This window comes from Lathyrus oleraceus, chromosome 2 (genome assembly GCF_024323335.1).
Source record: "Lathyrus oleraceus cultivar Zhongwan6 chromosome 2, CAAS_Psat_ZW6_1.0, whole genome shotgun sequence".
Classification (NCBI taxonomy): domain Eukaryota; kingdom Viridiplantae; phylum Streptophyta; class Magnoliopsida; order Fabales; family Fabaceae; genus Lathyrus; species Lathyrus oleraceus.
In genome coordinates, this window is record NC_066580.1 from 181950983 (window position 1) to 182023071 (window position 72089).

General features: G+C 35.9%; 2 protein-coding genes and 1 long non-coding RNA gene across 3 annotated transcripts; 1 reads left to right on the top strand and 2 right to left on the bottom strand.

The window, feature by feature from the left end:
* Window positions 1–10985: 10985 nt before the first annotated feature.
* On the bottom strand, window positions 10986–15261 carry LOC127118774 (probable protein phosphatase 2C 10). The gene is made up of 5 exons (XM_051049031.1): window positions 14908–15261; window positions 13732–13971; window positions 13137–13413; window positions 11826–11980; window positions 10986–11504 (listed from the first exon to the last, which is right to left on the bottom strand). The coding sequence occupies exons 1-5, from the start codon at window positions 14944–14946 to the stop codon at window positions 11364–11366; spliced, it is 852 nt and encodes a 283-aa protein (XP_050904988.1). The 5' UTR covers window positions 14947–15261; the 3' UTR covers window positions 10986–11363.
* Window positions 15262–25640: 10379 nt separating this feature from the next.
* LOC127121286 (uncharacterized) lies at window positions 25641–27698 on the top strand. Its single transcript, XR_007803379.1, has 5 exons — window positions 25641–25864; window positions 26029–26121; window positions 26285–26357; window positions 26443–26552; window positions 26624–27698. It is a non-coding gene; the product is annotated as an uncharacterized LOC127121286 (long non-coding RNA).
* Window positions 27699–44629: 16931 nt separating this feature from the next.
* On the bottom strand, window positions 44630–51107 carry LOC127118775 (uncharacterized). Its single transcript, XM_051049032.1, has 3 exons — window positions 50505–51107; window positions 48702–48765; window positions 44630–46287 (listed from the first exon to the last, which is right to left on the bottom strand). The coding sequence occupies exon 3, from the start codon at window positions 46239–46241 to the stop codon at window positions 44871–44873; it is 1371 nt and encodes a 456-aa protein (XP_050904989.1). The 5' UTR covers window positions 46242–46287; window positions 48702–48765; window positions 50505–51107; the 3' UTR covers window positions 44630–44870.
* Window positions 51108–72089: the final 20982 nt, after the last annotated feature.

Consider the following 72089-nt stretch of genomic DNA (forward strand, 5'->3'; position numbering starts at 1 on the left):
GAGGGAGAAACACAGCAACCCTGCTGATCCAAAGAATTCAGAAGGCGGAAACCCTGAAGGCCGCTCCGAAGCTACCGCCGTCCAACTCAATCCGGCTCGCCAATTCAAGGTTACAACTTGATTTGCAAACAGGTTAGCCTCACTATTATTCGCTTTAGCTTCTTAATTGGCATATGATTAATTGGCATATGATTATCATTTGGTGTCCGTACTTTGCATGTGGTATCATTTTAATATCTTAATTTGCATGTGATATCGTTTTGTATTTTCACTTGGCATATGGTACCACTTCATGTTCTTAATTTGTGGATTATAATTGAATTCATAAACATTTTGAAGTCTTGCATGAGAATTTAAATGTGTTTGCCTATTGTGAAACTGAACCATATAATTGTATGTTAGATGCCATAAGCCATGCTGCAGGTTGAGGTCGTAATGTTCTCAAATTTCAAACCCGTGGCCACTCGCTAGCTCATCGCTAGGCGAGCCCGCAGCGAGCCTTCGCTGAGCCTTCGCTGGGCGAAGCAGAGGCGACCGGGCCAGGGGCTGCTTTGCTTTTTGCTGCCTATTTCATGTTTACCTAATGATGATTCTGCATTATTTGGCCTAAATTCTTGGCTGCTATATTTATCTTATGATGCAATTTCCAATTGTATTTTATGCTTTAATCTGTGTGTTTATGGTGTAAAGGCTAGCATACTTCCGAAGAAATAGCCGGCTAGGTACTCCGCTTTACGCATGGGAAGCCTCATGGAGAGGGATTCTAAATTATTTCACTTTAATGTGAAGATTCATATTGATTGCCTAATTAATTTTACTATATTAATTTTTAATGTAATGTTGACTTTAATGTATCGATTTAATGCGGTATGACCATAATTACCTAATGGACTTAAAACATGGACTTTAAATAAATGACATCGGACCTCTCTTTATCACCCCACGATTACAATATTACGGTCATGTCCCGCGAACGTGGGGATACCTTTAGCAAAGACCCTTCGGTAAAATCATCATAGTCCCTCGGATGTTGCCTTCAAAAATACGATTTTGTCCCTCGATGACCCTTCGGTGTAGTCTACGGTTAAATGATGATAGTCCCTTCGAATGCTAAGGTATCCTCACAACTGTTGCCTTCAATGACCTATCGATGACCCTACGATGACCCTTATACATCCCCAGGATAAAACTACTTACTTCTCAATAGTAAGGACAGTTTTACCCTCATAAGGATGGGAAATGCCCAGAAAGACCTCGGACAGGTATAACCTTAATCGCTCATTCATAACAAAAAAAAATGCTTTTCACACCCCACACCTTTCAAATATCTTTTGGAAAATCACCACTTAGCATACATCCGTACTAGGATCATTGCCGAGTTATATTTTTCTAAACTACTTTCAAAAAATCCAACGAGATAACCACTTTGTATACATTCATGCAAGAATCATTACAAAGTTAAATTCTCATTTTCAAAACATTTTTCACACAGTTCTCAACCACCTTTTTCAAACTAGAAAACATAAATGATTGAGCAATTAAGAGCCCATGGATAACCGTGGATACAAAGGGTGCTAATACCTTCCCTTTGTATAAAGTACCTCCCGAACCTAAGAATTTAAAATTAAGGTCTTTCCTGTTCTTTTCCACCTTTCCTTAAGGGATAAAAGAAAAGTCGGTGGCGACTCTTGCTAACCGCGACATTGCGATTACAAATCCAATAAAGTCCAGTTCACCGTATGACAATCTCCAATGATGCTACTCATTTTTGGATTTTTTTGTGGCACCATTAAGACACATCATTTTGAAGCAACTCATCTAATATTAACTCCAAGAGGACAAATCTAAAGAACTCATATTAGGTCTCACAAATTCTTTCAAAACGTTATAACCATGCCTTATAAATTTCTCTGTCAGATCAGATATATGCTACTGATGGCCATTGAGGTGTACATAGCATAAGAAAATTAGACACAATATGTTCATGCCTTTTTCTTGACTCATACGACCACTTAAAGAGGATTTTGGAGAGAGTGCGTGAATTCTTCAAATACAATCCATATTGATAATAAACTTCATTTGTTATTATAACTTCTCAAAAAAATATTAAAGATTTTTTTTAGTTTTCCCTCACTCACAATCCACCATTCCCTATCCTTTTCCTCTAAACTTACCGAGTTTTAATGTCAATGAGCAGAATTTGGACAAAACACTATAGGACTATTTCCTATATCCTGCAGTTAGAAAAAACCCTCGTACAGGAGACTATATCTACTTGGATACTAACATTCACACTCGTACATGTATCTAATAATTATATAAGTACCAATATCTATAGTTATTATTCACATTTTTAATACAAATAAATAGACCAACTATAAAATAACATATCATTTTAAGTTTATAAAAATATTGTAGAAGTAGTAATGATTTAACATCAATGATTTTTAAAAATCGATAAACATATATTTTTATATAGTAATATAAATTTAAATATATAAATATATATTATGCAAATATGAAAGGGAGTGGGAGCTAATAATAAAATTTTAGTGAGAAAATTAATTTTAATTGATTGAGTTATTTTTTAAATTAATTTTAACAATTATTATAATAAACGACTTATATTTGATCATACCAATTATATTTAATTCCACTAATTAATAATATTTTGTTATTCCTAAAATGATAAGCAACATATTTTTTTAATTGTTTTAACAAATGTTTTAAAAATCGGACAGGATATCGAATCGGTGAAACTTACGGTTTAAGGTTCAATTGGTTCAACCGGTTAAACCTACAGTCAAACCATTTATTAAATAAACTAATAATATAAAAATAAATTTCATAAATATGTAACACATTATTATATGTTCACAACTTAATAAAATAAATATTTTAAAAATTTATTACAAATTTAATACAACAAATCGATAATACATATAATAAGATAACATAGTTCTACACTTCATTTCAATATTTATTTAAGAATAATTTGATCAAATTAAAGAATTACAATAAACTAAGTTAAACTAATTCAAAACAAAATTAAAATAAAAGAATGTAACAAATAAAATAAAGTTCAAATAATTAAGAATACCTAAATTAAATAAGATAAAATACCAAAAATAAATAATATAATATACTTCATTAAACAATTTTTTTTTGAATTGAACTACGACAAATAAATCTTAATTGATAACAACAAATAATATTGACTTGAACAACAATCAATATTGAGTTGGATATCGTGACTATGTTTGAAAGAGATGGCGTGATGATGATGGAGTATGATTGAAAGAAAAGCTATAATAGAGTGACAAAACTTAGAAGATTGTATGGTTGTAAAAAAACGGATTTTTTTGTGATTGGGAATATATATTAAGTTTTGATATTGATATATTAAAATTTATATATATTTTTTTAAAATGGTCAATTTGATGAATTTTTTTGAATCAAGCGGTTTTACAAAATCGGCTCCGGTTTTTTGGTTCAAATGGTTTTGGACGATTCAATACGATTTTTCCGATTTTACTCCGATTTTGACCCACTGGAGATTTTGAAAGGTTGACCCAACCAGATTCATCTCTGATTCTCGATCCAACCGGTTAAACCGGTCGGTTCGATCCAATTTTTAAACATTGGTTTTAACAATGACACCAAAATTTAAATAATGAGAATTCCACATGTATAGTTTCAAATGCTTGAAAACTTAAGTAGCAAAGCTAATATTTTCATGTAGACACTAAGCAATATGCATTAGATTCGAGATGCTTTAAAGTGCTCACATCCACTTACTTTAGTGGATAATTCACATCACATTTAAACAATTTTTATTTATTTTTATCAATTTCACTCAAAGAATTTTTACCTAAATAACCCAGTTTTTAAAAAAAATCATAAAATAACTCACATTTCAGATAATTTCTCAAACTACCTCATTTTCAAAAAAAAACGTCAACACATAGGTGTCAGATGAATTGACGCCTACCCTTAAATTTAAAAAGGAGGCACCAATTGAATTGACTTCTGCACATGGTGATGCCAATCCAATTAACATCTATGTGTAAGGAATAAGAGGAGACATCAATTGGTCTGGTGCTTGTGTGTGTTTTGTAATTTTTTCTGTATAAATAAAGGTGTTGTATGATTCATTTTTTCACATCTCTTTTCATTATATTGAAAACATGGTTCGTCTTCGTCGCTGCTAGGGGAAAGTGATTTATTCGAGAGACAAACCTCCGATGGAGATGCTCTTCTGGAACATCTGTAGTTTTGAGCAACTACAAAGGGAATTGGTTCGTTGGTTAGACGAAGACATACCTGAAGGCGAAAAATTTAAAAGTATTAAGAGACACGATACCTTACGTGGGTGGGTGCGAGTTAAAAATGATAAGGATGTGAGGCAAATGATGTTTGGACCAAATGATATCAGTTTGATTTGTTGTAATCAGTTAGAAATATTGTGTTTAAATGTTATGGGTAAGTATTTTTATTTGTTTTGATATATGTTGTATGTGTTGTTTATTCAGACCTGTCACCAATGTTTGTTTTATGATATCTGGTTTCTTGTTGGAAAGTGTTGTTGTTTTTAAGTGTGTTTAAGTTGGGTGATGTTTGTTGTTAACATTGTTGTAACAAAAAGTTATTAATATATCAAAATCAAAGGTTGCAAAAATTGAAAGGAGGTACTAAATTATGATGCAGAGGTTGCTCCGAGATTGATACATTTTTTCTTATTGTGTCTCGGTTGACGATATATACTACATAATCTTATCATTTTATCAGCCGTATTCATTTTCGTTCTAATACGCGTGCTGTTTGGCCGTCCTTTTTTCTTTCTTCGCATCTCATCGTTGTGCCAAATTATGTCTTCTTCATATGGAGGGCAATATTCCTCCACTGCTAGCACTGGGAAGCTTTCATTATAGACATTCATGACAATAATGGCCTTGTTAACATTAGATATATGGTTGTAAGTGTCCTTGCGAGTATGTGTTCATGTCGTAGGGAGCAAGGTATACAGAAGGCCTGGAACTTGCCACACTCGCACCAACTTCTATTTAGTCTGACAACATAGGATACATTAGGCCTCCCCTCATTGTGGTCCATTGTTTCATGTACACTGAAATTTTGCCTATGACGGTCATAGACTGTAATCTCGTGTGTGCTAGCTTTGATAGTTTCCTCTTTCATCACTTTCATACATCATTCACTGAATAATTGACCCGACATTAACATTGCACTCCATATTTTGCCTCTAGTTGCGAAGGTCGATGTCAACCTAAAATAGGTTGTTCTCACCAATGCGGTTATTGGAAGATTTCAAATGCCTTTGAAGATGTCGTTCATGCATTCCACAAGGTTTGTTATCATGTGACCCCATCGACATCCTCCGTCAAATGCCTTTGTCCATTACTCTAATGGTATGTTATCCACCTACCTTCCCACATCTGCATTTGACAATCTAATTTCATCATGATAATGTTGAAATGACGGTTGAGTTAGAACATACCATGCATTCACCATTTTTTTTGCGAAGGTTCTTGTATTTGGTTGCACACATGAAGTTTTGTACGATATGTTTAATGCAATCGACATGGGTAGAAGGAGGACTATGCCATCCATTATCATGGTTATTGTAAGGGCTCTCAATAACAACATGTATGTCTGAAATCAAATAGAGATTAGCTTGTGGAGCGACATGTGTTCTGAGATGGCTAAGGAAGAAACCCTAACCACCAACGGTTTCACCTTCAACCAGAGCAAAGGCAATGTGAAAGACATTATTGTTGTAGTCTTGTGCAATATCCATAAGCAAGATGCCCTTGTATTTTTCGTATAACCATGTTCCATCAATTTTAATAATAGGTTTGCAGAATACGAAACCTTTGAGGCACGACGTAAATGATGGCAATGTCTCCATAATTGCAATTGTCCTCGGTGTGTATGTCTTAAGTGCCCATAAAAACTGTGGCAATTCTTTGTAAGAATCCTCCCAGTTGTCGAATACCTGTTCAACAATCTTTGTCCTTGCAATCCACGCTTTCTTGTATGAGGAAGTATAATTATATCGTGTGACAATATGAGATATTATTATACTCACCTTCACTGATGGGTCCTTGTTAACAAGCGGAAAAATCTCTTGACATATCAATTCATCACTTAATTTTCAATAATCATGTACAATATTAGTGACAGTGCAATTGTGAGGTGGGTCTATAGAAGCTATCTTCCAAGAACCACTTCTCTTCCTATGAGACGCAACCACCCGAAACTTATAAAGAATGTTACGACATTCAATGATAGACCTTCTCGAATCAGTGTGTTTCATAGTGAAATCAACATAAACTTATTTTGTTGTTTATTTTTTAGGATGTTTCTAGGTTTCGAACTCGTGTCCACGAATTTGTTGTCATCGACATGTGTTCTGAGATGACTAAGGAAGAAATCACAACCACCAACAGTTTCACCTTCAACCAGAGCAAAGACAATGTGAAAGACATTATTGTTGTAGTCTTTTGCAATATCCATAAGCAAGGTGCCCTTGTATTTTTCGTATAACCATGTTCCATCAATTTTCATAATAGGTTTGCAGAATACGAAACCTTTGAGGCACGACGTAAATGCTGGCAATGTATCCATAATTGCAATAGTCCTCGGTGTGTATGTCTTAAGTGCCCATAAAAACTGTGGCAATTCTTTGTATGAATCCTCCCAGTTGTCGAATACCTGTTCAACAATCTTTGTCCTTGCAATCCACGCTTTCTTGTATGAGGAAGTATAATTATATCGTGTGACAATATGAGATATTATTATACTCACCTTCACTGATGGGTCCTTGTTAACAAGCGGAAAAATGTCTTGACATATCAATTCATCACTTAATTTTCAATGATCATGTACAATATTAGTGACAGTGCAATTGTGAGGTGGGTCTATAGAAGCTATCTTCCAAGAACCACTTCTCTTCCTATGAGACGCAACCACCCAAAACTTACAAAGAATGTTACGACATTCAATGATAGACCTTCTCGAATCAGTGCGTTTCATAGTGAAATCATCATAAACTTATTTTGTTGTTTATTTTTTAGGATGTTTCTAGGTTTCGAACTCGTGTCCACGAATTTGTTGTCATCGATCAGTTGATTCAACCTTATGTCCAACTCGCCAGTTTTTGACATATTAGCAAAATCATGTCTTGGTCGGTTGATAATAAGTTTATTCTAGCTTTATGTGAAAGATGGCATCCCGAGACACACACATCCTGGTTTTCAACCGGTGAATGTACTATAATGTTAGAAGATGTGTACATGTTATTAGGGCTGACTATCGAGGATAAGGCGATAAATGGGAAAACCAACTATGCGAATTCAATTTGCATGGAACTCTTGGGTGCTGATTTGTTAGATGATAACTCGAGAGGTCAATGTATACTCCTTTCACGCCTTAAGGCATATTACAACAACTTACAGTTAGATGAAAATTCTACCGAAGACGCTCGAATAATAAAAACTGGGTGTTATATTATACTTTTAATTGGTTAATTTTTATTTCCTGAAGGTAGTGGTTCTAGTATGCATGTTATGTATTTACCTTTATTAAGACATTTAGATAGAATAAGAAGTTATAGTTTTGGGGGGGGGGGGGGTCTGCTTGTCTGGCTTATCTTTATAGCTCTTTGTGTAAAAATGCACACAAAGACACATCTACATTTTCTAGATGCGCTATTTTTCTCCAAGCATGAGGTTGGTAAAGACTACCGTCCCTAGCGCCCGTCAACCACAACCCGTTCACATTTCTGTACGCACAAAAGTAAGTTCTTAACAATTAACGATATTTACTTACTTTACCGATTATTATCTCTAAATAATATATTTACTTTTTTGGTGCAAATGGTTGGCTCGTGGTATGAGTTACAACGGATGTCATAGATATTGTATTACCTAATATCGCAATCTCTTGGATCACCTTTGACCAGCAGATGTATTATCATTAACCAAATTAATTCACAATAATTTGTAATCTAATATATTTTCACATTTCAGTTCATTTGACGTCTATATCTAAACTTGGATCATGACCATGAAATCAACGAACAAGATGCAGCCGTTTGGACTGCATGCACACCGATCATAAGGTTCACCACTGTGGAGATGCATCATAGTGATTGTGTTAAATTGCAATTAGGTATGCTTCAACACATCCCAGATCCCCGGACAAACTCCGGAGAATGGCATCTACGAAGAGTTAATGACCAATGGAACTTTAACTCTTGGCAAAGCTTCGTTAGATCTGAGTGTCGAAAATGGAAGCACCGACAAGACCGTATCTTAAGTGATGTTGTGATGCCAACCGAAGAAAAACCAACTCGTAATTATATGGCTTGGTACATATCGGTTGGATTTAAGTTCTTCGCCGAGGATATGTACCTATACGACCCATGCCAGGTAACTTACACACAAGAAGGTTCAACATCTAATCCCTCATAACATTGCTAGACCGGTTACTCACAACCCCATATCCATCAAAATTATCGGCCCACAAACAGACAAACCTACAACCTTAACATGCCAAACACCCAACGACAATACCAAGAGTATCCCCCGTAACACAACCAACAAGAAGATAATCATCAAGACACCTAACATCACTATGGACCCAACACATCACCCTACCATAACCTCCTTAGCCAAACCACTCAACAATCATTTAACACCAACCGTCTCTCCTACTATAGCCAAGAAGCCCAAACATCACAAAACCAAAACATGCAACAACCATATAGCTACCAAACACCACAACAACCATTTCAACCTTTCCCCGATGCGTCATTCACACTAATGTCGCCCTTCAATCGTCTTGGTCGCCCTCTAATAACTCAAACATAGCCCAACTACTCTGATATGAGTCACAAACTCAGGTATGGCAGTAATGCTTCATCGCATACACATGACTACGTGGATTTGTCTGAATATCTTAGGGAATATTCTGCAGGTGGTGGTGATGTTCCTGGGCCCTCAAACACCAGGGGTGAATCATCAACGTGGATTAGGACCACACATTCGGGTAGCTAGTGGATGTGGTATCGGTGGTCGGTTTGGTCATCCTAGTCAACGATATTAGTATTTTTGGTATTCTTATGTAAACGCCTATTAATATTAATACCAATTAGTCCTATTTCGACTTTTAAATAAAACATCCATTATTTTCAAAAAAATTACACAACACACGCATGCGCTAGACCAATTGGCGCGTTCTCTCATTCCTTACACACAAACGCCAATTGGATTGACAACACTAGATGCAGAAGTTAATTCAATTGACGTCTCCTATTTGGCTTGCTTGCCATCCACATCAGAATAAATAAAGTTTTTCGAAAAAACCAGCTCAATGGAGCGTAGAGAAAATATAATTTGTTTCTTCGTCTTTACAAAAGAAAAGAGCAATTAACTATGACATTATATGATTTTTAAATTTAAGGGTATACACCAATTGATCTGGCACACATGCTTCAATGTGGGGTAGTTTGGAAAATTATTTGAAATATGGATTATTTTAAATTCTTTTATAATAAATTGAATTATTTAGTTAAAAAATTCTCACTCAAATGCTGATTATAATAAACAATTTATATTTGACCATATCAATTATACTTTAATCCACCAATTAATAATATTTTATTATTCTTTAAAAATCTATATTCATTTATTTTAATGAATAATTATCCGAATTCATGTTCAAATCTATTTATAGATTTTAAATCTATTTTACAGATTAAAAAGTATTTTTTTTTTGGATATCTAATAAAATTGTCATTCTATTTCAACAAAAGTGGTTCACACTTCATAGATAATTTACGACGGTAGTATGTGTTTTAGACGAGGAAAGTCTTTTGTATCATAAAGTTTATATGAATTATTTTTCATGTAATTTTTAAAAAATTATTTATCTCACCCTAAATGGTAGAAAATCACATGAGAAATTCCAAAAATACCTATCAAAATTTAGAAGTGTATTTTTAAATGCATTTTTTCACACTAAGACACGTAGATTCATCCCATATTTTCTTCAATATTTTGTTCAAAAATACACATCTCATAATTTGCATACAAAAATACCCTTATTTTGCATACAAAATAGTTCAAATATATTTTCAGAAGAGTTCAAATTCAAGAACTCAAAAGAATAAGTTATTAATCTCAATAGTGAGATGAAGAATGATAATATGAATATAGTTCAATGTATCAATTAATACTTTTATGTATTAATAAAATGATCAGTATTTGAATTTGAAATCAAAGTAAATAAAAAAATTTAAAAAATTAAAATGTTAATTATTTAATTGTTGATTAGGATTTTAAAATGTATAGGAATTTTACAAAAATGATGTCACATAATGTATCTGTTGGTATTGGTGCTCCATTGATTGCTTTTCCAAGTGGAAACATATTTTCGAATTTGTTCCGGAAACATATTTTTTAGACTATTTTTTCTTACAAAAACGAGAGTGTAGTTGAGATGCAAATGAAAGTACATTTCCGAAATTTAAGAGTAATTTTAATTTTTTCCTAAGTTGAGAAAGCAATGCTTAGCATGTGTAAAGCAACCTTTTATTTATTTAAGCTATGTTCCAATAACTCTCAAAAGAGATGATTCACGTATAAAATGAGAATTTTCAATTGTACCTAATTTTTCCTTGCATGACCACACTCCATTAAAACTATCACTCCTATGTTACAATCAAGTAAATCATATTCTTTGTCAACAAAATTTACTTGACTTTGACAAAAGGAACCATAGATGTGTTGTGACTAAGCTGGCTAAGAATTTGAAAAGTAGTTTGGCTACATGGACCACAAAACTCTACCACAAGAGAGAGAAAATAGCTCAGTCAAAAGCAACAATTTATGCTTATTGTTGATAGTTCATTATTTTGATCAATAATAATAAGAATTAAAGAAAAAGAGGACACTTTGAAAAACTAAGATACAAATGTGAATGGTACCAAAATCTTTAACAAACAAAACATAGCAATTCTACAACCACTAATTAGATGCATATAATCTCATCTACATATAGTTTACCTTCTCTCTTATGTAGACTCCTAATATTCACACTAGAAATAAAGTAATCAAATCAAACAATCTCAAACAAACAAACTCAAAGGTTGACACACCCTTTTTCCCTAAATGAATTTAGTCAAAACTAACTCCAACCAAGTATGTAGTATATGATGTTTTTGTTGCAGTCCATGAATTGGCATGCCATGTAGAGAGATATATATTTATATCTATATACCTTTATTTTAGTGCTATAAACTTTATCACTCAGCAAGAAACCTGTGATTTAAATATATATTATCAACTCCTAAATCTAACCACAACACAAGATATATCATCTTTACTGTCTCTTTTTAATGCTTCAGCTGTTAAATTCTTAGCTGCTTTCAGTGGATCTCTCATCTTCCTAGCAATATCAACTGCCTCTTGATTACTCATTACCTGATTTTAACACATGCAAACGAAAAAAGTTCACCCTTTTTAAATACTTTAAACGAAAATACAATGAAAATGACAATATCCGCATTTTTCTCCTTTAAAATGTAAGGGGTCAGTCAATTTAGTCCTTCAAATTATTGAAATAGTAATTTAGTCCCTTAAATTGAATTTTTCAAATTTAGCATCATAATTTTAAGGGACTAATTTGTTATTTAGTAAATTTGAGGGACTAAATTGCTCGACCCTTACAATTTCGAGGAACGAAATGTTAATTTACTCATTTTAGTGAAGTAATAACAAGTGTTTGGGTTGCAATGATTATACCTTCCAAAGTCCATCACTTGCAAGGATTAGAATATCAATATCAACATCTACTTCGGTCCTCTGTACATCGGGGTCAGACCGCAAATGAGACTTGAGGCTTTTGTCTCCAAATGCACGAGAAACAGCCAGTTGTCCGTTTACTCTAGGTACATCACCTGGGATATATCAGAGAACATCACCAATGTTATTGTGGTATTAAAAGAAAATAATAACATTTAGAAGTTTTATTTTGATACATTGTCATGTAAAAAAAATTACTTTGTAATGAAATCAGTTACACTATAAGTATGTAAGAAACAACATTACAATATGGATCAATTGCTTCTTCGTTAATCATTTAAGAAAGCCCAATGTGATTTGACTGCACAAAAACAACTAAAGCTCATAGTTCTGGTTGAACTCTTCGGAAATCAGTATATGGACACAGATGAGTTACTGCCGACAGTATTGTAGAACAAACCACCATTGCTCCTTGATAGACCATTTAATACAAAATATTGTAAAATAGCAGCTATAACAGTGTTGCATAGTGGAATTTGAAGAGAGTGATATTTTCCGCGATCCGCATTTGATAACACTAAGCCAAGTATGACATGGCTTGTGGAAAATGAGAAACAATTATATCATCTCCCTGATTACACGGACTGCTTACAACCATAGTTTAAGTTCCCACTAGGTAATGTCACCTACGTAGATAAAAAACGCTAATATTCTACCATGAATCATATCTATTGATTAAACCATGAATTTCAAATCCTTCTTAATTGTTAAGTTTATAGTTTTTTCTTGGTTTCTCTAAATTACTATCCTCTGTACCAGCACCTTTACATATCTTCAGCACACATTCAAATACTATCTTAAGGTGAGTTTGTACCGTCTTTTCCAATCCACAATAGGTGTTATCTCAATTTTTCCTCAGATATGTTCATTGAACAACATGAGAGAAATTTCATCATTTGAATTCAATTTCAATTATGATTTACAAAATGAAAGCACGTGAATTCATACAAATATGTACTCATTATAAGGCAGCATTACAACAAAAAATATAATATTGCTCGCACAAGCTCATAAAAGATATTTAGACACATGAATCATTGAATTTTATTGGTCTTATTCTGGTGTGAAAGAAAAATTCAGCTGTTATAAGAGAAAATTATTATTGACATTAAAAAAGAACAAATAATACAGTTTCTTTACGCAAAATGGTAGAGCTACATACTGAACAAGAAAGAAAAGATCCAAACAAAAAATGAAAATCTGAAAGTAGACAGATAAGAAACAGGAACAATGGGAGCTTTTTTTAAGTACCTGGAATGTTGGAGACAAAACCACCTTTATTTTCAATGCTGCCGCGTTCAGTGTTAGGCTCATGATCTGTAGTCAATTGCACTGCTTGACCTTTTCTTGAAAGAACGGCTCGTGAATCTCCTAGATTAGCCGTCCATAACAGTTGACCATTGATTAGTATGGCAGTTACAGCTGTTGATCCGCCACGCCCCAAATCAGAACTATGTGAAAGAATTGCCTTATCTGTGCTCAGATACGCTTTTGAGATAGATGCAGCAGGGTCCTCCCAAAATTCATCCTATGATAAAATTCAGAAGTATAAGAATTCATAATTTCCAACATAAATTCTGATCAACCCAGTATAGAATATTTACAACAATTTTTCACAGAATAATTACGAAATTCAGTCCCTGCAATTGTGAACTTGTATAAACCTGATCCTCCACTTTATAAATATTCTTAAATAGTGTCTGACTTTTCAAAGCGCTAATCGGTCCTTCCTCTGTTAAGGACTATTTTAGAATTTCGATAAATTGGAGGGTCAGGTGATAAAAGGGCGGAATTTTATGGATTGAATTGGGTGTTTACTCGTTTATCATAATTTTCAGAGTGATACCTCTTTTAAAATGTTGGAAAATAGATGTTTCTGTAAGTAGGAAGGAACACTATCGCCCAAGTGGCCATCATAAATAGCAAACAAACCCAATTCTTTTCCCTGTAACTGCACGAACTTGGCGACATGGTAATCCTCCATCGGATGATTAGCTCTCCCTTTCACTAGGGTGAAACCATACTTTATTGACCCTTGATGATTTTTCCCTTTACCCGTGCTACATGATGATCGCGTGGATACAAGCTATAAAATCAAGCAAAACAAAATAAAAATAAAGTTAAACAAGTTTATTTGAGCATACAAGGATTTAAAAAAAAAGTAATTATTCAACACTCATCCAAAATGGTACAAATGTGTTGCACTCCCAAAATCCAAAGCTATTTCAACTACAATACAATACATTCTTCTATAAACACAAAGATGATCACTGATTCACAAAATGTCAAAAACCTATTTGTACCGCCATAGTGATAGATCTTAAAACACCAGGCGCAAATTTTACAGCAGGAATTACAATAACAGTAAGAATTTAAAACAAAATAATCAGAAACATTAGGATCATGTTTTTTAATTGCATTCTGCAGCCGCATCAGACCGTAATTCCAGTGTGATTTATGATCAAGCGTTAGACCGTATTAGAAACCACATCAGACAATTTCACCCATGTTTTTTCAAGTATTTTCATCAAATCTCAAAATTTTAAAACTCCAAAGCTCAATTTACTTCATATGTAGTGAAAAATCTTAACACGAAGTGTTTTTCAACATTATATTTCCAACACTTCTCTATTAAAATTCACACCGCAACGGCAATTTAAAACCATAATTAGGATCAAGACAAAACATTAAGCATTATGCAAGTAATTAAAATTATTAAACCACCTAGTGAAACACAATAAAGTACAAGAAAATTAGCCAAAATTGATACCAACATACACTATACATGAAATAATATTAATATTGATGATCACATACATAAACATGAATTTCAGAAACAAAACTCAAACTTTCCTCCAAATCATCAACAAAAAAACACAAGTGAGAATTAGAACATGAAGATTCAATTCAATTCAATCCAATCCAATCATCAAACAGGCAGAGAAACACACAGCACACAAATTGAAATTCCCTTCAAATTCAACTAACAAAAAAAAAACACAAAACCCTTTACTCCACATACCTTAGCGAAAGAAGACTTCAAACAGCAAAAATTATCCATGACAAAACCACGGTTGACTTGAACAACTCGATCAGTATTTTTCTTCAACTAATTCTAAACCTAAAACACTTCAATTTAGGGGAATTGGAAATAAAGTTCCCAAAATCAGAAATTAAAAACCCTAAAACCCCTTCATGAAAGGGAACCTACGAAGAAGAATAGAATAAGTTATAATTATAATTTGGGTTAATAAAATAAAATGCGGTACCTTACCGGTCCAATTATAATTAAAAAATAATTAAACTTGGTCCTCTTTGGTTGGATACTTCATGCTCTTTTTCTTTCTTTACTGTTTATTTCCTAGCTGCCTCTTTATTGATATTAATTGGCATTAGGATTAAGATTAGAATTAGGGTTAGGACTAGATAAGATAAACTCAAAGTAAGTTTCTTCCTTTATTTTTTTTCTTTTTTAAAAGTTTATTTAAATAAAAATGTTAGACTACAACTCATAAAAAGTATTAATTGATTTAATTAAATAAATAAAAATAACATTCTTTTACTATTTTTTTGAGGAAGTTTTATTATTATTATTATTATTATTATTATTATTATTATTATTATTATTATTATTTTTTCTTCTTATTGTTAAAAGAAGTTTGACTTTTATTTTAAAAATTTATAAAGTAATACAAACGGATGATGGTGATGAATCGACAATGTAAAATTTTTTACACTGACAGTGTATAGTAATTAATCTCTTTAATTAATGAGTTTAATTGAAATACACTGACAGTGTAAAAGGATTTTACACCGTCAGTTAATTATAGACGTCGGATATTAAAAGAAGTTTGACTTTTATTTTAAAAATCTATAAAGTAATACAAACGGATGATGGTGATGAATCGACGATGTAATTTTTTTTACACTCACAGTGTATAGTAATTAATCTCTAAATTAATATGCATTGATGGTATTAAAATATTTTATACTATTGTATAATTTAAATTAATATTGAATTTTATTTTAATTATATTTAAAATTAATAATTATGGATGATTGTGATAAACTAACGGTGTAAGATTTTTTATATTATCAGAGCATAATAATTAATTTTGGATTTAAAAGAAATTCATTATATTATATTTTATAATTTTTATTAAATTATAAATTTGTTAAGTTTTTTAATAATTTCTCATATTAAATAATATTAAATTTTTATATATTTAAATGTTTTTATATACTAAAATTAAAATATAATGTAATATAAAATTAAATTTCTTAAAAATAATTTGATAAAAATTTGTATGTGTGTTACAGATTTTAAAAATATATCTATTTCAAAAAATATTTTTTATGAAAAAATATTAAAACAGGAAAAGTCATTTCAAACTCATTTTTTATAAATCAAAAGAATATATATATATATATATATATATATATATATATATATATATATATATATATATATATATATATATATATATATATATATATATATATATATATATATATATATATATATATATATATATATATATATATATCATTGAAAAGTAGAATATAGTCAAAAATACACAATCTTTTAAAAAAATTACTTGAAAAATTATTTGTATAAAATTTAAGTAAAATTTAAATATTTTAATATTTAAAAAATATCACAGTAAAATGATGAAATATTTAAAATAAAATTTTGTGAAAAATAATTTAAATGTTATATAAATTTTTTATAACAAAATGATTATAAATTTTATTTTAAAAAAGGCTTAATACATATTTTAGTCTCTTAATTTTTAATTTAATATTTTGTTTTAGTCTGTTAACTAAAAAATATTACAAGTTTGTTCTTTAACTTCACTTATGTTATCCTATTTGACCCCTTCCGTCAATTTATGCTTACTAAAAATATTAAATTTTGATGACGTGACATGACAGTAAAATCATTGGTACAAATTTGAGTCAGCATATAAACTGATATACTATTTAAACTCCAAAAATAAAACCCTCGCAGTTTAAACAGTATATTAGTTTTTAATTACATATGATGACTCAAATTTGTAACAATGACCTTGATGTCACGTCACGTCATCAGAACTTAACGTTTTTTTGTTGTTGTCAAATATTGACGAAAGGAACCAAATAAGATAACATGAATGAGGTTAAGAGACTAACTTGTAACATTTTTTTAGTTAATGGACCAAAGCGATTTGGTGATTAATTATACCTTAAAAAAACTAAAACTTACCTTAAACATGTGTTATACATGTCTTATGTATATATAATCTATGTATAATCTATATAAAATATAAATATTTTGTGAGTGTATTTTAAAAAAATCAACAACATGTGTCATATCTAGAGAGACAATAGGAATGTGTTTTTCAAATAAAAGCAAAGGGATGGAAGAGTTTTTCAAGACACTAAAAATAGAATTGTCAGGTTATTGTTAAAGGAATGCAAAGCTATGAGGAAAGCATTGGACCAAAGTATAAAAATAAGACTTAGAGCACCACAACTTTCTTTGGATTTATCTAACCAACAAGCTAATTCAAACTTGAGTTCTATAACTCGATCTTCAACTTCAAACATTAGGGAATGGAAGAATCGGTAGAAGGTGCGTGAGGAATCAAGGGAAGTAGTTGAAAACGTGTGGAAGATTGGGAAAACCATTTGTGTCTAATTTAAATGATCGAAGCTGGATAACATTCATAAAATCTCTATTGTTGAGGGTAGAGATAAATTAAAGGCGATAAAGGCACATAAGTTGGTATCAATGTGTGTCAGAGGAGTGAAGTTGCAAAGAAGAAGGAAACTCATAACTTGATAAGAGTTAAGAAACTTGATGTTGTTTGCATTTATGAGGCTAAATTAGATTAAGAGGAAAATCTATTGGTGAGATATTGTGGGGGCTCTATGAAATTTCTTTGATGGTAATCTAATTTCATCTATGTATTTTGATGTTTTGTCGCATTTTTGATATTTATGAGTTATCGTTTATTTGTAATTTGATTTTATCATTCATTGCAGTATTGTAGTTTGATCTATCTCTTACGTCCACTTAGGTTGAAAACTCAACTATATGTGCTTTGAATCACAAGTTAGAAGTCTTAAAATAAGATATTTTTCAAGCTTGGTTCGAATCACATATTTGGTTTATTCGAATTAAGAATAAAAAGAAATTTTAAAGTTTGGTGTTGTGAGTGTGATTCAAATAAACTTTATGTCTGATTCGAATCAAAGACTCCTTGATGTGAATCACATATATGGATGATTCAAATCATGACTAAATAAATTATTTTGAAAATCACCTCTTGTTATGTGATTTGAATCCTGTAATTGCTTGATTCGAATAGTGTGATTAGAATCACATGATTAAAATCAAACAATCTATTTCCAAAATTTATCATCTTAATTAAAGTCATCATTTTACCTAATTCAAATCATAATTGTAGGATCTAACTTGAATCAACTACTTAATCTTTCACCTATTTTATGTCTTACCTCTAACATATATATAAATCATTTGTGACATTCTCTTATAAAAAATAATCATAATCTCAATAGTAATTCAATGAGAAACAAAGAGTTCATATTTTCACAAATATAGAAAAAATGTTTTTCTTTCACAAATGTCATGAAAATTGGCTTTTTGTCTTTCTCTATTGCATTCCATACTATATATAATTGTATCAATAATTACAGATAATTATGACTTATAATGACAAATATTCTATTGCGTAATTTATGTAATCTATTATAGGAAAGTAAATAGTTTACAATAAAGATTAAGATCAATTCCTATTAACATCCCCCCTCAAATTGATGCGGCTGGTCAATAAACATTAATTTGCTAACAAGAAACTGATGGCGTGGTCGTAGAACAACTTTGGTAAGAATATCTGCAACTTGAAGTTGAGTACTGACGTGAGGAAGTGCTATAAGTCTTTCATCATAGGCATCACAAATTGAATGACAATCGACTTCGATATGTTTTATGCGTTCATGAAAGACGAGATTCACAACAATCAGGATGGCACTTGTATTGTTGGCATAAAGTGATGTAGGTTCAGTTTGAGGAAATCCAAGTTCAGCCAAAAGACCACGTAACCAAGTAATTTTCGAGCAGGAAGCAGACATTAAGTGATACTTAGATTCAGCAGAGGATTTAGAGACTCTTGCCTGCTTCTTACTTTTCCATGAGATCAACGAAGAACCAAGAAACATGCACCAACCAGTGATAGATCGACGAGTGTCCAGACACCCGACCCAATTTGCATCACTATAAGCACTCAATATGAGAGTTATTCCAATGGGAAAAAATAGACCATGATGAGAGATTCCTTTCAAATAGCGAATTATACAATGAACCGCTGCCAAATGAAGATGTCGAGGAGAATGCATGAACTGACTTACTTGTTGAACAACAAAAGATATGCCAGGATGAGTAATAGTTAAGTAATTAAGGTTGCCCACAAGTTATCGATACAATAAATGATCTGGCAAAAGATCATCATCATCACGGTGATATTTAACATTAACCTCAAGAGAGGTATCCACTGGATTAGCTGATTCAAGACCAACCATAAAAATCAAATATGTGGCATACTTGTGTTGATGGAGGAAGGTTCCCTTGGACGTGGAATGAACCTCAAGACCAAGAAAATAATGTAGATTACCCAAATCTTTCATGTGAAATGAGGTTTGTAACTATTTCTTAAATCGCTGAATGGAAGCATGACCAGAACCAGTAATAATCATATCATCAACATGCAAAAGAAGCATAACAATGTCCGCAGATGTGCTATGAATAAATAAAGAGGAATCATACTGACTATGAGTAAAGGAGAACCCAAGTAGAGTGAAGCGTAATTTCTCATACCATGCTCTAGGTGCCCGTTTCAAACCACATAAGGGGCGTTTATGCTTGCACACGCCTTTAGATGAAGAGAATAAGCCTTGAGTTGGAGTCATATAAATATCTTTTGACAGGTCAACATGAAGAAAAACATTCTTCACATCCATTTGATGAATAGACCACCCACTAGAAGCAACTATAGAGATGATCGTGCGAACAATTGTCATTTTGGCAACCGGTGCAAATGTCTCATCATAATCAATTCCATATTCCTGCTTATTTCCTAAAATAACCTAACGAGCCTTGTAGCGGTTGATGGACCCATCAGAATTCAGTTTCACATAATACACCCATTTGCAACCTATAGGCTTGACATCAGGAGGACATGAGAAAATATCCCATGTGAAATTCTCTTGAAGAGCTTGAAGCTCTTCATTCATTGCTTTTATCCATCGCACATCTTTAATAGCCTGTGAGTAACAAGTAGGAATATATATGCTAGATAGTGTGGCAATCAGAGAAGTATGTGAGGAATCATACATGTCTGGTGAATATTTATCTGGTGCTCGAGATATTCGACCAGAACGTCGTGGTTCAACTGGTACAGGATCAGGTGGCGGTTCAGTGTCAGGAAGGGGTGTGGGAACCTCCTGTATGCATTTTCTGACATATACATGACCTGGTTTATAACGTTCTATAGATTGAGGCATAATAGAAAACTTAGGAAGAGTAATAATATCATTAATGGCAGAAGAAACACAGGGATACATAAACTGATTATCAAAAAATGTCACATTCCTAGAAATGAAAAGACGATAGTTAGTGACATCATAACACATAAATCCCTTATAAGAGTTACTATATCCCATATGTGCACATTGAACTGATTGTGCTCCAAGCTTATGCCTTTCAAATGGAGGTAAGTGAACATAACACACACACACACACACACACACACACACACACACACACACACCAAAAAGTATGTAAAACACTATAATCAGGATGCATTTAAAAAAATGAAAGAAAGGAGAATCAAGATCAATAATCATAGAAGGAAGACGATTGATCAAGAAGACACTGTGGAAAGAGTCTCCGTCCAAAATCGGGATGGTACAAAAGCTTGGAGAAGTAAGGTGTGTGTTACATCAAGAAAATGATGATTCTTACATTCTGCCATGCCATTTTGTTGAGGAGTATTGGGATAAGATCATTGAGACAAAATGCCTTTTTGTTGAAGATATTCCTGAAACTCATGAGACATGTACTCACCACCAGAGTCAGAGCAAAATTTTCTTACACTTGCTTGAAATTGAGTTTCAACATATGTCAAAAATTTCTTAAACATAGAAAACACTTCAGATTTAGAAAGAAGAAAATATATCCAAGTAAAATGACTATAATCATCGATAAATGTGACAAAATATTTATAGTGAACATGAGAAACAACAGGAGACATTCCCCATACATCACTATGAATCATCTCAAAACAAGTGGAAGCACGATGGGCACCAGACAAAAAAGGAAGTGTTTTACTTTTAGCTAATTTGCAAACAAAACATGAAACAAAGGCATTAGTTATAACACTTTTATTTCCCAACAAACCAATTTTACATAAATGAGACAAAATAGCAGAGTTTGGATGACCTAATTTTCCATGCCAATCCTCATAAAATTCAAAATGGTATTACCAGAAAGGGACAAATGATTAGAAATAAACTGTATTGGAAATAATCTTTCCACTTTAGGCCCCTTCGCGATCACCTTCCCCGGCACCTGCTCCTGCACAAGACATCCAATACTAGAAAAGTTAATAATATATTTTTCATCTATCAATTGACCAACAGACAATAAATTGGAAGCAAGTCCAGGTGATACAAGTACATCCGAAAAATCAGAGTTTATGTCACCGACATCAGTGATAGATAAGTTATTACTATCAGCTATTTGATTTTTCTGATTACCCCAATAAGATTACAGATTGTGCAAATATTCTGAGGATCCTGTCATGTGATTGGATGCACCAGAATCACGAAATCATTGGCGAGAAACATTAGAAGACTTACCCTGAATTCCTAATGCCGAAATAACATAAAGTACCATTTATTGAATCAATTCAGGTTGTATAACACCGTTGTTTGATGCACCACTGTTGGAAGGACCAACTATAGAATTTGTAGTTACATGGAATGCTTGCACCGAACATTGTGTTGGTCGTGGAGGACGTGTGGGACACTCGGAGATAATATGTCCCTGCTGCTTGCAATAATTACAAATCTTATTATTGCTATTACGAGCAATATGCCCAAATTGTTTGCAAGAGAAACATTGAACATGTCTCATATCACAACTGTCGCACCTCGAAAAATGGGGATACGACTTCAAAGCGAAGCGCGATCGCACGCTCGCAATGATTGACTGAACAGAGTCGCCACCGAACTTTATTTATTCCTAAAAAGGAAAAGGGAAATATCGATAAAACCCATAAAAGAAAGGATAAGATATGGTCATCGCAACCAATATCAGGGTTCGGGAGTCGGTTACGCAAGGGGAAGGTATTAGCACCCCTCATGTCCGTTGTACTCAACGGGAACCGTTTAGTTAGTTTCGTTTTGAATGTTAGCTTATGTTAGTCTTCTTAAGTTATAATGAGGGAGAGAATAAATAGAAGAGAGAAAAAATGTTTTTTGATTTTTTTGACGAAGGACTAAACCTAAGTTTTTATTAGTGGGCCTGACAAGATTTATAAATCCTGCTCCTACGTATCTCAAAAGAGAAATCAAGGCTTACGTAGTTCTGGGTAGAAAAATGTTTGTTTGTTGGTCGATTTTAGCGAAAGCTATATTGTATTAATCGACAAAAACATCGTTTTACCCAAAACAGATGAGGAGTGGACGCATACCACACATCGAACGGATTTATAGATCTACATTCGGAAAAGCGTCATTTATCTCGACTCAACAATTGTGGCCGAAACATTGTTTTGTATCACTTAAGACAAGATACCTTTTGTTTATGAAAAGGTTTTTTGATTAATCGCACGGCGGCGAGAAAAGAGTTTGATTGGTTGGATGTATTTTGAGTGATGGCGAGAACTTGGATGAGCGAGATATACATCTCGAATCCTAGCCTCAGGAGTGCACAGTATACACCATGTTCCATTTCCATCTTCATTAGCAAAAGTATTTGATAGAGATTAAGTATTTTTAGGTTTGATTGAGAAAGGGTTTGAAGAAACCACATTGACAATTTTAGACGCTGGCGAGAGTTAAGATAGGCGAGGCATCCGCCTCGAATCTTAATCTCAGGAGTGCACAGTATACACCATGTTCCATTTCCATCTTTATTGAAAAAGTGTTAAGGTAAGAATTAAGTATTCTTGAGTTTGAAAGACGAATGTTTGATGAGAACGAGACATGAGCCTCGGATCAAAAATTCAGGGTTTCACTGGAATGCTAGATTCCAATGCCCTTTTTCATTTGAATTATTTAAGAAAATTATTTACTGGACAACGAACACTTGATGAGAATCAAATGTTCAAAGGGTTACGCCAGAATGTTTGATCTCAACGGCCCTTATTTTGTCCAAGTTAATTAATGTGTTTTTAGAAAAAATGAACAATTACTCCAAAACGCGTGGTTTAAGACCGATCATTCAAGGGTTCTTACCGGAATGCTAGATTCCAATAGTCCACTTCTTTTGAGTTATTCAAAAAAATGTTTTAATATTTTAACTTAAATAGTAAAGTGTTTTAATTGGGATAAGAAACAAATTAATCAGATTAAAATATATAACTTGGGGTAGGATCAAAGTTTAAGAAAGTAGTCATAAGTATTTTATTCTATTAATTAGTCAACATCAATACTAGATATTTATTTAATTATTTATTCGTAATATTCTAACAATAATAAATAAAACTACAAAGAAAATGATATTATATAAAAATAATAATTCTATAGTTATTCAAACATTTAGAGAAAATGGCAAGAAATTAAGTTGAAGAAAAATACAATTATATTCTTTTATGTCTAGTAAAATAAAGTGAGAGAATAAGACCAATTTAATATTAGACATATGCATATTATTTATAAAAAAATCTTAAAATAAAACAATTAAATACTTTTTTATGACAACAACAAAAAATAAATTAAACATAACCTTTTTATTTTTTATAACATAATCTAATGATAATAATAAATATATTTAAATTAACTTTTTTTATATTTTTATAACATAATTTAAAATAATGATGAAAATAACTAAATTAAATATATTTTTTTTAAATTCTTATAACAGAATCTAAAAATAATAATCAAACTAACTAAATTAATCCTTATTTAATATTTATTATAACAATCTAAAAATAATGATGAAAACGACTAAATTAATCTTTTTAATATTTTTTATAACATGATCTAAAACTAATGATGAAAATAAATAAATTAAATTTTTTTAAATAATTTTTATAACATAATATAAATTAAAATAAAATAAAAGGTAAAGTTATTTTTTTGAATTTTTATAACATGATCTAGAATTAAATTAAATAAATGATAAACTCTTTTTTTTGGAATATTTTTATGACATGATCTAGAATTAAAAGAAAATAAATGGTAAGCTCTTTTTTGGAATATTTTATGGCATGATTTAAAATTAAAAGTAAATAAATGGCAAACTTGATTTTTTGGAATATTTCATGACATGATTTAAAATTAAAGAAAATAAATGCTAAACTTATTTTTTATGAATTTTTATGACATGATCTAGAAATAAATGGTAAACTTAATTTTTGATTTTTATGATATAATCTAAAATTAAAATAAAATAAATCGTAAACCTCTTTTTTGGAAATTTTCATGATATAATCTAAAATTAAAAGAGAAATAAATGGTAAACCTCTTTTTGTAATTTTTATTAATATGACTTATATGTATTTATCTATTTATTTTTATTTTTAAAAAAATAACAAAAGAATAAGTTGATTTAAATGTTTTAAGAATCAAATAAAATAAAATAAATGGTTAATCGAAAATGCAAGGCTTATGACCGAGTATTCGAGGGTTCCCACCGGAATGCAAGATTCGAATGGTCCTCTTCTTTCATGTTTGTTTAAGAAAAGATTTTTGTAAGTTATAGTAAGAAATTACAAAAGATATAAATAACTTGCCTATTCCTAAGTCTAGGGGTAAAACCGTCAATTCATAATTATGGTTAATATTGAATTAAACTTCTATTTCATGAAAATCCTAATTAAAATCAATTAAATCCTGAACTCATTTTAATATTCTACATCCTAAACTAATTCTGATTATTTCTAAAATCCTAGTCTAGTTAATTTTAATATTTCTAATTAAACCTAATTAAGCTAATCAAAATTAAAGATCCTAATTAATCCGATTAACTCCTAATTACCTATAATATTCTCAATAATATTTCTAATATTTCTTAATATTCTAAAACATTAACGTAATTAACTCCTAATTATGATCCTAAAAAATCTAATATTCTAAACTAATATTATTCTAATTTAAATATAATATTAACCTAATCTAATTTTAAATTTCTAATTGTATCTTAAAACTCCCCCAATTAACCTAACTCCCTAATTAATATTCTAAACTAATTACCTAATATTCCTAATTAAATCTACTATATAATCAGAAATATTCTAAATTTCCAATTAAAAGCTAATTGACAAAGAAAAAAAAAGGGCTTTTGCAATGGACAGGGGGTACCGGCCCATATCTGCAAGGGTGCAGGGAGTAGTCTGTTTGGGCTTTAGTCCAAACCAAGCCCAAACCCCATGAGTTAGTATTCATAATACGATGCCAAAAACGCTTATGCAAATAAGCTATAAAAGCGCTTATGCAAATAAGCTACGAAAACAAATCAAGGTGAAAAGCGCTTATGCAAATAAGCTACGAAAACAAATCAAGGCGAAAATAAATCATGGATTCGCGTTTACAATAACAACATCACGCTTCATATCTGAGCATCGCGCTCATCACTATAGCTCATGGATTCGTGTTCTTGGATTTATTTCGACATCATTCATGGAAGTTCGTAAAACCGAGGCGAGACTCAGATCGAAACGAGAAATGACTCACCGAATTTCCAAGAACAGGTACGATTTCCTTGTCCTTCCTTCGCTTCGTATTCTCCTCTCCGTCCCTGAAAACCTAGGTTTTTTCCTGGTCGCCTCCAAAATTAGGTTTTTTTCTCTATTTTCGAATTCCGGTTTCATGGTGGTCGCCTCCTCTTTTTATACTCACTACCTAGGGTTTTCAGGTTAGCTTATGGAGATCGAAACAGGTATCTCTGCGAAACCCTTTTGGTGTTCAGAATTTGGTCTTCCCTATTTGATGCTTGGATCCGGAGAAGGTAACACAAAACTAACTTTCTTCTTTGAATTTTGTCTCAACTCTCTTTTGGGATATTTTTTGAAATCTTACCGTTACCAATTACTTTGTTCACTGTAGTGAAAACTTAGTGAAAGCATGAGTAACTTCGGTTTACAGACTTCTTCTTCTACTTTGTGATACAGGCTATAGCACAACGTTTCTGAATCATCACAGCAAGAGATATACAACTTTAAAAGTAATGTGCTTTGAAAAAAGGTATATACTGTCACTAAAATGGATAAACTTCTCTGATAAAAATGGATTGAAGTTGAGTTCTTCTGTTTTGCGTTTTCTTATGTAGGTGTTTTTGTTATGGAAATCCTAGGGTGGAGTTCTAGTGTGGATGAAGTTCTTAGATCCGCTTCTGGTTCGGTTGAGGATGTGAAACTGTTTTGCTGTGATCAAACTCAGGTTTGAGAAGAAGTTCTTTTTGGGTGCGGTTGGTTTTCTTGATTTCAATTGATTTTGTTCATACCGTGCAGGTTAACCATTTGCCTTGGAAGTTATGTTAGAGGCTGCTATGGAGTTTTCGGTTTTGTATGGAGGTTAACCAACCAATTAGTAAGGGCAGATTCAGGTTGTGGCTTTGAATCGTGCTGTTGGAGGTTAGGTGGATATCATTTGGGTTGAAATTCGTTGGACAGTTGGAAGTTCGGTTGGAATTTGTTATGGTTCTATTCTGAATTCAGTTGAAATTTGGAAATTCGGTTAGATGTTGGTTTTTACTAAAGTTCTATTAGTGAAGTGATTTAGAAAATGCTGTTAGATAGTGAATTATTCTTTTGTGCAGTTAGTAAAAATGTTGTTATGAATATTGTTAATTCTGTTAGATGTTGAATGTTGTTAGTTCAATTGATTATAATGCTTTTAATCGAAACTGATGGAAATATGTTATATTAGCTAATGTGAAGTGAAAAATCAGAATTGAAATGAACATTGTATTTCTTACCAATTCCTGTTATGGAACGAAAGGCGTCGCCGTCATAGCTTATTGGAGAACTGTTTTGGAGTTGTTATAAGTTTAGGATGGGATTACTTGATGTCTTGTTATTTGTTGGCTGCTGCAGCTTGGATTAATGTGAATATGCCTGGGACTTGGATTAATGTGAATATGCCTGGGACTGATACAGGTTATTGACCGTTGATGTTTGTGCAGGATCCTTTGGTTTGCAACTTGCAGGTGTGATGCATAATTGGTTAATTACTGCAGAATTTTGGACATATTTGCTTCAGGAATGAATAGAAAGTCTGAAGGTTATTGGTTAGCTTGGGAATTTCGGCTTGGATGCGGCTACGAAGCGCATTGGATGGCGGGGCTGTTTTGGAATTCTTATGGAGTGCTATGGCCTTGATGATGTTGATTCGCCACGGTTAAAAAAATCATATGTAATGGATTGAGATATATAGAATGTATTGAAATGGTTGGGTAGTGACTATCGTAATTTATGGAAATGTGGTAATGGTTGTATAATGTTATGGTTTTGTGGTTTATGTGCTTTGAGCGCAAATGTATTTTGGAATTGGAATGAAATTGGTAAATGCAATGGTTATCTAGTGTCGGAAACTTATGACATTTACATAAAAAAAATGGTTGTAACAAACTTGGTTTGAATGAAATGAATTTGTGGTTATAGAAATGGATATGGATTTTTTGAAATAATCTAAAACTCATCTAAATGTCAATTTAAAATAAAAAAAATAATAAAACCAATTAAAATGAAATTAGTCTATAATTTGTTAAAATTACTTTGATATCAATTCTAACATTTATTTAAAAATTAAAATCAATTAGAGTTTGAATCATTAGTAAAAAAAACAATTAAGATTAACTTGAAATTTGGAATTAGATTTACTTTGAAATTAAAATCAAATTGAAAATTAAAAAAGTCAAATAACTAAAATCCATTTTGTAATCAAAAAGCATCATGATCAAAAGCTTAGATAATAACCAATGTTTATCAAAAAAATATGGATTTAGGAATGGATGGTTGCCTTTGGTCATGAATGTATGCAAATGAACTTTAGGCCAAGTGCCAAATAAAAATGAAAAAATGGAAAAAATTCAGGACCAAAATCGGGGTATGACAACAACCTTTGCCTCTACTTTGAGCAACATATGCAACCGCCACAGGCTCAGAAATAACAACTTCGTGGGACATGACTCCTTGAGTAATAAGACATTGCTCTTCCCTTATAAGCTCTCTAACACATGTATCTAAAGAAGGAACGAGGTTCCTATTCAACAAAGCACCCCTGATAACTTCAAATTTTGGGTGAAGTTTCATGAGAAATTGATCTCAACTAATTGTGTTGTTGACCGCTTGAATAGCCGCAACAGAGTTCTTTGGAACATCGACTTGTATAAGAGAAGAGTGTTCTGTCCACAAATTTAGAAAACCAGAATAATATTCTTGAATGAATAAATTACCTTGTTTGTAATTTGCTATCTTCGTCTCTAACTGAAAACACTTGGCAACATTATCTTGATTGTGAATACGCTTCAAATAGTTCCATATTTCTTGAGCAATTGAAAAAGGAGCGCAAATTATTGATCATTTGAGGATCGATAGTGCTGAGGATCCAAGTAATTATTTGAGCATCTTTGGTTTCCCACGCCTTTAATGCAACTTTCTCTGTAGGTGCCTTAGATGCATCGTCTAGGTGACTCCATAATCCCTTACCCTTCACATAATTTTTGAATTGAAATTCCCAAATTGAATAATTTTTACCAGTAAAACGGGCACAAAAAATAATATTTTTGTTTTCCGCAGCCATGATACAAGTAACCCCTTTTTCTATAAATGATACAAGTAATCCTTTTTTTATAAAATAAACTCTGCATGTGAACTATTTTTTTCTTCAAAACATGCAACAAAAAGAGTTAAATAACTTCTCACCAATATAACACTATGTAACAAGAGAGCAGAACAAACTTGAAACAGCATCGACAAGCCAGACAACAACCAATCGAACAAGCTACGCGCTGCAATCACCGAACAACAATTGATTACCGATTCCAACCATAATCTGCTAGCACTGCTCAACAATCAGCAACCGCGAAAAGAACTAGAATCCACCACAACTGAAAACAAAATGAACAAGAATCAACCAAACGAAAACCAAATGAACAAGAATCGATCTGCAGAATCCAGATCACAGAACAACAACAAAAATTGCAATGATGAAATCAAGAGACGGTAACCGAAAAGTCATAATCACAAGCAGCTACAAGGTTTCTATTGCCGGAAGAAATTGTTTCCAAACTAACCAGGGATAGGAACACAATTTGAGAGCGACCAAGAAACAAGGTTTCACATGTTTGATCGAACACATACTGATACCATGTCATGAAAATTGACTTTCTGCCTTTCTCTATTGCATTCCATACTATATATGATCGTATCAATAATTACAAGTGATTACAACTTATAATGATAAATACTCTATTGCCTAATTTATGTAACCTATTATAGGAAAGTAAATAATTTACAATAAAGATTAAGATCAATTCCTATTAACAACAAACACTTTCTCTCTCAAGTAAATCCTATAGAAAAACTTCAGAGAGTGTTGATTGATATATTTTTTTATAAGGAGTTATGTGAGATTCTTATAATAATCAATCATCTCCAACCTTTGTCTAAGAAACCCATTGTTGTGGTACTCAACTCTAAGATTGAGTGTGAGTGATAGCTACAGAGGTACATTAGGAGATTCTAATTATTTTTTGTGTGAAGTTTTTGTATGTATAAGATTGAAGAATCAATTTGTGATTATGGTTTCTTGAGACTGACTTCCAATAAGGAAAAAATCATTTCCTTCTCAAGTGAAGACTTAGGTAGAACCAAGTGAGGTTGTTGCAGACAAAATTGGGAGTTTCTAAGATCATTTAATTGAATAAATTCTCAAACAGGGGACTTCCAATAAGCTGGAGTGAAGACCATTACAAGCATACTTTTGGAACAAAATTTTGGTTCTAGGAAGGAAATTTGCTGAAGGTCGGGAGACGATCTTATGGACTTGAAATTTTTTAGTGATCTACTATAACATAAGGGAAATCAGGATTCAGGTATGTGTTTGCTTAAGTATTATTTGGCTTGAAGTGTTCAGTATTATCTTGTTTTGTCAGTTGTAACAAAAACTCGCGTATATTAATTTTAAAAATAGTGGAAGATCTAACAAATTTCAACGATCCTTCATTGAATATTGGAGTAAGCACTAGCGAGAGTGAACGTGTTAAACCAGTATAAATTTGGTGCACAAATCTCTCTTTCCCTATCTCTTTTAAATTTCATTATAGTTTTGCATGACTTAGGTTTTATCGCTTTTCTAGAATTGCATGTGGCTAATTTTTTATAGCTTATAGTGATTTATGTGTAAGCGTAGGTATGTGATATATTCAATCATTTATATCTTCTTTCTCGATATTTTAATGAAATATACATTTAATGTTAGATTGACCATTCGATTAATAAGATTCAATTTAGATATTGTGTGTAAATTGAATTTATTAAATGATGATCGTTTGAGCATCTTCATTTATCACGTTCATTGTATTCTCTAATATTGTGAGTAAATTGTGAAATCAGTTCAAGCACAATCTTTATAAAATTCTAATGCGCCAATTTTTGTAAAACTCTTATTTCAAAGAAAATGTTATTGAAAATAGTTTTAGGGGACTAGTCTCTTCAACCCCCCGACCATTAGACATCCATATTTCACCCAACAATCGGCCTCAAAGATGGTCATTTGATCATGTCTTGCTACTTTAAAATTGGAGAATGTGGATAAAGACGATCTGGATGGTGCGTTTAATAGAACTTCCTTATTCATAGGTGAAAACTATGTGTTTTTTGGAAAGATAACATGTTGCTCACTTAATGTCAATTGATATAATGTTTTGTGTCATATGAACAAATCTAAGATTAATTAGTTAATATAAGAATATGAGATTTTTAGTATATGTTTCGTTTAGGAACCAGAATTGGATACATTTGATGAACTGATGATCTTAAATCGGTGGTGTTGATCATCGATAAGGCAGCCCATGGTGGACTTGTAAGGTTAACACTCCAACACCCAAGTCAGTTAAAGATTCAAGATGAGAGTAGTAAAAAGTGAAGATCAGAGAATGTACGTTGCTTTTCATGTGAAATTCCTTTTATACCTTTGGCCAAGTGGGGTGGATTTGGGCTGGATTGGGCTCCAACTAACAGTTGACCCAAAAGCTTTGTCGGGAATTGAGAAATTCGGGGAAGCCTTTAGTGATTTTGGGCGGCCTCTATAGATGCCATTTGATGCTTGTAACACTCTGTAGAAGGAATTGTGAGATATAATTAACTAATTTTATGGAGATGGAGAAGGTGGAAGTCGTGTGATTACAAGTTGGTCCATGTGCACACTTTGTAAAATTTTGTATTTACTCCACAGTAACAAACTTAAAGTGTAATTTAAATTCAAGTTGTAAATTCAAATTCAATTTTAAAATTCAGTTGATTGTTAATTTTAGCTTTTATTTGTTTTGTTTTCAAATTGGGGAATGTAGAAACCGAGTATTGGTGTAAGCATGTGCAAGTCCTAATTTCACTTGTAACAAATTCTCAAAGTGTATTGAAAATTCAAATGAAAGTGAAATTCAAATTTAAATTGCATTAGGCTGTTATTAATTTGTTTTTTTTTTTGTTTTTTAATTCAATTTTGGATGATTGGGATAATGCAAACCGTATGATGTATAGGCATGTCCTAGCATGTAATTTTGTATTTGTAACAAGTCAATGGTTGTAATGAAATTCAAAACTCCATCCACATTCTAATTATTTACTTTACTTCAAAATGATTTGAACTTGGTAAAAAAAAGAACAATGAAATTCAAGGCCATTTAAATTCACCACTTGCTTTGATTCAATGTCTTTGACAATTCAAAAATAAATGGCATGATGGTCATTATTATGTATAAATCCTCGAGATCTATTTAAGTTCAAATTGACTTGAATTTTAGAAATTTTGCATTTTGTCAGATGGTGATGATAACATGATGATAATGATAATGTATGAATGGAATGATGCAATGGTGATTAAGAATGAAACCTAAACTCTCATGTGCAAGTTCACGTTTGTCTTTTGTTTTTTTTGTTGGTTATTTTAACTTTTAAATTGACCTTAAATATATATGATGAAAAAATATGCATGATGAACGGTAAATAATGAATGTACATGATGTAACACCTCAAAATTTGCCCTCCTCTCTTGGGACTAGCATATCATGTTGCATATCATTTTTAGGTCATTAGTCATTGCATATTGCATATCATGTGGTTACATTGTGCAAAGTCATCCTCACAAGTCTTGATCAGAAGATGAGGAAGTCAAAGTGCAAGCTAGGGTTTCATTGGACTGGTCATTAATCATCTGAGGATGTGGAGGTCCAAATTAGGGTTTCATGGTTCTCAAAGGATATTGGTCTTCATCTTGATTACAATGATTCATCATCATCATCATGGTTTGGTTTCATCAAGTGTTGGAGTATATTCCTTGAGATTAGGGTTTTGACCACTGGTCAACCCTAATCAGTTGCATTGGGCCAATCAGGGCATGATCAGGAGATGGGGTCTATGATGTATAGGGGGATCAACATGTGATTGTATGAAGCTAATTGAGGCTAGGGTTTCACCCTTGAGCCGTTTCATCAGAGAATTGGGGCTCAGATTGATCAGTGTATGGCCAGATGCATCTATCAGAAGAAAAAGTCAACTGTGGTCAACCGTACATGATTTAATGGATTTGGAGGTGGAAATGAGTTGGATACACTTCATTCATGTTGGAACAAGTGTTATTTGACATTTCAAAGCTTAAGAATGGAGAAAAATCAAGTCAGAACAAAAATTGCCAAAAATAGAAAGTGACTTGTAATGGAAGTTTCCAAAAATGGAAAGTTTTTGACCTCAAAATTACATGTCCAAGGAAGCTTCAAATGAAAATTTGTTCAACATGAAAGTTGAAGGTCTTGGTCTCACCTTTCCAAAAAGTCCAAGAACTTGAAATTCCCATGTATGGTTGGCAAGTTACGGTCCATTCAATTTCAAAAATGACCCATAATCAGGAGGGCATAACTTCCACATGGAGTGTCCAAATTGGGTGATCTTTTTATGCACAAACTCCATTTGACATATACTTTCATGGTGCATAATTGGATTTCATCAAAAATGGTCAATGCAAAAAGTCAAATTTCAAGTGTACAGTTAAAGATCCAGGGGCAAAATTGTCCAACTTGTGAAATAATGGGAATTTTTGAATGGGGATTTTTGCAACATCTCACAAATGATATTTGGAAATGGTTTGAATGCTCATAACATGTCAAGGCCTCATGGTTTGAGAACTCACTTTTGAAATGGACTTGAAAATGCATAAAAGTGCCATGACATGTGGAAAATGAGAAATACACATCCAATGAAGATGAGACAAGTTGCAACAGCTCATGACAGATATTTTGAGAGTGTATGAGCTGTCAATACAGCTGTCATTGGCCTGTGGTGAAAGTACCATTTTGCCCTTGCTTTGCAAATGACATTTTGCTAAACACATTCTATTTTGTTAATTAAGGTGATTAAGTGTGGATTAAGCTGAGGTATATATTCCTAATCATAACCAACTCATAACAGAATTCACATTTCCCAAAATCTCAATCTCTTTTCCCTCCAAATTCACCAAAAACCTCAAGAACACATCAAGCAAATTGAAGCATAACTCTTCCAATTCTCCATCAAATCGTGTGGTTTTTCTTGCTGCTTCTTCCAATTATCATCTTCTTCAACTGTTTTTGAAGATCAACATCCAAATCATCACCAAACTCGACTGCTCATATTTGGTGCATCAATGGCATTTGAGGATTTCGTGCACTAGAAGCTGATTCGAGCCAAGCAAAGCACTCCAGTCAACATCCTATATCCTCTGCTGCATCTGTTTTTGGAAATTGGAGCTCAAGAACACGGATTTCAACACTGCCTGCAAATCAAGGTTAGAATTCGAAATTCACCGTTGCTTTAATTGTTATATGCGTTTTATAGTGTGTTTGACGTGGATTATCATGATGTGATTGGTTTTTGAAATGACGAAACATAGCTCGAGTTATCTTGAATTTTAGTTGTGATGTCAAAACTTGATTCGTTCGATCCGTGAGATACGTGAATTTCTGGACGTTTTTATGATGATATTCGTACTCCACGCATTGAGACCTTTCCAACGAGTATTAGTTTGTAGATTTTGGTTAGGATTTGATGTTCATGTGTTCTTGGCAAATCTGGAAAAACCGATGATGAAGATGATAGAATTCTGGAGAATCCTTGCGTTTGATCCATCTGATTTCCTGGCCGCGTTTGAATTGTGTTTAGCGCGAAAAATTAGCCAATCAGGAGAAGCCACCGAATAAATGAAACGCCAGCGTTTTGGTTCCTGCGCGCTTAATTACCAAATTGCCATTGGAACCAATTAATTAAATAAAACTTCAATAATTATTTAAAAAATCACATAAACCTTAAAAAATTCATAAAAAATATTTTAATAATCAAAAAAATATGAGGATTTTTTCTATAGCTCCCATTTTGTCTTTAGAATTTTATGGATATGATTTTACAGGTTGTGCATGGTGAATTGTTGACTTTGCTTAGGGATGTTTGACTTAGGTCATTTTTGTGTGCATTTTGCCATTTCCATTGTGAAATACTCATGCCTTAAAAGAAATTCTTGAGATTTTTTGTGGTGATTCTAGGCATGTTTCTGGGGATTTACATGTAAAATTTGTGATGTTTGGATACCTGATGATTGAGTTATGATTTTTTGAACTTAGGTGTGACAATTTGTGTCACACCTAACTAGGGCAACTTCATGAAATTATTTGCCTAGCCTATGATTGTTGGAATGAGTTGAAATTTTGCATGGATGATTATTGATATGTTGAGATGTGATGTAAATTTTTCTGGATTTTTATATGGCATTTTCAATTTGATTGATATTTTTCATCTCTGTTGGTCAATTATGCAAGTTCATATGACACATGTTTGTAAATTTAATGTGAAATGCTCATATGGTTTTGGATGAACATGAAATTTGGTATGCTGGTTGTAGACACATTGTAGGATATCCCTGTTTTGGTCCCATTCATTTCTTAATTGTTTTCACTGATTTATGAATTTTTGAAGTGAATGCTTGTGTTGATACCTTGAATTGGCCTACATAATTGTGTCTGGATTTCTTGATTTTCATTGGCCTAGTTCCTTTTGTCCAATTGAGCTGAAAATTGACATGCTATACCTTGAATATGTCCTGTTTAGGTGTGAATTATTTGAGGATTTTTGGAATTGATTTGATATGCTTTTGAGTGCAATAGTTCTGTTTGGACATTGGATGTTGCATTTGACCTAGTTTGACTTGTTTTGGTCATGAAATGAATATGATGAATGATATGAGTATGGGATCAATTGCTCTTGCTTTTGAATTGCTTTAGCTTGATTTTGGTTGAAGATCCCTTGCTGTTTAGAATTTTTTCTCACTTTTGGACCCTAGGCTTGGCCTAGTGGTCTAGTTTCTCACATTTGGATTGACTTTTCAGGATGAAATGCATGATGCTTAAGGAGAATGCTTCAAGTCAATTAAATTGAGATTGTTGGATGTTTTGAACTAATTTGACTTTGTTTTGTAGGTTGTGAAGCTTGAGCTTGAGCTTATAGCTTGCACTTATGTGCATTAACCTGTGTTGCTTAATCTGTATAGTCTGACTGATTAACATTTGCTGTTTATTGTTTGTCTGTCTGAGTACTGATGATACTTGATTGATTTCAGGTACATTTAGTTGCTTACAGTTCTTTAAGAACTTGCCTGCTGCTGCTTGGTTTTTAAACCACTTGAGGTAGGACTTCTATTCTTCATGTAGTCTGGAGACCCGGCCTGTTATTTGGCCGGGCAAAATGTCTGAAGTCCTCCTTAAGAGGCGATGTTTGTGATTGTTTAATATTGTGCCTAAGCAGGTGAAGTCCTCTATGAGGCAATTGGTGGAAGCCAAGGGATATGCAATCTATCCCCCACTATTCTGTGAGTCGTCCCTCTGCTCACACGGCTGTGTGTTGATGCATTGGGGCACAAACCCAAGATCTCGTGCTGTTGCACAATCGAGTCAGAGTCTTTGAGCGTAGAAGGGTCCCTCCATTCTGGACCCACGCTCCTTTGTCAGAAGCTCTCCCTGGTCAGGGATAAGAGCTGTGAGGTCTCATCCTCACTTCACCTTTTCATCTGCTTCACCTTAGCCTCGTAATGGCAAGGTTAAGAGCGAATAATACCCATGTACAGATGGCTTGCTTCGGCAGTCAAACCCATTGTTTGAGCCCACTTGACTGGTTATAGTGTGTGCTATGTGAATATTTGTTTGACATGTTTGCTTGAAATGCTTGTTTTGATCTGTATGCTTGTATGCTTGCTTCTTTCCTGGATAGGATTAGTTTGCAATTGTGCAAGTAGGTAGAAACCTCAACGTAGGGTAACGATGCATGACAACACTAGGCTCGAGTCCAGCTCCCTGGTAGTGTGTCTTCCCTCGGTTTCTGGCTAGTTTTTCTTTCCCTTTAGGGGGAACTACATCGCCCTGATCCTTGTTCCAGACGAGGTATGTAGGCAGGTGGTCGTGCGAGACCACTCCGGGCACTTTTTTTTCTTTTTGTGTGTGTTTGTTTGTTATCCTTCTTGTGTATGTTTGGTTCGGATGCCGACGTAAGTCCAGTGATTGGCTGTCGGGCTCCACGTTTGCCGTTTTGTGCGTGTTTTGGTTCGGATGCTGACGTAATTCCATCGAGTGGTTGTCGGGCTCCAGGTTTGCCATCTGTTTGTGCGTTTTGTGTTGTTTGGCGTGCGTAAGCCGAACTACAGCGGCTCTGATTCTCGTTCCTATCGAGCTCCCTTCTCTCAACCCCACCTGCGTTCCCTGTGTGTGTGTGTGATGTTTAGCAACCTATTCTTTATTTTAGAACGTGGATCCCGTCGAGTACGACGGACGTGAGGGGTGCTAATACCTTCCCCTTGCGTAACCGACTCCCTTACCCTTTCTCTTTGGTCGCGAGACCATTTCCTTTCCAGGTTTCTCTGAGCGTTTCCTTTCCCTATTTTGGGATAAATAACGCGCAGTGGCGGCTCTGTGTTGTGTTTTTATTTGAGTCCCGCCGGTTGTTTTTTTCGCGGATGCGACACATGATGCATGAAAAATTATTGGAAATACATAAAAGGAATCAACCTCTGTCTTTTAGCTCAAGTAATTATATTGTTGGCTTTGCTTTGACTTTGGTCTTTGTTGAATTTTAATTTATTGTATGAAGGTGAGATTCAAAGATCATGGGATGATGCATGATTATGATAAAAACCAAAAATGAATGATAAATAAAGTCATGACCTAGGGACTTTTCGTCCTAGCATCAGATGAAATTTTAAATGTCCATAGCAGGTGATATGAAAATGGGCGGGGACAAAATTGAGGTATGACAATATCGAAACTTGAGAATTATCATCAAACATGAGAAAAAGTTGTATGTATCACTTATTCTCGAGGAGAAGCCTCTTAGTTTTGCTCCTAAGACTGAAAGAGATGCTTATAAGAAGCATGTCGATGATGCCAATAAAATTGTCTGCCTTATGCTGGCTCCCATGAACTTTGAATTGCAAAAGTAACATGAGAATATAAAAGTGTTTGATATGATCGAACACATGAATATGTTATATTAAGAGTAGTCTAAGCATGAAAGGTTTGAAGTTTCCAAATCCCCTTTTCAATGAAAGCCAATAGAGGGAGCCCCTGTAGGTCCCCATGTACTCAAGATGATTGGGTATGTGAAGAACCTTAAAAGGTTGGGTTTTCCCCTTAGAAAAGATCTTGCGACTGATTTGATCCTACAAATATTGACGGAGAGCTTTAGTTAACTTGTCCTTAATTTCAATATGAATGATATGGACAAAACTCTGGTAGAGATGCTAGGCATGTTGAGAACTATCGAGTAGAATCAGAAATCAAAAGGGAAGGTTATTCTCATGGTCAATAATGGAAAGAAGCGTAACAAAAGGCCCAACAAGTAGGATAGTAAAAGGAATGCAAGGAAGTTTCTAGGCCCAAACCTATTACTCATAATTTGAATCTAACAAAGGTACAACTAAGGAGGATACTTGCTTCTACTACGGAAAGACCGAACACTAGAAGAGAAACTTCCCAATGTACCCAGAAGATAAGATTAATGGTGTATAAACTTCAACTTCAGGTATTTTTGTTATAGAAATAAATTTATCTACTTCTGCATCATAATGAGTATTGGATACTGGACGTGGTTCTCACATTTGTACTAATGTGTATGGGCTAAAAATGAGTAGAGATTTGACAAAAGGTGAAGTTGATCTATGAGTTGGCAATGGAGCAAAGGTTGTTGCTTTAGCCATAAGAACTTATGTATTGAATTTACCTAATGTTTAATAATTTATTTAGAGAACTGCTATTATGTACATGTAATTAGCAGGAATATCATTTATGTTTTTTGTTTTGACAAGTTTGGTTATTCATTTATATTAAAGAACAATTGTTGCTCTATTTATTTGAATGATGTATTATATGCTACTGCACAAATGACAATTGACTATATGTACTTGATCTTGAAATGACTATTTATAATATTAATGCTAAAAGGATAAAACCTAACGAGTTAAATCTAACTTACCTTTGACAATGTCACTTAGACCACATAAATGAGAAACACATTTTCAAACTCCATAAAGTTAGACTTTTGGACTCTTTTGATTATGAATCATATGAGACACATAAATCTTTATTTAATTAGAAAGATGATAAAGTCCCCGTTCACATGAAAAGGTGAAGGGCTAATGATATTTTTTCCATCATACATACTGATGTATGTGGGCCACTGAACACACCAGTCAGAGGAGGTTTTCAATACTTCATCGCATTTACTAATGATTACAGTAGATATGGTTATGTGTATTTAATGAAACACAAATATGAGTCCTTTGAAAAGTTTAAGGAATTCAAAAGTGAAGTACAAAACTAACAAGGCAAGAATATTAAAACCCCTTGATTAGATCGATATACTGAATATTTAAACCTTGAATTTAGTGACCATATAAAAGAGTGTGCGATTTTATCCCAACTTACTCCTCCCGGAAACACCACAATGTAATGGTGTATATGAGAGAAGAAACTAGACCTTGTTAGACATGGTTTAATCCATGATGAATCAAGTCGTCCTTCCAAACTCCTTTTGGGGACATGCTCTATTGACAACAACTTACACACTTAATTGTGTTCCATCCAAAAAAGTTGAGAAGACACCGCATTAGATATAGAGTGGTAAGAGACCACATATGTCTTACATGAAGATTTGGGTTGCTAAGCTTATGTGAAACGACAAATTCCAAATAAGTTTGAGCCTAAATTTGATAAATGATTATTTGCGGGGTATCTAAAGAAACAAGAGGACATTACTTCTACAATCCTTATGAGGGAAAAGTGTTTGTCACTCAAACTGAAGTATTCTTGTAAAAGGACTTTATTTCCAAAGGAATCAGTGGGAGGAAAGTAGATCTTGAAGAGATTAAAGAATTATAAAGTATTGATACACATATGGAGGAACTAGAGCAGGAAAGACAAGCAGTTGTAGAAGAGAAAACTGCTCAAGTATAACAAGAACATCGTAGGACAAACATGATATGTCACCAACATGAGAGATATCATAAATAAGAAAGGTAATTTATTGCTCATGGATCACGATGATCTTTTGAACTATCAAGAGGCTATCACTCGTCACGAGTCTAAAAAGTGGTTAGAGGCCATGAAATCTGAAATGGATTCCATGTTCACAAGCCATGTTTGGGCCTTGATAGAGACCCTTGTAGGATTTAATCCTATAGGATTCAAGTGGTTGTGAACATATGAATCCATACACAAGAGGGAGGGTGAATTGTGGGTTTCATAAAAAATTTAAACGGGCTAAGCTTTTGAACCGATCTGACGACTTAGTAGCTAAATCCCCAAACCAATTTTTTGAAGGCTTTAGCTTCGAACCCAAAAAAACAACCCCTAATTGGATAAATTATCCAACCAAGAAAAAATGCTCCTTCTTGAATTTACAATTCTACTTTTCCAGAATTACACAAATACCCAACTTACAAAAAACCTTTTTTGAAAGTACTACGACTAAATTTCTAAGCAAGAGAAAGCGAGAAACTATTTTTAGAGAGAGAGAGTGAAGAGTGAGATATGACAACTCATGATTTTGGATAGTAAAATATGAAGGAATGGTCCTCTATTTATAGGCTAGAGGGTGACACAAAAAAGGGGGAAAATTGGGCCAGAAATAATGTGCCAATTGATTGGCATCATGCAATAACCGATTGATAGGCATAAAAATAATTATTTAGAAGGTTTAAAAAGGAAGTAAAAAATATATAATCATTATCGTTCATTAAGGCACTAACCTAAACGATTAAGGATAATCTTCACATTGACCCAATGGATTGGGCATACGTGCCAATCAGTTGGACAATAGAAATTTTATCCAAAATTGTTTGGACAGTTCCTTATTCAACAAGCACGACTTCAAAACAATTTTTTGGAGAATTATTTAGGGAAAATAGGTTCGAAAACATATTTTTAGTGTGTGTGTGTGTGTGTGTGTGTGTATGTTTGTGTGTGATTTATCCGTATAACTTTATGAAAAACACCATTTTGCTTTTACAATATTATTCACTCAGACACGATAGGGCAAACTTTCACACACTTCAAGACTAGTCAGGTAGTTTAATCTTATAACACTTGATTGAACTTTACTTGGATATGAGGTTTGATTTATATTCTATTTAATTAGGTTCCATCATTATAGGATGTTGTTAGTGATCATCAAACTCATCAAACTCTATTTAGCCTGATTGCGTCTTTAATCACTTATTATGCTTGGACCTTAGTTGTTATCACAGAAATATAGTTGTCATTGTCATACCCAAAAATTTAACATCCCTTTTCCTATCTTAACATTCGATTTTTTCACTTTATTTTACTTATCAACTAACCAAAGCTTCATAAGAGATGGTAATTTTTTGTTCCTTTGTTCATGTAGGTGATCATGCTTCAATTCAAGACAAAACAATGGTCACTTTGGTCAAGAAAGATGCAAGCATTGGTTCATTGATTCAAGGGTGGTTCATGTGTTTATTTCCATGCCATTTCACCCAATCATCAAGTTATCCTCAATATCATTCAAGCCTTAATCAAGTTCTCTTCAAGGCATGCTCTTTCCATCATCATTTTGGTTTGGGATGCAAGGAAGCTTCAAGTTTGCACAAGTTGGCACAAGTTTGGTTGATCTAATTTGCAAGAATGACTCACTTTGGTCTAAAGCCCATAACTTCTTCAATTTTCAACCAATTGACAAGCTTCTTTGAGCTAAATGTTCCTAAAGATTTCCTCTACAACTTTTCTTCAAGGATCAAGCATCAATTCAACCTCTAAGAAGCTCAATTTTAGAAGGGGCTAAGTTGTCAAATTGGGTCAAAACCTTGTCATGACCCCCACTTGGCAGCCATTCCATTTTAAGCTCAAGTATCCTTTTGATCCAATTCCTTTTCCATTTTGTTAAGCTTATGTCAAAGATCATTTGGACAATTTTTGGCTTAAAATTCACGAGGGAATCAAAAGTTATGGTATCATGAACTTTGGGCCTCAAGATGCCTAAAATGTGTCAAGACTGCTTGACCAAATGCCTGACCTAGAAAGCATGTCACGACCTCAACTTTCAACACTTGCCATTTTCACTTCAAGCCTCCTTTTGAGTTGTTTATTTTTGAATTGAATTCATGGAACTGAAGTGAACAAAAGGCACAAAGAAAATCACAAAATGCACGAGTGGATTCCATTTGGCCTAGCTTCAAACATGGAATGTTGAACTCTGTTTTTCCCGATGCCCATAATTTGCAATTACAAGTCATTTTGCGTCTTGGGACCACTTGCACATCTGTAACTTTTTTCTGATGCTAAAACATGTGCGAACGAACATAAAACGACCAGGTTTCATCATCAAATCATACATTCCATGCTTCACCTCACACGAGCACCATTTTCCAAAATGTCAACCCTAATTTACACGAATTCATATCTGTTTGGCATGTGTGAGCTTCCCATTTCATTTCCTATAAATAAAGGATCATTTCGCCTTAATTTTTAAGCTTGAATAGCCAGAAAAACTCTGTCTCACTTGAACCCAATATTGCTTCAAAACCAGTTTACGGTTTCTTCATTTCAAGCTCTTTCAACCTAAAATATTTGCCCATAAAGATTCATTGGCATCCTCTGAATCTAACTACATCATCACCTTGCCTTGAAACCTCTTGCACCGTGCTCCCCATTTCTGCCATTGTTGACCATCGAAGCTCCAACTAGAAAGGTAGCTACGAGTTAAATCTTTGAGCAAACAAGTTACCACTCTCTTCACCTTGCTCCACTGATCAAAAGCCCTTTCCTACCATTAATTTATCTTTCATATTAGTTATTTAATTTTACTTTGAACACTTAGGGTTTATCGTGTTCTTGAGCAAAATTATCCCTACTCAGAGCCAATCAATGACTCTGATGCAGGGAAACATGAACAATGATGTGTTGCGAAGCTAACCCCATGCTTGGGTGTTGTTAAAAATACAAGTTCATGATTTGTAGAAATCGAATCCAAGGTTGAAGATGAAGTTAGTTAAGCGTGTGCTTTGGTACCAAATTTCAAATTCAACCAATCACAGCTAGCCAACACATTTTTTCAAATCTTAGCAGTCGTTGGCGCCCTTTTCTATTTTATTTTATTTTCTTTTATTCCTTTTATTTCCAAATTAATTTCTCTCATTTTTAAACATTTTTTATCCAATTTTTTAATACAAAAAGTCTCTAAAAATATTTTGCATCACATACATTTTTCTCACATTTTTTTGAATTAGTTTTGCATTTATTAATATTTTTATTTCATTTATTTTGAATTTCCTTTTACAATTTTTTTTTATCATTTTAAAACCTTTTTGCATCCAACTTTTGAGATCTATTTATGTGCAATATTTGAGACTTTGTGTAGTTTTCTCAACCATTTATTCTTTGTTTTGATTATGGTTTGGGATTTTCCTTTTAATTTTCCTTTTTAATCAAGTTTAAATCATTTTATTTCATTTTAAATTGATTTTTAATTTAAATTTTGACTTTGATTACTTGGTTGATCAAATCTTAAACATTTCAAATCATTCATAGATGGTCCCTTGGTTGATTCAATCTTCTCTGATTCAATATGTTAATAGATGGTCATTTGACCATACTTTGAACAATTTGAGTTAGTGATAGATCATCCCTTAGTGTAACATATGTTTGAGTCCTTTGACTTGTTGATAAATGGTCCCATTGTCTTGACTTTGCCTTCTAACCTCTAACATCTAACATCTAACACTTTACATTCTTGCAACTTACCTTATGTCAGTTACTTAATGCAATTTATCATTATGCCTCATTCATCATCTCACTTCATACATTATTCATCTTGTATTATTCATCTTATGTTTGGTTTGCTTGACAATATCAATGAATCAAAACATGATAAAATGGATAGACTTGATCCTTAAGACCTATGCTTGACTTGGAATGATGATGAACGCTTTTGGACTTTAGACTTATGACCTTAGACATTTGCTTGATCCTTGGACTCCTTGCCCTCTTGGTTCCTTTCTCTTTGTTCACATGCGGAACTTTTGAACTTGTATTCTTAAGAACTTGTCATTTTGTTCATTGCCTTATGCTTCTGCTTATCACATTCATATGTTTAGGTTAGCACACATTAGCACACATATGGCTTTCTCTTGGGCTACCTAACAATGAGACCTAAGTTCAGTACACTTGCACCCACATGACTTTCGCTTGGGCTACCTAACAATGAGACCTTAGCCTAGTCTTTGTATTATCATGCATTGTTTGTGTTTTATCCATCCCATTCCCCTTGATTTATATTGATCAAGGTCCACTTGATCAACTAGATCCTTTGACTTTGCACATATTCCCTTAGTATTTGTCAAGTGACCATAAGTCACTTGGTCACTTGATGGGACTTGTCTTTGTCACTTTAGAGCTCAACTTCCCAACAAGTACAAAATCTCAAGCTCAAATCAATGCATCAGTCATCTACCTCATCCCCACAAAGCATCTCCGAGGACCTATTTCAACAACTTGTAAGCCATTGATAAGGATTATATGCCATGAGCCTTAAGCAACAATGAAGGGGTGAGAAAGAACATTCTTATCCTTATTCTGAATATTTTGGGTACGGGACGAATGACCCAGTTGCTCAGAGTATTCACCTCTATTCATAGACTTTAGTGCAATTCCAGTCAATTCACTGCCAAGTTTGGAACTAGTCATATGACTCCTCTTTTTAACTCTTTTTAGTTTAAACACCATTGCAATTACCTTTTTGGGACACACCTTTATGGTTAACCCCCTTCGTTCTTGGGACACACCTATATGGTTAACCCCCTTCTCTTTTGGGACACACCTTTATGGTTACCCCCCTTCTTTTTTGAGACATACCTCTATGGTTAACCCCATTTTCCTTCTTGGGACACACCTCTATGGTTAACCCTCTTTCCTTCTTGGGACACACCTCTATGGTTAACCCCTTTTCCTTTTTAGGTTGCCACCTTTAGGTTCCCATAATAGGCTGTATCCATCTCAAATCGCTTGGTCTCCAAAGCATGCCGCTTATCCTGATCTTCCATCTTCGCTTTGAGCTCCTGATTAGCTCTCTGAACCCGAGCAACACTCATCTCCAATTCCGTCTTCTCTGCAAGTAGCTGATCTCGTTCCCGCTTCATCTCTAAGAACTCATCCATGCTGACAGAAGAACTTGGACCCTCAATCCTAGGACACACTGAGTCACCTCCAGGGAACGGTAGAAATGTAGACTCAATCCTCTTCCGCAACCAATCCTCAAATAGTGGAAAATACCGGCAGTTGACTTTGCCATAAGGAACCTTACCCCTCCTCTGGATATCTCGCCATTCGTCCAATACCTGCCTCAGCTTGGTCTGGTTACCATCAATCGGGAAATAGAAGGACTCCTGAATCTCTCGCCCGAGAGGAGGACCTTCTATAGCAAACCCCATCTGTCTCCGGAGAAGCATCGGGTTGTAATTAATGCAACCCTGAACTCCCACCAAAGGCACATTAGGTAAACTCCCACAACTACATATGAAGTCCTGACCAGCTAAACCATTATGAGTCCAAGCAATGTCATCAGCCCGCAGACCCATCAATCGGAAGGACCACTTGACACTAGGGTCAATCTGAACAAAAGCACCTCGGGAAGGCAAATACCCCATGAACCATCTAAAGAGCAACTGAGAGCAGCATCTAACCAGACCACCCCGCCTCTTCTCATTCCTGCTATGCACTGAGTAGTAGACATCTCCAATCAGGGTAGGAATAGGGTTTCTCTGCATAAACAATCTGATAGCATTATGGTCCACAAAATTCTTCTGGTTAGGAAACAACACAATCCCATAAATGCTCACAGCAATCAGAGCACAGCCCGTCTTCCAGTTACCCACAGCAGCATGTTCCTTGGCATTAGCCTCCAAGAAATTCAAATGAAATCCAGGTAACTTTCCCTTCTCCTTCAAACCTTCCTTGACCATTTCCGGACTCAAATAAAGAGCACGTGAAATCCCAAGGACATCCGGCTCCGCCCTAGTGACATGGAAAGGAATCTGATCACGGATCTGAATACCCAGGATGCTGACATAATCCTCCATCAGAGGTCCCAACAGATAGTCTGGAAAAACGAAACACCTCAACCCAGGGTCATAGAACTGAAGAAGAGTGTGGATGGCGCTCCTGTCGCAGTCAGTGAGTCTGAAAACCATCTTCAGAATACCGCCGTATGACTCTCTAAACATTCCCACATGGTCAGGAGTAATCAATGCTATCATATCCTTGAGCACACCAATCTCTGGATCAAAGAAACTGTAAGCAATGTTGTTCTTCAAACCGGTCCTCATATTGGAGCAGAAAATCTCTCAACCAGAATCTCGATCAAAAGTGTCCCTGCATATGGGTAAACATGGGTTAGATGCAATTAATGCAAAATGTAATGATGCTGATGAATGAATGCAATGCGTTGCCATCCTCCAAGCCATCTGATCATTTGCACTGAATCTGGGCTCTGAACTGATCATAACCATCTGAGGAATGTACAATCCCAATTCTGACCCACGGGTTCCGAAATAAACGGAAGACAGATACATCATCATCACCATCATCATCAAACCATATCCGAGTAGACACATCACCCTTATCTGAATCGGCCCGGGGAATCCTGAAATAAACGGATCCCCACTGATAAATATCTCGGCCCGGGAATCCGAAATAAACGGATCCCCACTGATAAGTCACGGACAGCACTCCGGCGTCACGGCAATAAATGACCATAAATCCGACTTATAATTATGTCTCTGAATCACAGATCAAAAGTCACCATCTGAAGGCTATCTGAACAAACATCTGACAGAACAACCCTCCCCTCACAGGTAAGTTCTAATCAAGTCATCCTAAGGCGGATAATGGTCTCGACAATCGGGCGGAGATACTCAATGGGTTTGCCCTTTCGGGTGTGCCATTGTAGCTCCCTTAAAATCGTCTAAACCAAAGATCCGGGAATGATCGGTCACCAGAGTCAACAACTCAAATGGAGTGACTCAAACAAAGCGGAATATCCACAGAGATGAGCACTATCAAGTGAGCCTCGTCCGGCTTGTGGCACATCACGCCGCCAGGCACATGTTGACTTAACATGAAAGAGGCAACGTGAGACCACACTAGTCCTAGGTGTATACTCGGGCCTGGGTTTTAGCCCCACTCAGAACACCCACCCCAAACAACAGAACCACCTGCAGAGGAAGATGGCAACATGACAGTAATGATGCATGCACATATTTAATGCAATTATATAAACAAGGGTTAGTATAATAAATGCAATAAATAAACATCACAAGCAACCTAAACTAATCCTAGAACGCTAGGAAGGACTCGCTTAGGGACGATGGACCAGCATAGGTCTACATCGCAGGTCCCCAGCAGAGTCGCCAGCTGGCGCATCCTGCGAAAAATCAACCGGCGAGCCTAAAAATAAAAACACACAGAGCCGCCACTAAACGTTATTTATCCCAAGATAGGGAAAGGAAACGCTCAGAGAAACCTGGAAAGACATGGTCTCGCGACCAAGAGAATGGGTTCGGGAGTCGGTTACGCGAGGGGAAGGTATTAGCACCCCTCACGTCCGTCGTACTCGACGGGATCCACGCTCTAGAAAGATAAGGTTGCTATAAACATCACACACACACACGGGGAACGCAGGTGGGGTTAAGAGGAACGGGCTCGATAAGGTATCGCACCTTATGCCTACATATCTTGTCTGGAACAAGAATCAGAGCCTCTGTAGTTCGGCTTACGCACGCCAAACAACACAAAACATACAAACAAGCAAGGGTGGCAAACATGGAGCCCGACAACCACTGGATGGAATTACGCCGGCATCCGAACCAAAACACGCACAAAACGGCAAACTTGGAGCCCGACAGCCAATCACTGGGCTTACGTCGGCATCCGAACCAAAACACCAAACAGCACAGTCAGATAACAAGCAAACGCACGCAAAAAAGAAAAAGGTTGCCCGGAGTGGTCTCGCACGACCACCTGCCTACATACCTCGTCTGGCACGAGGATCAGGGCGATGTAGTTCCCCTGAAAGGGACTGAATTGCTAACCAGAAACCGGGGAAAGACACACGACTAGGGAGCTGAGACTCGAGCCTAATGTTGTCATGCATCGTTAACCCTAAGTTCGGTTTTCTATCCCACTTGCATAAGCAAACTATCCTAACCAGGAAAGAAGCAATCACACAAGCATACAATATACAAGCATATATCAGATGAGAACAGGCATCTCAAACAACACAAGCATGTCAATCAGATATCCATATAGCACGCACTATAACCACACAAGGGGGCTCAATCAATCAGGTTTGACTGCCGAAGCGAGTCGTCTGTACGGGCTGTATTTGCTCTTAACCTTGCCATTGCGAGGCTAAGGTGAAGCAGATGGTGGGTGAAGTGAGGATCAGACCTCACAGCTCTTACCCCTAACCAGGGAGAGCTGACAAATGAGCATGGGTCCAGAATAGGGGAACCCTTCTATACTCGATGACTCTGACACAACAGATCTTGGGCTTTTGATCTCAATGCTACAACCATGTAATGGGAGCAAGGAGAAGACTCAACTGAATAGTGGGGGACAGGTTGCTTGTCCCTACCTTCCACCAATTGCCTTACTTGAAGGACTTTTCCTGCTTGGGCTTAAAAATAAACAACCACAATCATTGCCTCTTAAGGAGGACTTCAGACATTTGTTTGCCCGGCCCGGTAACAGCCGGGTCTCCAGACTACATGAAGTTAGGAAGTTACCTCAATGCAAGTTGCTTATGCAAAGCAAAGCAATAGTTCACAAGGAACTGAGCAACTAAAGTACCTGGAAACAATCAAACTCAGTCAGTACTCAATCAGACAAACTATACAGCAAACAGTTAACCAGTTTAAACAAACTATGCACAACACAAGGCAAGCTCAAGGCTTAAGCCCAAGCTTCAACACCTACAAAACAATGCTATGTTAATATACAAACATCAACAACATCAATTAAAATTGATTTGCATCATTCTCCATGTGCCTTATGCTTTTGATCCTGAAAAACCAAGCAAATATTAGCAACTAGACCACTAGGCCTAGCCTAGGGTCCAAAAGCAACAAAAAAGTTAAAACAGCAAGGCATTCACAATCAAAACTCAAATTAAAGTCAAACAAGAGCAAACATCATTGGTCCCATGTCTATATCATCCATTATGTTCAATTCATGCACAAAACAAGGCACATTGGTTCAAATGAAGCACCAAATATACAAACAGAAGTATTGCATTCAAAGCCATGCCAAAATAAATCCAAAAATTCTCAAATTAATTACACCTAAACAGGGGATAATCAAGGTCTACCATGTCAAATTTGAGCTCAATTGGGCAAATGGAACCATGTCAATGAAAATCCACAAAAACAGACACAATTACATGCTTCAATTCACACCATCAATGCATACATCCAATTCAAAAATTCATATCTCATTGAAAACAAAAAAGAAATGGATGAGACCAAAACAGGGAGGTCACACAATGTGTCTAGTTCATGCATATCAAATTTCATGGCCATACAATACAATGTGAGCATTTCCCAATCATTCTACCAACCTATGTCATATGAGCTTGCACAAATGATCTCCAGAAATGAAAAATCATGATCAAATAGAAAATGCAGTGAAAAATTCTACAAAAATTCATACAACATCACAACATGCCAACCAATCATCATGCAAAATTTCATTTTTTTTCAACATGTATAGGTCACTCAAAAAAATCCTGCAAGTTGACATAATGAGGTGTGACACAAATTGTCACACCTAAGTTCCAGAATTTTCTGCTCTCTAACCAGGTATCCAAAATTCATGAAATTTACATATAAATAATCCTCAATGAGTCAAGAACCACCACAAAAATTTTCAAGAATTTATTCTACATTATGAGCATTTCATGATCAAATTACAAACATGTATCAAAAATGGACATACAATGGAAAACCCTAGGTCAAATAAAATATTCCCCAAGCACAACTTTGACCAATAGGTCAAAAAAAACCTACACTCAACAAGGAAGCTATAGAAAAAATTTCCATATTTTTTGGATTTTTTAGCTATTTTTTATGGATTTTTAAAGGTGTTAAAAATATTTTTAGAATTAATTAGGATTTAATTAAAATAACAGTAATGGCATTTCTGTAATTTCCGGTACCGGCGGGAAACAGCTTTTTTTGAATTTTCAAATCATTTTTTGGATCAAACACTCCTTTTCATCGTCTTCCACATGGAGAAATTCCAGAAATCCGAAAATCATGACGAACATCAAACATTAACAGAAATTGGCATGGTTATAGTCGTTGGATTCGTCTCATCAAGCACAACATGAATATCACACTATTACATCCTAATTGTTCCTAAATCAACCAAATCGAAGCACTTAGGGTTTGCATTCATAACTTTAAATCTAGATTTCGTAACCTACGATCAACCATTCTATAAACCACAAGCACCATTGGATTCTACAAGAAATGCACTACACAAAGCACCTATCAATCGAACAAAACAAGAGATTCGAATTTTCGACATACCGGCAATGGCAGTGTGTAAATCGCGGCTTTAAGCTCCAACTCTTCAAAACAGATGCACAAGAAGTATATAGAAGGTGAATGCTATGCTCCGTTTCAATTACTTCCACTCCTATTGTCCACAATCGCGATTTGCCATTAACGGATGAATTTTGGACAGCTGCGTTTTCCAGCTCCTTAGGCTCCAATCTCCAAAAACAGTTTGAGAAGATGATTAATGGAGTTCGATGCAAAAAGAATTTCGAAAATTGGTTGAAGAATGAAGAAGTTTGATGAATTTGAAGATTTGTGTTCTTGATAAAAGTTGAGAGAATTGGAATGGTTTTGAGATCCAATCTTGGAGTGTGTGAATTCTGTTGTGATTAGCAAGAGATTATGAATATATATGGTAGCCTTAATCATGCTTAAGTGTGTAATCAACCAAATTAGCATTGTAAGTGAAAATGTCATTTTCCAAATGAAGGGTAAAATTGGAATTTCACCATGACAGCTAGCGCCACCTGTTTTGACAGCACATACACCTTCTAAATATCATATGTGAACTGTAGAAACTTGTTTCATGCTCATTGGTTGCTCCATTCTCAAATTCACCATATGTATGCATTTGGTCCATTTTTGTCATTTCCATTTTTCAAGACAAAATCCAAATTAAAAGCCTTATGCATGAAATGAAAATTCAAACACATTCTAAATGCCATTCCTGAGGTGTTGGAAAAAGTCCCATTCAAAAATTCCCAATATTTTGACATTTGGACAATTTTGCCCCTGGTCCAATTCAGCTGTCCAGTTGAAAAGTGACTTTTTGCCTTGGCCATTTTTGAACAAATCCAATGATGCACCCTCAAAGTACATGTCAAATGGAGTTTGTGCATATAAAGAACTTGCAATTTGGACAAACCATGTGGAAGTTATGGCCTCCTGATTACGGGTTTTTTTGAAATTCACTGAGCCATATTTTGCAAACCGTACATTGGATTTTCAAGTTCTTGGACTTTTTGGAAAGGTGAGAACAAGATCTACATCTGTCATGTTGAACAATTTTTCATTTGAAGCTTCCTTGGACTTCTGTTTTTGAGGTCAAAAACTTTCCATTTTTGGAAACTTCAGTTACAAGTCACTTGCTATTTTTGGCAGTTTTTGTCCTGACTTGATTTTCTTCATTCTTAAGCTTTGAGATGTCATACAACACTTGTTCCAACATGAATGAAGTGTGTCTAACTCATTTCCACCTCCAAATCCACCTGATCATGTACAGTTGACCACGGTTGACTTTTCATCTGACAGATGAATCTGGCAATGCATTGATCAAATTAAGCCCCAATCTCCAACTGAAATAGCTCAAGGGTGCAACCCTAGCCTCAATAATCACCATTTAATCACAAAATGAACCTCAAAACCATCATAGACCCCATCTCTTGATCCAGCCCTGATTGGCCCAATGCAACTGATTAGGGTTGACCAGTGGTCAAAACCCTAATCTCAAGGAATCTTCTTCAATCTCCTGATGACATCCAACCATGATGATGATGATGTATCACTTCAATCAAGATGAAGATCAATACCCTTGAGAATCATAAAACCCTAATTCACAGCCCAATCCTCAGATGGCCCATGATCAATCAGTAAAACCCTGGCTTGCACCTTCTGACTTCCTATCTCCTGATCAAGACTTGGGAAGATAGCTTGCACACTGTAACCACATGATATGCAATATGAAATGCCTAAAATCCTAAGATGATATGCAAATATGTTAATGCTAGTCCCAAGAGAGGAGGGCAAATTTTGAGGTGTTACAGCTGCCCCTATTCAATCCACTGTGAACCTGTCGATACGAAATAGCCTCGGCTTTCGGATGATCAGGATGAAGAGTGATTGAATACCAAGAACACACGAACAATTTGCACTCTGATGGGATAATAATTAACAACGCCTGTCAGCATCGGCGAAGAAACATTCTCTGAACAAAAAATCCGTCTGGAACGGAGAAAGCCGGTCTGAATACCGAAACAGAACTGTCGACCCGGATACCAAAATAAATGGTAACTCAGGGATAACCATGGTCTGATCACCACACATCCACTCGGGATTCTCATTCTTTCTTTCCTTATTGTTATATTTTTTGCTTTTCTTGAACCCCGGAACTTCTTTTCTCCTTCTTGGTCTGAAAACCACTTCGGTCTGAATACCACCTCGGTCTGAATACCGGAAAACTGGCCTGAATGCCACAAGTACATCGACCTGATCGTCGGAAACTTCTTCGGTCTGAACACCGGAAAATCGGCCTGAACGCCACTTCGGTCTGAATACCGCCTCGGTCTGAATACCGGAAAACTGGCCTGAATGCCATAAGTACATCGACCTGATCGTCGGAAACTTCTTCGATCTGAGAATCGGAAATTGGCCTGAACGCCACTTCGGTCTGAATACCGCCTCGGTCTGAATACCGGAAAATTGGCCTGAATGCCATAAGTACATCGACCTGATCGTCGGAAACTTCTTCGATCTGAACACCGGAAAATCGGCCTGAACGCCACTTCGGTCTGAATACCGCCTCGGTCTGAATACCGGAAAACTGGCCTGAATGCCATAAGTACATCGACCTGATCGTCGGAAACTTCTTCGATCTGAACACCGGAAAATCGGCCTGAACGCCACTTCGGTCTGAATACCGCCTCGGTCTGAATACCGAAAAACTGGCCTGAATGCCATAAGTACATCGACCTGATCGTCGGAAACTTCTTCGATCTGAACACCGGAAAATCGGCCTGAACGCCACTTCGGTCTGAATACCGCCTCGGTCTGAATACCGGAAAATCGGCCTGAACGCCACTTCGGTCTGAATACCGCCTCGGTCTGAATACCGGAAAATTGGCCTGAATGCCATAAGTACATCGACCTGATCGTCGGAAACTTCTTCGATCTGAGAATCGGAAATTGGCCTGAACGCCACTGATCCCCAATCATTGCATTTGAACCCCGGAATCGCGCTGATCGCGTAACGTCCTCTGATTTTATTTCCATCTCTGTCCGACGGAAACACTTCCTCCAATATCGCACTACTGGGGAACATTGCTGATCTGACGTTGTGATGCTAATCTCCTCAGAGTAACATCTTCACCTTTGGTGAACCCCAAATCTTCAAGCGGTAACCACAGTTTGGGTTGCGTTGAATACATCCCTTTTCCGTCTCCGTCCGACGGAAGGAGTCTTCTCCAGTGTCGTACCACTGGGACAATACCTGTGACCCAATCATGAGGCTATACTACTCGGAGTAACACTTTCATTTTCTGGCAAAATACCTCTCAAACAGTAACCACGGCTTGAGACTAGCTGACGTTTGCAATGATGCATGCTTGATTTCTTATGCGTAATGCTCCATAATTATGGAAATGCTACGCGATTATTTATTTTTCTATGCAATATGCAATGCTTATTCTACATGATGAATGCATAAAAATATCCCCCTCAAGGGAATTCTTCTGGGGAACACGAGACTCTCTGCTGAGGAACTCGTTACCGCTCCAACTCCACCCTGCTGGGGATAGCACTGCTGCTAGGAAATAGACAACCCTTGCTGGGGATACAGATCCTTTGCACCCAACCCTCTCGAGGACATGCTGGGGAATACCTCCTTTGCAACCCACCCTCTCGAGGACATGCTGGGGATACAGATCCTTCACTGCACTCTGTGGGAATACCACAGTCTTTGACTTGCTGGGGATATAGATCCCAACTCTGCTTTGGGAACCCTCACAGATACTCCCGCTGGGGAAATGAGCAATCTTCAACCTGCTGGGGGAATACCATCCAGACCCTGCTAGGGGAACGACAACTACTCCGCTGGGGAGGACCCAATCAATCCACATGTAGGATACCCTCGGCTGGGGATGCAGATATTCGTCTGCTACGGAAACTCGTTCAATCCACTGGTAGAATGAACACTGTTGGAGATATATTTCTTTGAAAAAGACCCGCTCCACTCGGGGAATAGCAACCTTCTGGCTTGGCTGCTGAGGAAACATCGTTGTAAACCTGCCGGGGACAGCCCTCTTGACTCGGCTGGAGAAGTCACAGACATTGGATCTGCTGGGGAGCTAGTCCTATAACTCTGCTTGGGGACTTAGCTGGGAAATGAGAAAAGTCGGTACCACACCCATCGACTCGTCGAACCACGGTATCCACCACCAATACTCATATCAGCTTTCCACTTTTGAGAACTCCCAGACTCATCTGGACCTTTTCTGCTCCATCATCCTGTATTCCAAATCGCTCCGCGCTCGACGAGAAACGTACTCCTGGGATTTATACAGAAATTTCAATTTTCCGACTTTGAAGAGTCTTCTTGGTTAATTCCAAAGGTCGTCGGCCGTCTCGTCGTCTCTCCGTCCTTTCTTCATGCACTCGTTCCTGGTCAGACTCTGCGGGGAATTTCTACAAACTTTCAAATATTCCGACTTTGAAGAGTCTTTTTGATTATCATCAAGGATCGTCGTACGCCTCAACGTCACTTCGTCGTTCCTCCCTTCATATATTCGTTCCTGAGCGAACTCTCTGGGGATCTCCCTTGTCAAAGCTTCCACATCACAACCTGCAAGTGAGTGAAAAACATCTAACAGTTCCTGCAAAACAGATCGTTAGACAAAACCGTGCCCCAGGCGTGTCAAGATTTCAACACTTGGGTCACTTAACCTTCCAAATAAGATTTCCAGCATTCAATCTTATAAACATGCATTGGAAGGAACCTGTATGTCTTAAAATGCAAAGATTCTTTATCAAAATAATCGGATGTTTTTGCAATCAAAGCGGTAATGAAAAACAAAAACAAAATTATTTGACTGAATGTGCATTTTATTGATTGAAAAGTGTGTGGCTCAACTGAGCAATACAAAGGGAGCAATTCCTGAAAAGAGGTAATTGCGCTCAAAAGGAAAAATCTATCCTAATGGCAATGTGAAACCCGTAATCTCATCGAGTTCCAACTCGGTTACACCCCATATGTCCTCAGACTCTCCGTGCTTTCTGCCTTCTGAACAAGACGATTCCAACTGATCCCTACCGGGTATTATCCATGATGCTTTAACCAAAGCGCAAACGATCATGCTAGACGCAGTTGTTCGTTTCAATCCCTCTTTTGCCTGGACCGCCCTTTCAGGTTTTCAGTCCACCGGGATACCCTTTTTTGCCCAAGTCGCCTTTTCAGGTTTTCGACTTGCCGGGTGTACAATTTTTCATTTATATCCCTAATTTTTGCCCGAACCTTTCTTTCTGTTTTTTGGTTCGCCGGGATGCCCATTTTTGCCTGGACTATTTTGTTCTTTTCGTCCAGCGGGTCTCTTTTTATACGAAGTATTTTTTAACTGCGTCCGCATTCACAGGGGATGGAAAATCCTCACCATCCATGGTCGTTAGCAACAAGGCTCCGCCAGAGAAAACCTTCTTGACCACGAATGGACCTTCATAATTCGGTGTCCATTTGCCCCTACGATCGTTTTGAGGAGGAAGGATCCTCTTCAGCACCATATCACCCACGTGATATACCCGAGGTCGCACCTTTCTGTCAAAAGCACGCTTCATCCGCTGCTGATACAACTGCCCATGACAAATGGCTGCTAGCCTCCTTTCTTCAATTAGGCTCAACTCTTCATACCGGGTCCTTACCCACTCAGCCTCTTGCAATTTCACGTCCATCAGGACTCTCAACGAGGGAATCTGAACCTCAACGGGTAACACAGCCTCCATCCCATATACCAATGAGAAAGGAGTTGCCCCAGTAGATGTACGTACCGACGTTCGATACCCATGCAATGCAAACGGCAACATCTCGTGCCAGTCCTTGTAGGTTACCACCATTTTCTGCACAATCTTCTTTATATTCTTGTTGGCTGCCTCAACCGCCCCATTCATCTTCGGACGATAGGGAGAAGAATTGTGATGCTCGATCTTGAATTCCCGGCACAGCTCTGCCATCATCTTATTATTCAAATTAGAACCATTATCAGTAATGATTCTCTCGGGAACCCCATATCTGCAAATGATGTCTCTCTTGAGAAATCTAGCCACGACCTGCTTCGTCACATTCGTATAAGAGGCTGCTTCAACCCACTTGGTGAAGTAATCAATAGCCACTAATATGAATCTGTGCCCATTCGAAGCTGTAGGCTCTATCTTTCCAATCATATCAATGCCCCACATAGCAAACGGCCATGGAGACGACATTAAACTCAACGGATTTGGAGGCACGTGCACCTTATCAGCATAAATCTGGCATTTATGACACTTCCGCACGAAATTAAAACATTGGGCCTCCATTGTCATCCAGTAATAACCTGCTCTCAGCAGCTTCTTCACCATCGCATTCCCACTGGCATGGGTACCGAACGATCCCTCATGAACCTCTTTCATCAATTGGCTTGCTTCTGCATCATCCACACATCTGAGCAAGACCCAATCGAAATTCCTCTTATACAAAACCCCATCCTTATTCAGGTAGAACACCATGGCTAACCTCCGCAGAGTCTTTCTATCTTTCTTTGACGCTCCCTCAGGATATTCTTGCGTCTCAAGATAGCGCTTGATATCGTAATACCACGGCTTTTCATCATTAGGCGCTGTATCAACAGCAAACACATAAGCCGGTCTATCCAGACGTCCAACCTCCACACTGGGGAATTGATTCCCCCTCTGCACCTTAATCAAGGCAGCTAGAGTAGCCAAAGCATCTGCCAAAGGATTCTCCTCTCTGGGCACATGATGCATCTTCACCTTGGTGAAAAACGTCAACAATCTCCTCGTATAATCTCGATACGGAACCAAATGAGATTGATGCGTATACCATTTTCCGTTAACTTGATTCACAACTAGAGCTGAATCTCCATATATCACAAGGTTCTTGATCCTCAAATCAATCGCCTCTTCAATTCCTAATATACAAGCTTCATATTCAGCTACATTGTTGGTGCACTCAAATGTTAGCCGGGCAGCAAAAGGAATGTGGGATCCTTTCGGCGTAACCAAAACAGCACCAACACCGCTTCCATTCACGTTAACGGCCCCATCAAACATCAGAATCCCTTCGGATTCAGGGTCAGGCCCCTCCTCCGGGATCGGTTCCTCACAATCTTTCGATTTGAGAAACATGATGTCCTCATCAGGGAATTCAAACTTCATCGGTTGATAATCATCAATGGGTTGCTGGGCGAGGTAATCAGACAATACACTACCCTTAATCGCTTTCTGAGAGGTATACTGTATATCATATTCTGTCAAAATCATTTGCCACCTCGCAACCCGTCCGGTTAATGCTGGCTTCTCAAAAATGTACTTGATCGGATCCATCTTGGAAATCAACAAAGTGGTATGAACCAACATGTACTGCCTTAGTCGGCGAGCAGCCCAGACCAAAGCACAGCAAGTTTTCTCGAGCAGTGAATACCTTGTTTCACAGTCGGTAAACTTTTTGCTAAGGTAGTATATGGCATGCTCTTTTCGACCAGACTCGTCATGCTGCCCCAATACACACCCCATAGACCCCTCGAGGACTGTCAGGTACAGAATTAACGGTCTTCCCTCAACAGGAGGCATCAAAATCGGAGGCTCCTGCAAATACTCTTTTATCTTTTCAAATGCCGCTTGGCAATCATCATTCCACCTGACCGTTTGATCTTTTCTCAACAATTTGAATATCGGTTCACACGTGGCTGTTATATACCCTGTTTCTTGGTTTTGACACCATAAGTTAGGTTAACACCTTCATGGTTATATACCTTTGTATTTCTTTTTTTCTTGGGTTGACACCTTATTGGTCATACACCCTCTCTCTTGGTTTAAAGACCACAAAATTTTCCACCTTTTGGTTTAAACACATTCAGTCAGCTTATGAATTCTATTAATTAATGAATTCTATTAATTAGTTATTGACGGAGTTGGTTGTCATATGCAGTTAGCTTCCAGACATATCACCTTGCCGGCGTTCCCCACACCACTGATATAACCCTGCCGGTATTCTCCATCACTGAACGTCATTTTCCACTCGATCTTGCCGCGCAGCATGCCTTGGCAGCAGGAGTAATTGAGGAAAATCAACTTGTGACAGGTTGGGTTCAAGAGTCCTCTTTTCTCAATATTCATTTTACATTGAAATCGGTTGGTATCGTTTAGGTAATGATGGTTCAGGAATAGTGTGGACTCACTTATTATCGACATAGTTCTTGGTCTGAAGCAACTTAGTTAGGATTGGTTCTGATATTAGGCAAACATGTGAACTAAAGCTTGGATTACCAATTGGACCTATTTCTCTTTTCAGTGCAGAGTTTTAACTAAGTTGCGATTATTTTGTTTTATTTTGGTAATGTGAGTGAATGACTTGTATGCTGTAGCGGTTTATGCTTTTGGCTAGTTGTTGGAAACAGAAGCCTTCGTGGGACTGCGTCACTTGGATTGAGTCGAGGCGAGTAGCTCTTAGAAACTCTTTTGGTTTTATGAAATTATGAAGGAATGTGAGGAATATTTATGAGGTTTTAACTTTACATACGCGAATGGGCTTGTTGTGGCCATGTTTGCTGCAGGTGACGAATGGTTATGGTGCTGCAGAATTTTGCAGGTGAATGCTTCGAGGATGCACTGGCCGGGCTGTCACGGTTATTCCGAAACTGATTTGTAGTTAATAGTTTGAAGTTTGCAATGTTGAATTGAGTGTTAGAAAACATGGATTTGTGTTTTCAACTTGTTTAACCCCCCTGTTAAGATCTAAATGGTGCAGGTCCTATTGAAATTTAAATTAAACGTTGTTTATGTGACAAACTGTTGAAAAGATTAACTTATGATTATTATAGTTAGCTAAGTACAATTTGTTACGAATTGATTGAGCTTCTGTTAGCAGTTGTTACGAAATAATGAGTTTGAATTGGATATGATCATGTTTTAATGCTTGGAATGCAAATGTGTGGCCATGATGGCTATGTGAGTTGTATGGCAATGGTTATTCTTGAAATGTCACATGCTGAACTGAAATGTCACATGCTGAACTGAAATGTCATGGACTCTACTATTTGTTTTTGCAGGACTGGTTGCTTCGGATCTTGCCGTCGTCGGGCTTCCGTTGCATTGTTAGGGGCTTATGCAAAACTGGTTAATTATGCCATGGTATACGAGTTATTAAGGGAACTAGAGTGTGACTTTTGTATGATTGCAGTCATTTACAGAATTGAATAACCATTTTCACCCGTACTTCAGAATCAAATTCAGATCATTTCAGTCTAAGTAGCTTTCTCAACTTGCACCACTCTGTACATCAGAACCTTTCCCCACGCCAGATACTTGAAGGTGTTTGGGTTATCTTTGTCCCTCTCCAAGTAGTCCCGAGTGATGAGATATTCAATCCGCTTCTTGATTGCTTTGATATCAGGTTGGAACATGCGGCCCAACTGCACAATTGAAGCATCAATATCATATCGCCTGTCTTTGTCAATATCTTCAATAACCTTCTTCCTTTCATCAACATGTGGCAGAGGGATCTTTATCCTTCTCATTTTATCAGTAAATTTGGAATTGAACTCAAAGCTGTCATTTGGGGATATTGTTTTAGTGTTGGTAATATTCTGGCCTTACCGTCAGGATGCATCAAATGAATGGCTTTGGTGGTTTTGGGATTTATGCTATGATTGGGTTGTAAAGTGAAGTTGCCCTGTTATGGTTAATTGCAACAGAATATTATGGTTAGCATGTGTTTAATGGTTTCAAAGAGTGTTAATATATTGTTGTTTATTCTGTTAGTGTAGATCGACGATTACGTTGCAAGCTGGTGTAGCAGGGCAAATGATAGCAAGGCCGTTGATAGCATGGCAGCAAGAAAGATGCTTGGAGTTTTGGATGTTTGAAAGTCGTGGAGCATTGGCGTATGCTAAGGACAAGTTTCAAGTGGACTTTTATTGTTGTACTTAGAATTCAAAGTGTTTTGTACTAGGATTGTAAAGTGAATGTTAGAAATGAATGTATGAGTTTGTGTTAACGTATGGAAATGCCAATGTAAGTTGGTGGAATTCAAATGACATGGTTCGATTTATGTTTAGAAATGTATGGAATTTGATTAGAAGTGGTGTATGAACATGATTTTTAGGAATGGTTCCCAAAATGACCAAGGTCTCTGAATAGCTATGAAATGCAATACATTTGAAAGAGGAGTTTAATTGCCATGACTTGAATGGTTCACGTTATCGCAACAATGACGGTCTTAACATGATTTATAATGAACATGAACAATGTTTGATAAAATGACCATGTGATCATGAATAAAGACAGAGATAACCTTGTTAAAATGGGTTCAAATGAACTTAGGCAATTGATGAACATTGAGAACAAAAGTCATGATAATTGAGGGATGATAGTATGGTATGTTTACTTTGGTCAACAGTTGCAAAAAGATAATGGAATAGACTTCCCTGATCAAAACTTCACGTTCAAAATGGAACCATGAACCAATTGGGACCAATGTGATGGATCAATGAAGTTTGGATGAGGCGACTTAGATCAAGTGAGACCAATGACAATGTGCAATAGAATGTGGATGCAAACATGCTTGGAACCAATCGAAACAAGGCATGTACTAAGGTTTAGTAGCCAAAATTCAAATACAAGTATTCAATCAAAGGCCTCAAACCGAGAGTAATCAACATGAGCAATGTATCAATGTCATGAACCACAACTAGGGTTTCCAACCCTTCTCAAAGCAAGCCACACGGTTTACCAACCTTAAGGTCAATGATTAGGGTTTCAGCCCAAACACAAAGCTCCATAAGCAACATCTTAAACCATGGGCTCGCAGCTAGGGTTTCCAAGTCAAAGCAAACCAAAAGGATCCTCAAATGTCATGAACCAAGCAATTAAGGTTTCACCCCCACACGACGAGGAAAACCATAATCTTCAAGCCAAATTCCTGATTTTACCAACCATGAACTTTGAATCTATGATACTCATTAGTAAGTGTTAATCATGAATGATGATGAATATGCATGAGAAATGAATGAGGTTAGATGGGTCTTAGGTGATGGGTTAGATGAAAAGCAAAAATGGGGGGGGGGGGGGGGGGGATTTTGGGGTACTACACCTGCGTCCAAAACTGAGAAGCAAGTCAGAGGTTTTCTCGGCCGCTTGAATTATATTTCCAGATTCATTTCCCATATGACTGCCACATGTGCGCCTATATTCAAGCTTCTTCGGAAAGATCAGTCTTGTGATTGGACCTAAGACTACCAGAAAGCTTTTGATAGTATCAAGGAATATTTGCTTGAGCCTCCAATTTTGTCTTCGCCCGTTGAAGGAAGACCGTTGATCATGTATTTGATTGTGCTTGAAGATAGTATGGGTTGTGTTCTTGGTCAGCAAGATGAGACTGGAAAGAAAGAATTTGCAATTTACTACCTCAGTAAGAAGTTCACCGACTGCGAGACTCGGTATTCTATGCTTGAGAAAACTTGTTGCGCATTGGCTTGGGCTGCTAAGCGTCTGCGTCAGTATATGTTGAATCATACCACTTGGTTGATATCCAAAATGGATCCGATCAAGTATATATTTGAGAAGCCTGCTTTAACTGGGAGGATTGCCCGTTGGCAGATGTTGTTATCAGAGTATGATATCGAATACCGATCTCAGAAAGCGATCAAAGGTAGTATCTTGGCTGACCATTTGGCTCACCAACCGATTGAAGATTACCAGCCAGTGCAGTATGACTTTCCTGATGAAGAGATTTTATACTTGAAAATGAAAGATTGTGATGAACCATTGCTTAAAGAAGGGCCAGAACTTGGTTCCTGTTTGGGGCATGGTATTTGATGGAGTTGTTAATCAATATGGTAATAGCATTGGGGAAGTGACCATTACTCCTCAAGGCACGCATCTACCATTTACAGCTAGGTTGACTTTCAAGTGTACAAACAACATGACAGAATATGAAGCTTGCATTATGGGGCTTGAAGAGGCCATGAATCTCATAATCAAGTATTTAGAAGTCTTCGGCGATTCAACTTTGGTTGTGAATCAGATCAAAGGTGAATGAGAGACAAATCAACCCAGTTTAATACCATATAGAGATTATGCGAGGAGGATTTCAACTTTCTTTAGATGGATTCAAAATATTTTAATCATGAGCGTACATATTGATTATCAAGCATGTGGATGTTTGACTCAGGCGCATCACAGAACGCGCACGCTCAACCACTTGATCTGCCACCTCAATTAATGAGGCAGATCAAGTGGTCCACATTTTTTTGATTTTTTGATTTTAATTTTTTTTCCTTTGTTTTTCATTAATTCATATTAATTTTAATATTGATCCAAAAAATATGAGAGTTTCACCAAAAATTTACAAATAATTTCCTCTTTCATATTCTAAATTAAAATTATTTTTTGGATCATTATTAATATTTTTCATGATTTAATTGATTTTGCATTTGTTTTTAATTGTTTAAAAATACTTTTAAGTCTTCAAAAATTCTGAAATTTTTTCTCCAAGGTCCTTTGACCTTGTTTGACCTATGATAAATCTCATGGCCATTTCTTTGGTGTTTTGATAAGACTTTAGGAATTTGCCAAACCATATTTAATTTAAATGCCTTATTTTAGTATTTTTAATTTGAATAAATGCCAAATAATTTTGTTGATCAATTGTGATGACTTGTTTGTGTTTGACTCTTGTTGTTGGGCCTTGGCCAAGGTTGATTTGACTTTGTCAAGTTAATATAATTGGATTTAGGGGATTGATGGAAAGTACATTCCATATCCCAAAATGAATGGATGATATTAATTTGGTAAAAGTCCTCCTTTGACCAATTTGAATTTTGATTCATTCCCCTCCCTCTTCATCTCATTCCCCTTCTTTATGCATTCATCTCATTTGGCATATGATACCTCAAAGTCCTAAAGCTAGTTGATTGAAAAATTAACATGAGTATGGATGAGATTAGGCCACCTCTTTTGCATATTCTTTTTGTGTGTGGTATGTTTCATGAACATAGTCCATTATACTATGTCTCTAACATGCATTAACACCAAAATTCTATTATCCGACCACAAATAGTTGTGACTTCTACATAAGTCCAATTATGATTGCTTAACATAGCGCTAAATTTGTGACACAAAAGGCATAACATTCTAGTTAGTGAGATTGTAAGTCTCCCCTCTTTCATGGTATTGTGTGGAAACTTGGCCTTTTTTCCTTCCTTTGGAAGATGTCTTGGCTCAAGGATCCATGCTTGTGATAAGTGGGTTGAGTATTCTCCAAAGAATGTCTTAAAATGGAAAGTAAAAGTAAAACAATACTAACTCCTAACTCATTAACAACTAACTTTTAATTTCAAGCCATTTACTTTAATGTCATTTAATTCTAGCTTTTATTCATTTGTCATTGTTCATATCATTCTAATTGTTTATGTTAATGCAATTTTCACTTTGACCACTTTGACCATATTGTGTGATATATCTTGTTTGTGTATACTTTGCTTGTTTGTGTGGTCTTTGACCATTAATGTACATAATAACAACAAAAACCCTAAAAAACTTTTGTGTGGACTATTGGCCAGATCTTGGACAAATGGACTTAGAATTTAGGCAACATTCCTATGCTAAAGGACTTGGCCAATGCCAACTTTCTGTGAAACAAGTGCTTGCAATTTGAAACTTCATCTGATACATCATTTAAGGTCTCTCTGAGTTCATCTGCAACATGATCATTGTGAAGCTGTTACTTTGAACCTGTGACTTGTGGAATTCATCTGTTACATGGGCTAATTTTGAAGAAGATCATGGAGTGGCTAAGCTTGGATGTGGCTATCTTTATTTGATGCCTTTGCTCTTCAAGATAATATAATTGTGCATTTGTGTTTTGCTTGATTCTAAATGTCCAAAGGAAATTCTGGGTTTCTATTGACATTCTTGTCTGTTGGATTGCTACCCGTTTGGTCATATCTTTTCAACTCTTAACTTTTAATTTTGTGCATAGGATTAGTCTCTTCATCTTCTCCCCATTTCTTTAATTTCAAAATCTCTCCCTCCTTTTTCAAAATCTTCTTTGATTTAACTTTTTTTGTTCTAAACTTTGACCACTTTGCAAAAAGATAGAAACTTTGGCCTTATGCCATTGCATCTTCAAACTTCTTTTTCTTAAATCAAATTTGTAAACAAACTTAACTATACTTGACTTAAACTTTCAAAAAGCCAAAAAAAAAACTAACTCATTCAAACCATTTTTAGGCGTTTGTGCCTTTCAAACTTAATTTTTGTTAAAAGCAATGCATCCACTTTGAAATTTGTATCACGAACTACGAGGTTTTGATCCCTCATTTTTATGTTGGTACGTAGGCACAAGTCCGAAGGACTTGTCAAACACAAAAATATAATTAATGAATTCTTTTCTCATCCCCTCATTCTATTTGTTTGTAAATATCATTTTTGTACCAAATACATATGCACACAAAAAGGGCTCCCTAGGAGTACCTAGGACACTTTGGGTGCTAACACCTTCCCTCTGTGTAAGCAACCCCCTTACCTGTAATCTCTGACATTTTATTAGTTTTGATTTGAAAACTTCTTACTTTTTGGTTTTGTTCGTACTTTTTCCCCTTTCCCTTGGAAACTATAAAAGCGCGGTGGCGACTCTTGTTATTTCATCTCTAGCTTATCCATAGCTTGATGGTTATGAATTTACCGCTACATGATCATTTTGGAATTTTAAAATTTTTAATCAAAATATTTTTCTTAAAATATATAGAAATAAGAAATTTTCAAAGCATTTAAAAGGAAGTATCAACAACACTTCGAAGAGTAGCAAGTCCTTAAGTGCGAAACATCAGAGGTTCCCCAAGCAGTTAACCCTTCGGGTGTTCCTAGTTGTTTGTGTTGTCCCGGTTCCCCTTCGGAGTGTTTTTTCCCTAGCGGAGTTCCGATCCTTTTTCCCAGCTAAGTTGGTTGATTCAGTACCTTGCGGTGTGTTATTTCCCCGACAGTGTTTCTATATTCCCTAACATGGTTGATCTTCAACAGAGTAAGATCGTTTCCCCAGTAGGTCGCATTGGTTTCCCCACCAGTCGCCATCCGACTCACTCCCAGTCAGAGTTCCCTCCTGGTTTCTAAGCAACTATTTTGTGTTTATCTTCTGCATGGTTGTCTCCCATTTGATATGATGTTGACCTAAAATTCCCTGCAGACTCGATAACTTCTCCTCTCCTCAGCAGATCTCCTCCATCGGCTAGTTTTGAGCCTTTGGTTTGTGATTTATCTGTTCTCCAGCAGTTGTCTCCCTCTTTTTGTGGATTGACCAGGGATTGTACCGATGATTCAAGTTCTTTGCGACACCCTTGTATCATTTGTGATCGTTTTATCAGCATAATCATCATATACATATACATTCATATAATTTCATAATTTGCATATTGGTACCATCATATTTGATTGATTTATCGATTTAAGATTTTCATTCTCTGTATGGTGGTACTTTATCCCCATACAAATTTCGGTGTCTGTCCTCCCTCAATTGTAGAGCGTCAGCCCCTTAGGCAGAAAGACTTTAACCTTTCTCCTCTTCCCCACTGAGTTTGTTTCCTCGTGGATGATTATTACTTCAGTTTCCTTTCCAGTTGTTTATCTGGATGGAATCACTCCCCTTGAGTTATATCCTCATTGGGTTGAGTCTTGATTTACTGTTTCTGTCTAGCTTTTACCTAGATAGATGCTTCGAGTCTCCTAAGAATTTATTGTCCAGTAACTGGTAATATTCTTCTTAGTTTGCAGTTTGTTACTTCTTGCCCAATACACGACAAAAGTACCCCTGTTTTTCTCCTCAGTAGAGTCCCTAGTGGATCTATTCCCCAGAAAGTATATCCTTGATATGTTCATCCTAACCGATGACAAATATCTTTCTCTCCCCTGCCTGAGTTTATCCTTGATATGTTCATCCTAACTGATGACGGATATTCTCACCTTTGGTATTCTACCCAGTAAAAAGGTAGTTGTAATCCTTATTCTTGTTTCCCAGAGAGTTAATCCTTGATATGTTCATCTTAACCGATGATGGGTTTCCTTATCTTTGCGGTCTTCTACCCAGTAACCGGTACTTGTAAATCCTGTTTTTGTCCCCTTCGCAGAGTTAATCCTTAATATGTTAACTTTAACCAGTGACGGATTCTCTCTCTTGGTATTCTATCCAGTGACTGATGGATGTAATTCCTATTTTTCCTCCCCTCTCAGAGTCTATCCTTGATATGTTCATCCTAACCGATGACGGATTTTCCCTTTGTTGGTTTTCTATCCAGCATTCGATAGATGTAAATCCTACTTTTTGTTCAGTTGGTTTATCCTTTATATGTTCATCTTAACCGATGACGGGTATCCTCCTTGACATTTCCCAGTCAAGTCTATCCTTGATATGTTCATCTTAACCAATGACAGATTTTCTTCCTTGTTGAGTTTATCCTTGATATGTTCATCCTAACCGATGACGGATACTCTCACCTTTGGTCTTCTGCCCAGTAACTGGTAGTTGTAAATCCTACTTTCTGCAGTTTTCGGCAGCAAGGCTATTCTTACCCAGTAACCGGTAATGAATTCCCCCTTCTGTTGGTGCCCAGTGAGTCATCCTTGATATGTTCATCCTAACGGATGACGGGTGTCCTCTCTGTCAGATCTTTATTATCCCCTTACCCAGTAATAGGTAGTAGATGATAGATTTCTGCTCTTCCTGTGTTGAAGTTTATTTCTTCCCCAGTCGAGTTGAGCGCACATTTCCTTCGTGAAATCATTTTTTCTGCATGATTCAAGTACTTCAGTTTTATCCTGACTTACTCGTATCCCCTGCAAATGTTATTGTTTCCCCGGCTGAGTCTTTTCCATGTTTTTATGGAATTCCTCTAGTCCCCCAGCAGTTTCAAGTCATAGCCTGACCTACGCATAACTCCCTTTATCCCCTAGAGTCTCTGTCTCCCCAGTGAGTTTTCCTTACGGAATATATTATACTCCTGCGGATTTTCGGTCTCTTTGATTTCTTTTCTTCTGTGGCAATATTACCCCATAGAGCATTAACTTTTACATTCATATCATATGCATCATGAGGTCTCTTAGGGACCAAAATTTGTTTCTATGTGTTTTTATTTAAGCCCACTCAACTGAGTCGACATGAAGATTTTAACCTTCGCCTCCTCAGTTAGAATGTCCTTAAATAGAGGCAGTTGTAAGACCCCAATTTTGACCCTAAGATCCCTCATGCAATTTCATCATAAGCATTAGAATTGGGATCATACCTTGGCTTTCTCCTTACCCCTCCTTCATTGGGTTTTCTTTGGGAGAGATCACCAAGAAAGTCCAAAGAATTGAAGGCTAGCAAGTTGGTTGATGGTGGTTGGCCAGATGAATTCATCTGATCAAAACTGGGTCTCCCTAAACCCTATCTCCTACAATTTTCACCATATGGAAATGATTCCAAAATCAAAGTTACTCTAAATGACAATCCAAACAACTTTAATGTTGAGACCTAGAGCTAGTTTTGCTTGGAAATTTTTCTATGTTGAAACATTATAGGTCATTTTGTCTAAACCCTAATTTGAAAGTCAACTTCCCAAGGCCATAACTCGCTCAATTTTTATGAGATGAAAGATTTCCAAGTTTCACAATCAAATTCAATGTGTCTACTTCAACTTTTATGTTTGGAGTAAGAGATAATTCAACTTTTATGAGCATGTGATATGAGGTTACATTATAGGTCACTTTTGACCAATACCATTGACCAAATGATTTTTCCAAACTTCAAAAATGCATAAGTCTATAATTATAAATCCAAATGACATTAAATTTGTGTCCATTTTTAAGGTCTTGGAAAGAGCTACAACTTTGATGAAGACACGTTTCTCATCTGAAGCTCACATAAAAAGTTAAGCAAGGTGGAATATTGAGATATATGGCTTGACACTTAGAAATTTTTTCAATATGTTGAAATTTCCAAACTTCCACCTTAAAATTCATCATGATACAAGTTTCAAATGGAAAAGTGTTGAACATGAAAGTTGCTCCTCTTGATCTAACCTTTCCAAAAAGTCCAATTTCATCCATTTGGGACAAGGTTTGAATGTGCTGCGCATGGCTTGAACATTGCATCATCATTTGGCAAAGATCAAACTTCAAGCTTCCATGTACAATTGCCTAGCACTCCAATTTGATTTCAGACTTGTTCACACTCAATTATGGATCAAATGGAATGATCTCATGGGCCTGTACATGCCCATGCACACATGCATCACTCATTTCCAATTTTGGAAACTCATTTGGAAGGTGCAAATATCACATGAGTCAGCTATAAATAGAGCTCCATATGCTCAGAATTATGGACCCCTTCGCGCCAGCTTTGATCCCAAACACCAAACCCTTCTATTTGAGAGGATAATCCTGAGAATTTCCTTTGGAAATTGAGTTGGAATCTCACTGTTTTGAGATTCAAAACTCCAGGGATCCAAGACCTTTTGTGCATTCTAATGTACTTCTGCAAGCATCCTGAACAAGATCAAGCACGAGCCAAAGCAAGAACAAGTGAATCCAGACCTGCATTGAAGGTATTTTCCAGAAAATTCCATCTCTTCGATTCTCTCTCAATTCCACTAAATTCTCTTGGATCCTTGGTTGTATGAAGTCCTACCAATGTAGGCAAAAAGATTGAGTTGCTTAGAGGTCAAATCGAAGCAACTCAGTTGACACACCTCAAAATTCAACTCCTCATATCTTTCGATATATGCGGAGTTAGTTAAAATTGAGGTTAGATTCGTGCTCTACGCCATTTTTTCAGATCATGTCCTCTTTTTTCATTTTCTTGATGGTGATCAGTGAACCAGTCCGTCCAGAGTCACCAGAGAAGATGACCGACCTTTGGACACCGGCAATGCGTTGGAAGTGTTCAGAGTCATTGATCTGGTTCAAATTGTTTTAATCTCGTGCGTTGCTTTTAAATACCAAACATATGCCGCATTGACTGCAGTGCACCATGGAACGCGCGCTTCTGGCCACTTGATCTGCCACCTCAATTAATGAGGCAGATCAAGTGGTCCACGTTTTTTTTCTGAATATTTGAATTTCATTTTAATTGTTTTATTTTCATTAATTCATATTGATTTTAATATTGATCCAAAAAATATGAGAGTTTCACCAAAAAATTTCAAAAAATTTCCTCTTTCATATTCTGAATTAAAATTATTTTTTGGATCATTATTAATATTTTTCATGATTTAATTGATTTTGCATTTGTTTTTAATTGTTTAAAAATACTTTTAAGTCTTTAAAAATTATGAAATTTTTTCTCCAAGGTCCTTTGACCTTGTTTGACCTATGATAAATCTCATGGCCATTTCTTTGGTGTTTTGATGAGGTTTTAGGAATTTGACAAAACATATTTAATTTAAATGCCTTATTTTAGTATTTTTAATTTGAATAAATGCCAAATAATTTTGTTGACCAATTGTGATGACTTATTTGTGTTTGACTCTTGTTGTTGGGCCTTGGTCAAGGTTGATTTGACTTTGTCAAGTTAATATCATTGGATTTAGGGGATTGATGGAATGCACATTCCATCTCCCAAAATGAATGGATGATATTAATTTGATAAAAGTCCTCGTTTGATCAATTTGAGTTTTGATCCATTCCCCTCCCTCTTCATCTCATTCCCCTTCTTTATGCATCCATATCATTTGGCTTATGATATCTCAAAGTCCTAAAGCTAGTTGGTTGAAAGATTAACATGGTATGGATGAGATTAGGCCACCTCTTTTGCATATTTCTTTTTGTGTTTGGTATGTTTCATGAACATAGTCCATTATACTATGTCTCTAACATGCATTAACACCAAAATTCTATTGCCCGACCTCAAATAGTTGTGACTTCTACATAAGTCCAATTACGATTGCTTAACATAGTGCTAAATTTGTGACACAAAAGGCATAGCATTCTAGTTAGTGAGATTGTAAGTCTCCCCTCTTTCATGGTATTGTGTGGAAACTTGGCCTTTTTTCCTTCCTTTGGAAGATGTCTTGGCTCAAGGATCCATGCTTGTGATAAGTGGGTTGAGTGTTCTCCAAAGAATGTCTTAAAAATAAAAAGCAAAAGCAAAACAATACTAACTTCTAATTCACTAACAACTAACTTTTAATTTCAAGACATTTACTTTAATGTCATTTAATGTTAGCCTTATTCATTTGCCATTATTCATACCATTCTAATTGTTTATGTTAATTCAATTTTCACTTTGTCCATATGGACCATATTGTATGATATATCTTGTTTGTGTATACTTTGCTTGTTTGTGTGGTCTTTGACCATTAATATACATAATAACAACAAAAACTCTAAAAAACTTTTATGTGGACTGTTGGCTTGATCTTGGACAAATGGACTTAGAACTTATGCAACATTCCTATGCTAAAGGACTTGGAAAATTCCAACTTATTGAGAAACCAAGTGCTTGCAATTTGAACTTCATCTGATACATCATTCAATATCCTTTTGAGTTCATCCGCAACATGATCATTGTGAAGCTGTTGTTTTGAACCTGTGACTTGTGGAATTCATCTGTTACATGGGCTAGTTTAAAGAAGATCATGAGTGGCTAAAGCTTTGATGTGGCTATCTTTATTTGATGCCTTGCTCTTCAAGATAATATAATTACGCATTTGTGTGTTGCTTGATTCTAAATGTCCAAGGGAATTCTGGGTTTCTTTTGACATTATTGTCTATTGGATTGCTACACATTTGGTCAGATCTTTTCAACTCTTAACTTTTAATTTTGTGCATAGGATTAGTCTCTTCATCTTCTCCCATTTCCTTAATTTCAAAATCTCTCCCTCCCTATTCAAAACCTTCTTTGCTTGATCTTATTTTGTTCTAAACTTTGACCATTTTGCCAAAAGATAGAAACTTTGGCCTTATGTCATTGCATTTTCAAACTTCTTTTCTTAAATCAAATTTGTAAATAAACTTCATTGTACTTGACCTAAACTTTCAAAAAAGCCAAAAAAGAACTGACTCATTCAAACCATTTTTAGGCCTTTGTGCCTTTCAAACTTAATTTTGTTAAAAGCAATGCATCCACTTTGAAATTTGTATCACAAACTACGAGGTTTTGATCCCTCATTTTTATGTTGGTACGTAGGCACAAGATCAAAGATCTTGCCAAACACAAAAATATAATTAATGAATTCTTTTCTTATCCCCCATTCTATTTGTTTGTAAACATCATTTTGTACCAAATACATGTGCACACAAAAAGGGCTCCCTAGGAGTACCTAGGATACTTTGGGTGCTAACACCTTCCCTCTGTGTAACCAACCCCCTTACCTGTAATATCTGACATTTTATTAGTTTTGATTTGAAAACTTCTTACTTTTGGGTTTTGTTCATACTTTTTCCTTTTTCCCTTGGAAACAATAAAAGCGCGGTGGCGACTCTTGTTATTTGATGTCTAGCTTATCCATAGCTTGATGATCATGAATTTACCGCTACAGACGGGATTGAATAATTTGAATCATGCCTTCATCCATCAGTCGTTGGATGTTCCTTTTCACAATTTCGCAA

Bases quoted from the DNA above. Each gene is read 5' to 3' on its own strand.
- LOC127118775 (XM_051049032.1), bottom strand. From the start codon at position 46,241: ATGAGGACCGGTTTGAAGAACAACATTGCTTACAGTTTCTTTGATCCA.
- LOC127118774 (XM_051049031.1), bottom strand. From the start codon at position 14,946: ATGGATAATTTTTGCTGTTTGAAGTCTTCTTTCGCTAAG. The intron at 13,972-14,907 runs GTATGTGGAGTA...TTGATTTTATAG, and splicing joins TGAAGTCTTCTTTCGCTAAG to CTTGTATCCACGCGATCATC. The intron at 11,505-11,825 runs GTATAATCATTG...TGTTAAAATCAG, and splicing joins CAAGTGATGGACTTTGGAAG to GTAATGAGTAATCAAGAGGC.